Source organism: Corvus cornix, chromosome 3, assembly GCF_000738735.6.
Source record: "Corvus cornix cornix isolate S_Up_H32 chromosome 3, ASM73873v5, whole genome shotgun sequence".
In the NCBI taxonomy this organism is placed as follows: domain Eukaryota; kingdom Metazoa; phylum Chordata; class Aves; order Passeriformes; family Corvidae; genus Corvus; species Corvus cornix.
The window spans coordinates 8858800-8919747 of NC_047056.1; the positions used below are offsets into that span (position 1 = coordinate 8858800).

General features: G+C 41.3%; 4 protein-coding genes across 7 annotated transcripts in view; 2 read left to right on the forward strand and 2 right to left on the reverse strand.

The window, feature by feature from the left end:
* APLF (aprataxin and PNKP like factor) overlaps positions 1-13655 on the reverse strand; it is a 20376-nt gene extending 6721 nt beyond the window's left edge. Inside the window, exons 1-5 of one of the 2 annotated variants that reach the window (XM_039569352.1) lie at positions 13563-13655; positions 11595-11741; positions 10753-10879; positions 8802-8980; positions 5209-5591 (exon numbers count right to left, since the gene is read on the reverse strand). In XM_039569352.1, the coding sequence (XP_039425286.1) occupies positions 5209-5591; positions 8802-8980; positions 10753-10879; positions 11595-11699 (794 nt within the window). In that variant the 5' untranslated portion in view covers positions 11700-11741; positions 13563-13655. The other variant, XM_039569353.1, reaches the window with a different exon arrangement.
* Positions 13656-13691: 36 nt separating this feature from the next.
* On the forward strand, positions 13692-15909 carry FBXO48 (F-box protein 48). The gene is made up of 2 exons (XM_020585145.2): positions 13692-14140; positions 15487-15909. Exons 1-2 carry the CDS (start codon positions 13844-13846, stop codon positions 15646-15648), a joined length of 459 nt encoding a protein of 152 aa, XP_020440734.1. The 5' UTR covers positions 13692-13843; the 3' UTR covers positions 15649-15909.
* A 14687-nt stretch (positions 15910-30596) lies between these two features.
* On the reverse strand, positions 30597-51156 carry PLEK (pleckstrin). 3 transcript variants are annotated; one of them, XM_039569080.1, is made up of 12 exons: positions 50406-51156; positions 48428-48829; positions 46408-47162; positions 43873-44433; positions 43163-43318; positions 38722-38903; positions 37593-37684; positions 36548-36732; positions 35266-35370; positions 33540-33623; positions 32797-32866; positions 31734-31958 (listed from the first exon to the last, which is right to left on the reverse strand). In XM_039569080.1, the coding sequence occupies exons 4-12, from the start codon at positions 43918-43920 to the stop codon at positions 31819-31821; spliced, it is 1062 nt and encodes a 353-aa protein (XP_039425014.1). In that variant the 5' UTR covers positions 43921-44433; positions 46408-47162; positions 48428-48829; positions 50406-51156; the 3' UTR covers positions 31734-31818. The 3 variants fall into 3 exon arrangements, with proteins under 3 accessions (XP_020440742.1, XP_039425014.1, XP_020440741.1); XM_020585153.2 differs by having other exon boundaries at positions 30597-31958; positions 46408-48829; XM_020585152.2 differs by having other exon boundaries at positions 43873-44177; positions 46408-48829.
* A 136-nt stretch (positions 51157-51292) lies between these two features.
* Positions 51293-60177, forward strand: CNRIP1 (cannabinoid receptor interacting protein 1). Its single transcript, XM_039569081.1, has 3 exons — positions 51293-51575; positions 52254-52398; positions 56970-60177. Exons 1-3 carry the CDS (start codon positions 51397-51399, stop codon positions 57132-57134), a joined length of 489 nt encoding a protein of 162 aa, XP_039425015.1. The 5' UTR covers positions 51293-51396; the 3' UTR covers positions 57135-60177.
* Positions 60178-60948: the final 771 nt, after the last annotated feature.

Consider the following 60948-nt stretch of genomic DNA (forward strand, 5'->3'; position numbering starts at 1 on the left):
GACAGCTCATTTTTCTGTGGTTACATGAAGAGGAGCTTTTAATGTTTAACTTGATGCAGAATGTATGACCTACTTTCAGCATAACAGAAGAAATTTTGTCTTAGCACCTGCTGCAACAGAGGTTAAACCAGGAATTTTCATATTGCCCATCAGCTTTAAGTTTCCAACTTCCAGCACATACACAATAGGTTTTATTTGAAATTACGAATTAGCATGCTGACATGCTGACATGAAGTTGTACCATAAGTTGTACCATAAGACAACTACACATTAACAACTCCAGTGTTAGTGAGGACAGCACATGACCATCATCCATGACTTCTTGCTCTACAACACTTGAATCCGAGGTGAATAAGTAGGGAACATAAATTTATGCATAACTGAAAGAACATTTCTACCGCTTCTAGGCAAGAGTTTTGTACACACACCACTCAAGACTAGGCAGTCATAAACATCATTTGAAGAAAAAGTTTTCTTCTTTCTAGAACTCTTGTAAGTGGAGTTAAAAAGAATACAAAAAAACCAAGTTCTGACTTCAGGAGCAATTCATGTGACAGATCAAAATATGCTACGAAAAATTACATCAATATTAACATACTGGTAGCAAAAGCAAATTTACGTTTTCCCTATTTTTAAATAAATTTAAATAAATTTTTAAAGTTTAGAGACTTTTTTCCTAAGCATACCATTGAGAAGCAAGAAACGTGAGATTTTTTAATAAATTATTTTCCAAAAGACATCTGCAAAATACTTTAGTGATTACTGCAATTATTCCAAGAGTACATAACCTCTAATGTGTTTGTGCAAATTATAAAAGTGAGCTGCCTGCCTCAAGCAGGAGGAGGAATGACGATTTTCAGCTACGAGTACTTAGTGCTTTTACTTACACTTGCTACAGCTGCATTGAGAAGCAAGTATGGAACACACCAGGGACATGTATGCAGCCACCTCCATACACAGCAGCTTCCTCACTGATCAGAGAAACTCCTTTAAATTCACAAGTACCTCTTCTGAACTTCATAGAGGAGAGTCAATATTCATTTTATCATTTCAACTACCACCATAAGAAAAGAGCATTTGTTACAGCTCTTACAAAATGATGACTTAAACACTGTGAGCTCCACTGGCCATTCAGGCCTCCTTTTAGCATTCGAAAAATACCAGATATTTAGTATTAATTCTTTAAATCTCCATTTGCCAAATATCTTTCACTCAGGAAACTCCACAAGCAAACTAAAGATAAAACTCTTCTATAAGCCACTTATCAAAGACCTGTTTTCCCTTGGATCTACTTACCTGGGTGACAAGCTTCTTGTCCTGGTCTTTTGTTGCTTCTGCAAACTGTAGGGTAATTTAATAATGTTTCACTGAAAACTATTGCAACGTTGCAGTCCGTAACAAATTCTCAGGAAACATCACTTGTTGTGACAAATTCAGATTGGCTGCCTACTTCCTTCCCCATTAAAAATAAATGGGATGAAACCAAATAATTTTAGAGGCCATTTGCTTTGTTTTCTCAATGCATGGAGCTAACATACTTGCAGTAATAGCAAGAATTCTTGGTCACATGAAATACAATTTATCTTCTCAAAGGGACACAGCAGCAACTGATGTTCTTTGAACTAATTTTAATCCTTATTCCTGTATCAAGATACATATAGCATCATAGTTGCCAAGGAAAGAAGACCTAATACCTTTCAATTAGCCAATCTATTGTATTTTAGGAGATACCCATTTCCTTTTAAAACATTGCTTCAAGACCTACTTGGACAATACCAAACAGCCATTATTGAACGAGAGGGGAAAAAAAGAAAGTATGGGAGAAAGGAAGAAGAGCAACAAAAAGAGTTGTGATGTACAAGTCCTTATCAGTAGGCTTCAGGAGTCTTTCGGCCAGTAGATTATACTCCTCAAATTATACATTACCTGGAGCACCTCAAACATGTCCTACCTCTTGAATATGTCCTACCTCAGATGCTCAGGACTAGTAGAAACATCCTATTTTATCTTACTTTTACCTGGATAACTTGTACTTATCCTATGTGTAGTGCAACGATACCCAGCAAAATAAAAGGAAGCAGAGAAGTACATAGCTAATAACCAAACATCTTCCCTTTTTTTCAGAAAAACCCTAAGGCTGCTTCCTATAAAGGTTTTTTTTATTTTTTTTTTTAATATTTATTTGTAGAAATGAGATATTTGAGTTACAGGAGCACATCTATGACACTGTAAGTTGCACTCCAAAGTTAACTGTTTCACAACAAAGCCTCAGTGCACAGGAATGTGTTAATTCATTTGATCAAAACAAAATCATTAGGCTTTACTTGCATGAAAAGTAACTAATTAAAAAGCCTATTTTAATAATGAAGTTTTATGACCACTGTCTTCATATAAACATACTGACACAGTTACTGCAGCTTTGCTTTCACAGAAGCTCTAAATTTGTGTACGTATATTTCATGGTCCAGGAAACTATGTGAACAGAAACTATGCAAATAAAACTTTAAAACTTCTTCAGAATCAATACAATCATCTCAAGCAGAAGTTGAGTATTGCTCAGTGAAATATTTAAGACAGTTGTTCATCTGTGTTGTTACCAAAAGCAACTTTAAAAACTTTTTATAAAGTAAATTTTACTGACCAGTTCAGAATCCCTGACTCCTCATAAACCCATGCAGAAGACCCCTTTCCATCTCAAGGGCTTATTTTTTCAACTACTGAAAGAACCTCCTAGTGAAAATGTAATGAATTACCAGCACTACTTACAAAGCCATAAAATTAAAGTGTGAAGTTATGCCGTGACTGCACATAACATGTTTATAAGTTCTATATTTTAATTCTTACTAGAAGACACAACTCAAAAAAAGGACAGATGCGGGTGTTTAGCCGCCAGATTTACAAGCTTAAAGTGAAAGGAAGAATACTTATTTTCATAAAAAAAACCCAGCAAAGTATTTAGAAGAACCAAAAAAAACAAATCCAAACACTGATTCAGCACCCCCTGCTCTGACAGTTCTGGGAGAGATTTACACACCCCCAGTCAGCAGAGAACTGTATCCCAGGCTATGGCGAAAGGATTGAATTGTGGAAGAAAGACTGTGAGTTCCAGTTTCAGAGATGAGAGTTCAGGTCTACTATACCCCTTCTATGTGGCCCTTGAAAAGATTTATTTTAATTCCCTATTCTGCTAACTTCAGAAAAGCAAGCAGCAGACAAGAAAACGTGACAGTATTCAGAGGGTGAGTTCCTCGACAACAAATATAGGCATCTACAATATACACAGAGTACTTTGTCTCCTAGTGATAACAGCAGTTCCTTTGAATTTGGCCACCTCAGAAAGTGACACTGAACGAAGGTGACAAGAAGACTCCTTGGGGCAAGAGGTGTATATCAAGGTTGATTCTTTCAAAAGTAATGTTTTCAAATTCATAAATGAAGAAATTGAACTATGGGTTACAAATTTTCTTCCTAAATGTCTAAGACAGGCTAAGAGAAATGCAGTCAAATAACTAGAAGTAACATGTAATCTTTGCTCTAACACACTTTTGCCACCAATGCAGAAACAACTACTTAGGGGCCTTGAATTAAAAGCAAATACAAAGACAGACTACAAAGCACATTTCTTTTGCTGCAAGCAAACAGGCTGAGTTTCATAGTATTTCCTGAAGATCAAAGCTGACATTTTTGATGCTCCCTATTTACAAATTTCTCTGACAAAGACTGCTATTTGTTATTTCAGAACATTCTTTTCTTTTTATAAAGCAGTACCTTCCAAAAGTATTGCTGCCAAATGTTTCACAATCAAGAGACCCAGGAAAAAATGTGCACATACAGACTCCTACTCCCTATTGGTACCTAAGATTTGCCTTTCCTGAAGATTAGGAATATTTCATCATATCAGAGCATTAAATCACCTTAATACCCATACAGGGCAAAACTTCTCTCAGCAAAATCCAAAGTAGCTGGAGCAAACCAGAGGCTGCATTTCTACTACTGGATCAATGGAACTGTCTAATAAGACATGCTTTCGTTAGAATCTTTAAGGGGAAAAAATGAGGTGTGTCAAAGCTACATGAAAACCGCCATGTGATGTGCACATGAATACAAAAGCTTTACAATTTTGATATACACAGTTATCTCAGCATCAGGCCCACCAAACATACAGAAACCCAGTCACTTGTGCTTGTTTGCTTCCTAATCAAACTCACTGTTTTTATTATTGCTGAAGCCCCTTGGGGGAAGAAAAAAAAAAGGCACTAGATCCCCTGTTTCCTGGATTAGCCTTATCTTTTGTATTTACAAGGTACATAGGATTATCTAGGGCTCAAAATCTTCTCCTAAATGTAGTTCTCAGGTCATTGGGCATTTTCTAGACTCAAGAGCACCTCTAGATTTCAACCTTCCCTTCAGTGTAACACCACAGGACACCACAGATCGCTTCTGGGCAGAAAGAACTAGCAGGAGGCCAGGCACCCAGCACTGGTATTTTGGAACTTCTCTGGAACATTTGTATGACAAATCTTCCACCACCTCCATCCTGAAAGGATATGAGTGGGTGAAGAGGAAAAACCCTGTTGTTCCTCACTTGCAGTATTTCCAAAGACTGTCCAAATAACGGTTAACCTCAAGTTCCTAAGTAAGCTTTGTTCTGGTTTTAGGGGGAGACTGAAAGCTTGCAAAAAATTGCAGAAACACTGATTTATAATAAAAGAAATTCTCAATTATTTAGGGATGACAAATAATAAGTATTTTAAACATTCAGATCACAAAGCACAGAGTAACTTCAATAAACACAACAGTCTTTCATGTAAGTCTTACCTGCTAATAAAACAAACCTACAGGTTTGTTGGGTATTTGAACCTTTTAAATCTCTTCTGCCTGCTAGTACCTCGTACTGTACACACAGGTCTTTTTATTTTCTTTTTATAATGGACCTTTATCTTTTATTTCCTGCAACACTTCATCTTTTAATTTGCTTGAATACTTCATCCCTTGTTTGGGTTGTATTAGGAATTAGCAAGACATCCCGGCTCCTCCTTTTGTCCTTCTAAAATTATTGTTCTGCCATTTGTTTCTCATCAGTCCCCTGTTCACCGGAAGATTTTTTCCAAATCAAAGCTTCTAACAACTTTATAGTTTTCTCTTCCATAGCTAATACATTACTTCTAAACAACAAGCTACCCCAAGCTAGTTTTAATTTTGCTTTACCTGTAACAGCCACTTCCATACATGCAAGGTGTCCTCTTATGCTGGATCTGTTTGGAGTTTTCTGAAGCATCTGCACTTCTGGTTGAATCAGAAATCTCAGTGTTGTAATCCAGATTTGCATCAGGCTCAAGAATCCCTTCCTGGGCACCAAAATATTTTGAAGTCCTGCCCCAGTGAGCTTGTTGGCTTGTAGAACCAGTAATCTGCTCTTTGTTTTTCTCAATTCTATTGTCTTTACTGGAGATCTGACCTACTGTTTTAGACCATTTGCTATGCAGCTGCCTATCATTTTTTTCCAGAGAAATTCCAGGGTTTTTTGTTCCAGTCTTGCCATTTCCTTCCATATCTCTCATGGAATTCTCAAGAGGAAATCCAGATGTATTCTGTGGAACAAGGTTACATTTTGAACAACCTGAAAATTTACACTCCTCAGAATTAAAAGCTTTGAAGTCAAACTGTGCCTCATCATTCCTGCATTCAGAATCAGTCGTAGAACAGCCTGGGTTAGAAAGAACCTTGAAAGATCGTCTGGTCCAGACTTTAAAAATCTTCTACTCCACTTCCCAAACTCAAGTTCACTGCTTAACACAGCTGCTGAATGAAAAGCTCAAGTTCAGTAAACACATAGAGAGCACACACTCTTAAAAGAAAACTTATCCAACAGCTTCCATCCTCAGCTTCAGTTCCCTCACAACATAACCTCTCACCACCTCAGTTTGTCAACAGTCCAAGGACTAGTTTAAATTAACTAAAAATTAAAAGTACTGCTCCTGAAAAATTAATGGGTGTTATACAGGTGAAGATGTAGTAAACTGTAGAAGAATGTAGACTCCTACCCAAGAATCAATTTAAATGATTAACGAATTACTTACTAACTTAATGAATTATTTAATAGTTTAAGCACCAAGACATATGGAGCGTATATATATATATTTATCTACATAGAAGATATATGGAAACTGAGGATACACACCCTGAGGTTAATCCCACCTTGCTACATCTTAAATGCTTCAACTCATGACTCTAAATCATAACAGTCTGTCATAGACACCATTATGCAAACATTTCAGTATTGTCACAATCTGAATTTTAAATTTTGGAAAAAATGTACATTTAAAATAAGAAATGTGTTCTTTAGAAAAAAAATATGAGATACACAACTGAGGAACAAACACTGTCCTGACAATTGAGACATTCGCTGGAAGCATATCTACATTCAACGTTGAACTACTTTGATTGATACATCATAGAACTATTAGAAGGTCTCTGCTCTCTACAGATTATTATCTATGTTTCCACTCCAGTAAATTTATACTTAGTTTACACAGGTGTGTTTGGCAGAGCCTGAAAATCAGCCAGTGATTTCCTACTTGATTTTGCTCCTTTCAATGCAAGTTTCATAAAATGTTGTCCAAAACCAGAAACAATTACATTTGAGCAGCAATGTGATTAAGAAAGGGCAAAGTCAGCATTAATATCAGATGATCCTGACCAAAGCATATTTAATGACTCAACTGGGACACAAAGACAACTCCCAAAATACAGCTCAGCAATCAACTGCAATTTAAGAAGTAAGCCTTCCTTTGCAAAAGAAAGCATAAACTACTGCAATTTACCACTACCACTTGGGAGTTCTCTACCACGTATTTCAACCCACTGCCTGTGTTGTACATGAAGAGCCAGAACGCTCACGTTGATCAGGACCAGTTACACAGCAGGCTGCGATCCAGGGAAACCAAAGCCACCAGCGCTCAGCACTGAGACAGCACGCGCGGGGCCTCGGCGCCCTCTGGCGGCTGCTGCCGACTACAACAATTCAGATCTTTTCACTTTCTTCCTTGCAGAGCATTTTCTCAATCGCTTAAACACGACAGCAGGACCGTGATTTAGGCTCTGATATCCAAATTACAGTCTTTCAGAGCTCTCTTGCTTGCCCTAATACATCAGTTTTTCTGCAAAGTCCTGAAAGCAATTTCTTACGCTGTGCTTGAGATTAAAATGATTTATGAAATTATTAGGTGAAAATAAGTAAGGCTTCCTACTTACAAATTGAAAAATTGAATAATTCATTATGTAGTCACTCATTTTATAACCTGGCAAAGAGAAAATAGCTCTGCAGCTGTTATTAATGCACCTAGTGGACCACTGTTACACCAAAACCACTCCGAAGACTTTGCACGGTTTGTTTCAGTTAACCTTAAAACCAAAGCCCCAATAATTTTCAGTGTTAGAAGCATTTTAACTATTTTATCAGATCCTAGAACAGACGCAGGCAATTCTAATGCTAGACATAAAAACCATCTCCTCAGGTGGTTCCCTCTAAGGAAACAAGTCAGTGAAACCCTCAGTTTGCTCTCACCAGAATATGCTTTGTTTGTCTTTAGCAATGATCGTTCTCTTTTCACCACTTGCAGGATGTTGTTAGTAAGGATTTAACTGCCTGTAAATGCAGCTGTACTGTGAGGTCACAGAGACACTGGACTAGCTGGGCCAAAGGGTCTGTTCACTCACTGCCACAAATCCTTTCAGATTACTTTTTTTTTCCCCTTTCCTTTTTTTAACTCAGATTTTGAGATGGTGGCACAAGCACATTCCATGCTACCTTCCTTTGAAACACAGCAGTTGCTGAGCCACATACCATCCTTATCTGACCATAAACCCTCACTACTAGAATGGTAATAGCTTGGGCGAAGCCCAGTGTCGCATTACATCAGTATCACACCATCAGCTATCCCCAAAGGTTCTCAGGAAGAAAAACCACACGCAACAACCACTCCTTAGGAGCAGGGCTCTGGCCGATGTCTTCCTGCCTCTTGCTGTAAAGCTCAAAGTCTGGTACTTCTGCAGGACAATTGGGGCCCAAGTGATGCCATGATCATTTTTTGCCTTTTGTTTTATATACCCTTTTATATAGCTTTTATGTATCCTCAGTGCTCTTAGCATGCATACCTGTAATGCCTTAAGCCCAATAATTTAGCATAGTCCTAGTATTCTGTTAAGCCAGGAGACCAAACATCTTGGAGGCTTCACAGCTGGGGCCAGAAAGCCCTATGCTATCCTGAGAAACCAAGGTCCTTTCTGGAACACATCCCGTAAACTAAAATAAGCCCATCCAGGGGGGAATTCCTCGGGATGGGGGGATATCATGCTATCCCTTCAAGCCTCTAATTGGGGAATCTATGATAGATATGCTAATTTGCAAGGTCTATAAATTGTATATGCAATCTATCGTGGGTGTGCATTTCAGCGCATTCCACCTTGGCAAAGTGGTGCACTATAAGGATCCTTATTAAAACTGACATAAAAACCCTTTCTTCCCTTTACTGCGTCTGGCTCTTAATTTTTAAGGCCAGGAAAAGGCATCACAAGTCCCAGATCCATTTCCTTGAAGGAAATGCAGAAAACCAAATCTTTGAGGCTTCCATGATCCTTGCTACAGAGCTATCCACTGGACTGGTATTTCAAAACAACAAATCATGAGCAGAACACATAGAACAAAAAGTTATGTGGTAGACTCAACCTTCAACATGACATTGCCAACTACATTCTCATTTTTTGCAGTATCATGGTTCTGCCCTGAGCCAAAAAGTTACCTGAGATGAAGGAACAGGGATGGAGAGGCAGCTCCTTTTCCACTGATCTTGCTCTCCACCTTCAAAATCCTCTATAGTTTCTTCAGAAGCTAATCTTTTTTTCTGCTGCACATGTACTTCTGATTTTAATGACTCTGTATGGCCTTCTCCCCTTCCTTGGCCTTTTTTCTTTCTACTACCTTAAAAAAAAAGAAAAAGGGTACTTTTGGAATGCAACTTTTTCAGTGAAATCCTGACACTAGAAATCATTAAAGCAGAACACTGGGCACATGGCATGAGAAACAGCAGCAGTTGTGAAAAGGAATTTTGAAACAGCTCCAGTAATGTTTGCATGTACCCCCAGTTCCCTCAAGATCAGGCCTTCAGATATGTCTCACCCACACAGCTCCAAATCTCAACACCAACACAGTCAAGGAATTAAGTCTTTGAAATAAACATTATATTCACACATATAACAAATGTTATAGTACTGGCAGAGAAACAAACAAATAAAAAACCAAACCCCACTCCCCCAAAAATACAAAACAAAAGCACAAACATAAGAAAACTAGTACAGGACTCAACACAGCCAGTTGAAGCCCATGCAATTTTTACATAAATAAGGCAGGACGGACCAGTCTAGACATGGAAAGGGGATGAAAGAAAAAACCATGGAAATACAGATTTTCTTTTGCATCTTACAATTTTTTCCAAACTAGCTTTTGAGGAAAAGAAGAGGCAGTGTGGTGGATGGCACATGACTGAGGTGTTCAAAGCCAGAGTTGTCCTCATCAGTGCACAGAGACACCTGTATTTACAACAGGATAGAAGAAGCAACTGGCCAGACACTGCATAAAATACTCCTGTGGGGCTGCTTGGGCATTAAGAGCCAAATCCATTAACAGCATCTCAGCAGAAACAGCAGCTGGAAAGAGACTCGCTAAAGCTGAGCTGCTGCACACAGGGGAGCGGACACAAAACGCCAGCCACAGTTCATACATCTGGACTGCTTAGCAAAGGAAACTCAACGGTTTGCACCCAAACCACGTAACACCTCCCCACAGAAGGGCAAGCAGGGTGGGGTGTGCTGCGTTCAGCACAGGGAATGACAGAAACACTGTTTCCTCCTCTCACTTCTTTAGCCTTCCTGTACCATCAATAAAAGTCACAAGGGCAATAAATGCTGTGTAGAAAGTTTGTCTAATGGCAGTTTTAGACGCTCCCAGGACCAAAGTCAGACACGTTGGAAAGTTTTCTTGAGCTCTTGCCAATGCATAGGCACTTTGTGTGTCCCACTGGCAGTGACTGAACACAGCCTTCTGCTCCTGTCACTGCTGATATGCAGCAGCAGCAGTACATGACACATCCAGCAATTTCTTTTTCCCACAAGAACAGGAGGGAATGTAACAGTATTTTAGCCTCATGTTGGTAAGAAACTATCACTCTGTAATGAACTGCTCCTGCTAGGAATTAACTTCGGTCTAAATAATCAAGCTTGATTCAGTAATGATTAAAAAACTAGCATGCAACACCACCCAAACCCACCTACCTTTAAAACCTTTGAAATCAAGAATCTAAATTTAGAAGGGCAAAACATCAGTCACTTAAGTGTGGAGAACGCTAGGAATTGAAGAGACAGAAACTACCTAGAATTTACATACAAAATAGGCAAGTTTATAGGAAAGGGCTCTAGAACATCCAATGCTCAGCTGCACAAACAGAGTTTATTATCTGGCATTAAAAACAAAAAGAACAGAAAGACAATTAACTGATGAAAAAGAGCTCTATCACACCCATAGGACTGATGACAAAGGAGACAACAGAAGTCAGTCTTTGTCAGCTGCCCCACACGGAGCATGGAAAGAAAAGTAGCAAAGTAATACTTTCTACCACAACCATTATAATTTTAAAAATTGTATCAAAGCACAGAAATGCATATGGGAAGGCTATCATTATCACACCGCAAACCTACCTCCTGTCATTACAGGCTTGGAAACCCTCTGCACGAGGAGATCTCTTTCCAGCATCCAAGATGGAAGCACTCTCTTTCTTTGAATAGATTTTGACTGTTTGCTCTCATTATCCTCAGAAAGAGGAACCTGAAACAACATTTACTGTTTAGTGCCTTTATCCAGTTACAGAAGAGGAGGGGAAACTAGACCACAGTTTGTACTCAGTTATGCCCTTCAAAAGCAGCCTGGGTAACCACCTACTTTTTGTATGGGGACCATTGCTCAATCATTTTACTTTTTTTTTTCAGTTTCTACCCACTCAGAAAAACAACATGTGTAGGAACCTCCGTGCAGTTAAAAAAAAAACAAAACCAAGAAACAAAACCAAGAAACAAAACCAAGAAACAAAACCAAAAAACAAAACCAAAAACTTCTTACATCTTTGGAATAAGTATCTAAAAGGCTACAAACTGAAAAATTCATAGAAGAGCTTTACCATCATCTTGCTCTAGAGTGTCCACACACAGATATAACAGAAAGAGCAAGTTTAACAAAAGCCTATTTGTCCAAGAAAAATAAACCCCCAAACCCCACAAACAGAAAAGTCTTTCTAGCATTCCTACAATTTCATTCTCCAGGAAGTAACTAGACTCTAAATCTCTGTAAAAACAGTGCAAATCAAAGTCACATTCATTACTTACTGAAAACAGCACTATCATTTTAAATTTCCTGAGCCAGTCCACCCCAGGGATCTCAGCTACAGCAAAGGCTGACATTTCATTTGTATAGAAAACACAACACCTCCTTAACTTTTAACACATGCTTACAAATATTAAATTTCATTAAAAACTTAAGCACCCACCAAAAGTCTGGAGGCAGCATCATTATTCCTCATTTTTCCAACTCCCTGTACCTCAGAGCTGGAACATGCTGGTTCCGTTAACAATGGAATACAGGACATCTCCATGAACAGTTGGTGCTTCTTCTGCCTCAGCCTCCTGATTTTTTTCTGACAAAACAGAATCAATTTTAGCTACTCACATACTAGAAATATAAACATATACTTTTGACTCAAACACAAAAGTTGGACTGAACGTTTGCAATTAACAAATGCAGTTTGAAACTAACCATCAACATCCTCTTACATCAACTTACAGAGGAAATAAACACGCCTTCCTTTTACCTCATACCTAAAGGGTTTTGAACAAAAGACTCTCTAATTAAACTGCTGACCATGACTGTGGTATTTTGGGGTTTAAATACATACACTGGTTGCTGCCATGACAAAACTTCGAGAAAGCTGAAATTACAGAATCACAAAATGAACTAGGTTGGAAAAGACCTTTGAGATCATCAAGTCCAACCTATGACCTAACCTAACACCTCCTCATCAACTAAACCATGGCACTGAGTGCCACGTCCAGTCTTTTTTTAAGCATGTCCAGGGACGATGACTCTACCACCTCCCTGGGCAGATGATTCCATTTCCCAATCACTCTTTCAGTGAAGAATTTTTTTCTGACATCTAACCTAAACTTCCTGGCACAGCTTAAGACTCTGTCCTCTTGTTCTGTCAGTTGTTGCCTGGGAGAAGAGACTGACCCCCACCTGACTACAACCATCTTTCAGGTAGTTGTGGAGAGTGGTAAGGTCTCCCCTGAGCCTCCTTTTCTCCAGCCTAAACAACCCCAGCTCTCTCAGCCATTCTTCATCTTAGTATTACATCTTAGAATTTGCTTTATGGTAAATCTGCACAACTCCCCAAAATCTGATCCCATCCTAAAAGTCAGGCAATGATTTTAAGACGCAGTTTTCAGGTCAGATGCCCAATGAATCTAGCAATTCCCATCAAATATTCACTACAGGCTACCAGTCTGCAGCTCTGAGGTGACACCAGGTACTTGGGTACTGGTTTCAAAAGCCTCAGTTCAGAGCTGCTACATCTAAAAAGCTTTTTAAGTTGTGAAAGTGCACCCGAACTGCAATTGTTTTTCCTTCAACACACTGTCTTTCCACTACTCAATTCACCAGCACAAATAATTACGGAAAAAGAAGTTTATTGCTGCAGTACTCCCTGCACAGAAGCACTGGGGAGTCTCTGCCAAACCTTCCAGAACTTTCTGCACTGCAGAGACGGCACACTGATCAGCTGAACTTTCTCTTTGTTGTCCCATGAAGAGAAACACCAAAGGCCAAGCTCTGCCCTCATCCCTTCAGCTCTGCAGGGGCTCACAAAATCCCAGGATGGGTGAGGTTCAATGGGACCACAGTGGGTCATCTGGCCCCACCTCCCTGCTCAAGCAGGGTCATCCCAGAACACACGGCACAGGACTGTGTCCAGATGGTTCTGGAATATCTCCAGGGAGGGACACTCCTCAAACTCTCTGGGCCATCTGTTCCATGTGCAGCTACTACACAGTAAAGAGATTCTTGCTTATATTCAGGTGGAACTTCTGTGCATCAGTTTCTGCCCATTGCCTCTTGTCCCATTGTTCTGCACCAGCGGGCACAGCCTGGTTCATCCTCTTGGCACTCCCCGTTTAGATATTTATACACATGGATAAGGTCTCCTCTCAGCCGTCTCTTCTCGAAGCTGAACAAGCCCAGCTTCCTCAGCCTTTCCTCCTGAGAGAGATGCTCCGCTCTCGAAACCATCCTCGTTGCCCTCCCCTAGAGCCGAGCTTTCCCCGCCCCTTCCACCGGCGGCGGAACCGGCTCGGGGCCGCAGGGGTCCCCTCTAACCTCTCGGCTGCGGACACGAACCACCCCGGCCCTGGGGGCGGGCGTCGCTACCACGGACCGCGGCTCTGCGGCGCCGGGTCGGCCTCACCTCGGGAGTGCCGGAGCCGCCGGGAGAGGGATGGAGGTGGTGCCGAGCCCGACGAGGCCGCCGCCGCCGCCTGATGACGCGCAGCCGCCCCGTGACGCGTAGCTTCCTCGAGCCGCGCGGCGGCGCCGCCTCCCTGGTCCCCAAACTGCGAAGATTCGCCCCGGAACCAGCGCCCCACGCGCACACCCGCAGCGGGCGGGCGACAGGGACATGTCAGCAGGCAGGCACCCAGCCCAGAGCGCTGCCGGCGGCGGCCGCCGGCGCACAGAGGGGCCGCGGTGATGCCTCCCTGCCCCGAGGCCGCGAGGATGGACGGGGAGCGGTCTGCCGGCCGGGACAGCGCCGAGGGAGGAAGAGGAGGACTGGGTGACTTCGTGTCTGCTCTTCCTCCCGAGGTCAGCTCCCGGATTTTCAGCGGGCTGGATGTCGAGAGCTTGTGCCACGCGTCCGTGACGTGCAAGGGCTGGCATCGCGTTATCGAGAGCAACGAGCGGCTGTGGCGGCACCACTGCCTGACCGTGCGCGCCGTCTGCCAGCGGGAGATTGACTGCGACCGAGGGAACGGGTATTCCTGGAAGGTAAATCCACCTTCAGCGGCAGAACACCGGCAGTGACATAAACGAGGTTGCTAGGAGGGGCAATAGAAGTGTGTAAGGACATTGCATCAGCGCGTCGCACCCATCCTAGGGTTGTGGGGGGAGCAGCTGCGGTGACAGTGTGCCTCGGTAGCGCACCCCGGCAGACGGACATCTGCTAAAATACACTGAGGGATAAAGCAAGGCTGTCCCTTTTCCTACCCAGGACACAGCCTGTCCAGCTCGGCTTTAGTCCTCCTGCGGCCCTGCACAGCCTCAGCTCTGACCTTCATCATACACAAGCTCTAACACGGGACAAAGCCCACGTTCCCCCAGATAGTGCTGGCAGGGAGAAGGTAACAGACATTGTGTGCTCTCTGGTTGTATTTTGTGGAAATAGGTCTGCTGGTTAGGAATGACTCCCTGAGAAATCATCCTGGATAGCGCTCTCTCGATACACCTCAAGTGACACACATTCAGGAGAAAAAAACAAGGGGAATAGAAAAGGAAACGAGCAGGAGCTTTTTATAAACTGTTTAGAAAATCTGCTCACAGACATACTGCTCTGGGGAGTTTGTAGCAGGTTCAGCTCCAGAATATACTGAATGATCTCTCACTGTCGAATCCAGCCTGGAAGTTGAGGTAGATCAGGACCTGGTCAGGTAGATCAGGTAGACGTGATAGCTGGTTCCACAGATTACTCTGGGCCAACTAGAGGGTAATTCCTCACCTTATTTTAGCTGGAGTGTTTGAGAGCAGGGGGACAGTGGAGGGGTGAAAAGAGAAGCAGCAGCAAAAGAAACAAGGGCAGCCACTGTTCTGGGCTCTGATACTTCAGTACTGCAGTGTGAGGCACAGGCATGAGCGGATAGTGGTTGCCCTTTCAGTGCATAGATCTTACTACCCTTGCACAGCAATTTCCTGCAGAACTTCCTGCACTGATTGTCTGTTTTATCTGGAGGGGATTTGAAATAGAAGCAACAAACACACCAAGTCTGCATTTTCTTGCCCTAAAAGGCTGGCAGAAGAGAAGAATCCAGCTAGCTTCCAAACAAGAGTTAAAGGCCACAACCCTAAAGAAAAAGTGAAAGGTGCCTTTTTAAAGGAGTAAGACGAATTCCTGGCTTGGGTTTTTCATCTTGACCATCAAAGAATTGAGGCAGGAACAGAAAAATTGGAAGTGGAGCAAGGTCTTCTTCTTGGCAGCATTGCACCTTCCTGGGCTTAATGTCTAGATATCCAAAGCCACATTCCAAATCCTTTTTCTAGCACTACTCTTCCAGTGCTAAACTTAAGTTGCAGTTTAAATGGGTTCATTTCCAAGATCTGACTATATGTTTTTCCACCAGATCACACTGTTAAGAAACTACTGGAAGAGCAAAGTGAAGCAAGAATGGCTTAGTGGGAAATACAGCAACATTCCTTCACAATTCAGCTTGCCAGAGAAAAGCATGTATCCAATGGATGTCAACACGTGGGGAGAAATCTTGGAAGCAGAACTTGAGAGATGAAAACCAGTGCTGATTCTTTCAACTCAAACAACTTTTGCCAATATCACACACTGTTTGGCAGTTGTGAAACTGATTTTGAATGATTTTGGACTATGAATTTATGATGAAAGCTTCTCAAAAAAACTTAAGGGTGTCTTCTTTTAATTTGCAGTTAACTGTATTTATGTAAAATTCTAAAGACAACTAAATATTCTGTTGTAATTTATATTTATAAATTCAATGTTCTACTGCACTGTCAAAAATACACTGATTATAATTTCAGTTTGCACTTTTTGTTTTGGAAGAGATGATTTTTATATTAAAAAAAAAACCAAAAAAACCAAGGTGTGTTTGACTTTTTGACATGAAGTGTATCATGAGAGCCCACAAAGGAAGGTTGGGGAAGGGACAAATCTAGACACTGGAAATAGACGACAAGGTGGCCACCTCAGGATCAGCTGAACATTCCCAGTGCCCATTTCAAGGGACAGAATCCTCACAAGGATCTCTGAACTTGCACTCACAGAAGTGTTAGTATTTGGCAGTGCTGAATTTCAACTACCCAGCTGTGGAATTTTTGGATTAGGACTCTCAGATCCAGGACAGAATGGAAGCAGACTGGTAACTAACAGTTTCTCAGCCATTAGCTATGCACATTAGTCATTTGCATGTAGTAGGGAAAAATTTAACTACTTTAAACAAGATAACTTGAATAACCATATGAGGTAACACAGCTTGATGTATTTTTGTAGTCACGTTAAAACGCATTGAGAAACTTAGTTTTTTCCTATATGCTGATCTTCCACCACACAGGCCTTGCTTTACCAGCACTGATTTTTGGCACCAACTTGAAAAACTGATGCTAGTAAAACAGGAGCTGCTTGTCATATTACTCAATATAAAAGCAATCATTTACTACTATTCTGAGTATCACCTTTCCCTACCTCCTTTGCATTAAAGAGTAAAGTAAGTGAGAAAATGCTGGGAAGATCCTTGTTGCTTGAGGCATTCCTGCAAAATTCAGTCACCAATCTGGCACCAATTTTCTATAGGAAGACTTCTACCATGCTTGGTTAGATTTGAAATCCCTTCATACGACTACTGCAAACATTGGCATAGGACATTCTGACAGTATAAGGATAGAAGTGTCCTGTGATGAGCATGAAGTTCAATGGCACTAGATCAGGCCCCTATTAGATGTGGTGTTTACTCAAAATAGGTCCAGCCCTTACCTTTATCAAGGCCCAGTAACAGTAGATTAAGCACGGCAGTTTTACTCTGAAAATACAGACTCTGGTCATTTGGGCTAAGAGCCAGTAGCACTTTTTTTTCAGTGATGCTGACATTTAAACAAAACATTAGTTTAAACTTGCTTTCAATTTACACTTTATTTTCTCACACTTATTTTACCATTGCAAAATATCTGGTGAAAATATCTAGTATTTTTTACTCCCCTTTAATGTAGGTGTCTGGGCTCACAGGCTTTATCTTGTATGTGCCGACATCTACAGGTCAAGGAAGAAACAGATCAGCCAGGTGAAATGGACAACTCTAAAGTGCTTTCAAGAACAGAATGTTACCTGATCCTTTTTGTGGTTTAGAGCATTCAACAGCTTCCCTCAAAATGGGTCCACTTCCCTCAGCCCATGCTCCCCATTTGAACAGGTTTTCATTCCATAAGCACTGGTACCTTTTCTAAATCATGAGTAGCGTATCTAATTTAGACAGCTTTCTCACCAACAACATTGTATGATATGATGCAAGGACTGCATAATGTTTTTTGTCAAGAATGAGACCACTCTTGATGTTAATTAAAAATTAACATCTGTTTTATTAAAAGAATAATTAAAAAAATTAATTAAAGTTAAAATAATCCAGTCCGGGAAAATCCACAAGTAAAAATCCCAAAACCCGGGTCCGCAGTGATTAGAGACCTTTAGGCCTAACCAGCACAAGACCCCAGTGCAGGAAGCCTGCAGTTCTGGGTTAACTTTGGCTAGTCCAAAGTTAGATAATTAAAATGGTCTCTCTGGGAACTAGAGGCCTGAGTCACCAGCGTTGGGCTTCGCCCACAGCTAATCCAAGGCAAATGCCAGCTCCAGAGCTGTGCACTGGGTTTTATAATGTCCATGCTCTGCCCAGGTCCACCCACAATCCAGCCCCCATGGTCAGGTGCGATTGGTGGAATCTTGAAGTGAGGTCATTTGATCCTGCCAATGGCTAGCTTCTTGTCTAGGGTGCTTGAAAGGCGGGAAAATGTCCTCATTGAAATTCATGGTGCCATGGAGCTGAGTTGCAACTTAACGGACAGGAGACTAAAAATAGCCCTTGACAGTTAAAAAGTCTGTTCTTTGAGCTGGGCTTAGAAAGTTGTAGAATTTAAGGACAATTAACAAAAGCATGAAACTGCACTACAAACACTTTAAGGAATTTTTAAAACAGAACCATCAACAAACATTTTAAGGAACTTTTAAAACTGAACCATAAACACTTTAAGAGTCTTTTTAAAACATACTAATTAACTTGGATAACTTGAGTATGTGTATGAAACAAGACATTTGGAAGTTTAAGGCTTAAGGAATGGATTAAACTTGGGAATATTTTCTCAACAGGGATTTTTAACTAGGAACTGTGTGATTAAGTGGTTCTGAAAATTAACTTTATATCTTTAACTAGTTTGATGGGCATTTTAAGTATGTAAATACTAATTTGGCAATTAAAACTCTTGATATGCAAAATGTAAAACTAGGATATTTAATCTTTTATCATGCAAAATCAGGGCACTTAACATGCAAAGGCCAATTTGGTGGATTTCATATGTAACATTTTTCACACGGCCCCATTGCACTAGGTTTTAAAAATCTCCCTTTACCCACTGTTCTTGTAGGACAACTACTACATTATCCAAAACAGATGTAGTACCTAAAATTCACTGAAGCTTCTGCTGTCAACCTGCTGCCAAACATGACTGAAGTGTGTCCTGGCTTGAAGGAGAGGTGTGGGCCAAGGAAGGCAGGAACCTCCCTTGGTATGGAAAATGTGACCTCCTTCCCTCCAAAGTTTTATAACTTTGAAATTATGGGGCTTTGTGGCAAAAATATGGGAAAAGGAATAACAGTTCTTTACTAAAATATATATACATATGACAAGGCAACCAAACAACCACAACAGCAGCAACAACAAACAGAACAGAAACCCAGCACCAGCCTCTCTCGGCCACAGGCCCTTTCCCCTTCGGTGCAGTTCCGCTCACAGCCGGCAGGGGCGCTGGTGGCTCCTGGCCAGGCAGGGTGGGTGCGATGATTCCCCCGCGCCTGCAGGGGGCGCTGTGGCACGAGCTCAGCCACCTCTCCACATGAGGTAATGGCGGGCGAGACAGCGGGAGAGATAGAAAAGGGGCTCCCTTTGCAAACCCCCAGGAGCAGCTGGTCCCAGTGTCCCTCTGGATGGCGGAATGAGCTGTACAGTGTTCTGGTTTGGCCAAATTTAGAAATACATCCTCTGAGAGAAGGCAGGCTACAGTCACCCCTCCCCCACCAGGTTCGGGAAAAAATAAATTTTCCTCGAAGGAAAGTGAAAGAGATAAAAACTATTTATTTAAAAAACACACGGGAAAAGAATAATAACGCTAAATAATAAAATCTCTCGCTGTGGAGAAAAAAACAGGGAAAGTGTTAGAGTCCTCCCTTTGGTCTCCTCGGAGCTGGGACTTGGCCCAGGGCCAGGCCCTCTGTGCTCGGTGGAAAGTCCTCCCAATGTGTTCTGATATTGAAGCAGTCCAGCAGAACAGGGAGAAAATATGAAATTCCAGGGAAGAAAAAAAAAGTTCAACTCTCAGTCTCTCTCTGGAGAAGAAGAAGCTGAAAAACTGACCAAAAGCTGACTGGAAAGCAGCAAGCCAGGTGCTTCCTCGCTTCCCTGCCTCAGCTGAAAAAAAGTCTCTATCTCTGTGTGACCTTGAACAAGCTGCAAACTGCTTTGAAGTTTTGCTTAGGGTTTCCTTCCCCCTCTCAGGCTCAGTTTAAAGGCATAGGGAGGCACTAAATTAATTCCTGGGCATAGGGCAACGATATGGGGATACACATTATAAAGTAACCCCTAGACTAGCAGGAACCTCGGAGCAGTGTCTGGAGTGGCAGAGGTGGGCACACCTGTGGTGACAAACAAAATGTAGCAGAAACTCTGCAGACCTGCAGCGGGTCAGGCAGGTGTGGGATGTTGGTTTAGAGTGTAGTGAAAAAGCCCCAGGCAGTGGCAGAAAAGAGCAAGGCTGGGCAGCGACAGCCAGGCTCCCAGAAAGCAGCCAGGAGAGGCTCAGGGTCCCGGGTTTTTCCCTAGGGTACCCGAGTAGATGGTGAGGGTCCTTTCCAGTGAGGTCAGGTGGTAATAAGGTCTCAGTTCAACAGCTGCTCTTATGAGCAAAGGCTCACCCATGGTAGGAGAAGCAGTGGGAGGACAAAAGCTCCGTAGTGGCAGCGAATCCTCCAGGCAGCAATGGTCTGTTCCCCTCCAACCTGTCCGTTTCTTGCTTTCACGTGTCAGAGGAAAATAACTTTAAGGGATAGGACTATGCAACTACACGAATTTATTGTTTAAAATAACAAACGCATCAGTCGAGGCGTGAGATTTTACAACACCTCCAAGTAATGGCGACTAGTCACAAGATTTAGGGTTACATCGTAATTTATAACTTTCTAATCCAATAGATACTTAAAATGACACTTTGTTTTAGATTAATGACCTGTGGCACTTCTCACTGCAATGCAGCTATGTCTTGACCAATAACTTCTCATGTCATGTACACACAGTTGTCTCTCTTATACCATCTACATTCTTAACTTAAACTATATAAAACCACACTATTATATTTTAAAACCCTTCACCAAAACACCCAGTGTACAATTTTACTTATAATGATAGGAACACAAGTTTGTAATCCTTTTGCTTAAAGTCCACAAATCTCTGTCAATTAAGCCAGACCTAGTCTCTTCCAGGGTTGTAAATCAAAGCCTTCTTTAATTGCAGGAGTTTCTACTCCTCTGTCTCCCACACCAACCCAAGAGTGAGAGAGGAGCTGAGCCCAGCCCCTCACCCCCCAGCCAGTATCTCGCAGTATCTCTGCCCTTTCCCAAGGAAAAAACCCCTCAGCTATCAGAGTGCAGCCAGCTGCACCCCCTCCCCTTTGGCCACATCTTTTGTCTCTCTTTAGTACCCATTGTTATAATCTCTTGGGCAACATATGGGACAAAATTCCCTGAGAGAAAAAAAAAAAAAAAAGAGAAATCCTAACCTACATCAAGTGTAACTCAGAGTAAAGAGCATTCTTAAATATAGAAGATGTAGCACAAAGGTCAATGAGTTGCAAACACTGCTTCTGCTATTGTTAGGTATTCTGCTCCAAAACTATATCTAGTTACTGCAAATTAAAAAAAGAAATAAAACCAACACTAAAACCCACGCTCAAGCACACTGAAGGTACTTGTTAAAAACGGGCTCAGGATTGAGCTTTAAAACAAATATATTAACAAGAACTAATTTAAAAGACAATAAGAGATCTCTTGTGGTGATTTGCCTTACACGAGACAAAGTGTACAGCACCAGGGCTTGAACTGGAAGAGAGCAGACCAAAGCCTCCCCTGGCAGCCTTGGGTGATATCTTTTATACCCCTAGGCTCCGCCTCCCAGCCACCTCTTTCCCCGCCCCACCAGAGCATTGCGATTGTCTCGCTGATGTCTAGAGTCCTTTTATCGGCTCATTGTCCTCTGGCTGTTGTCTGGGGTCTTCTTACTGGTCTGGGGAACATCCAGTAATAGTCTCTTATTTCCACCCTTACGTAAATAAGGTCTGAAACCCTCCCTCTATGATTACATCACAGAGGTTCTGGAAAATTCGCTAGTTCTTCATTTTGTACTGCAATCCCCATAATAAATTTATTTACAAGAAGCATGATAAACAGTTTAACTAATAGCTTAACTTTGATAGGTTACAATAATCAAACAACCCAACTGGATACTTGACTATTTATCTGCAAACACTTAACAAGTTAATTAACAACCTCCCTTATGCCCCAATTAACAACTTTATTTTAACAACTAATTAATGACTTTAGTATAACTGTGAAAGCCAACTTTTCCTAAATTTTATCTTAAGAGTACTGCTTCACATTCTGCTCACAGCATATTTTACCCCGACTCTAAGAGAGCTAGAAGTGCAAAAAGTGCATGTAAATTAATCAAGAACAATACTAGCAGTACATTCTCATCACCTCAAAACTGACCAATTTTTTTAATCATAACAAAGGGAACTGTACAATAATGGATCTCATTCCTCACCTTTCTCTTCCAGCCTCCTCTGTTACCTCCAGTCCGTAACTCCCTGCCATTTACCCCCTATTCCCGCTCCTTTCATGCCCCTATGCTGTAAGTTCTCATATATTTGTCTCAGGATACAGTTTGTAAATAGAACAATTATTCAGGTATGAATCCTAACACAGTTACTTCACTGTGCACTTAGCTGTAGCTTTTCCCCATTCTCGAATGAGCATTAAGAATCCCCAGTATCTGTCGTGTCTCTGCTTCTGTTCAGATCAGATGGCTGTGCCTCTTTAAACACAAGAAATTAAACACGCAGCTATGCAATTACACAAGGCCTGATCTTTAAACCTGGAGTAACAGTGATGAAAATTTCTTGTGAAAAATCTATTACTGAGAAAAAGAAGTATTTTAGTACAAATCCTCATAAAAACAAAGTTTTCTTCCCTCTCTACTCTGACTTCTTCCTTTAAGGGTTTTAATTCCCCCTTGAGATTTCATTACATCAATTCTGGTAATCTGTTTGTAGTGGTTTGGTCCAAAATACTCATTGCTGTTTACCTTCTGTGAGATAAGAATTAGGAGAAACGCAAAGCAGGCACCAAACTTGAAAGAATAGAAAGAAGTTTATTAACAGACCTAAAAGAGGAAAAAAAAAATCATGCCACACCTTCAGAACACTTCTCCTCCCCCCACCTTTCTCCCTTCTCCCACTGACAATGTAAAAAGACATCCCTTGAGATGTTCAGTCTGTTTACCACTTCCATAATAATCTTGTTCAGTCCATTTAGGAAGAGGAGTCTCTCTTGTCCATGCTATGAAAACATTATCACAATGAGAGAGCCGCCCACTTCCAAATATTGTTCAGTCCATTTAGGAAGAGGTCTTTCTGCTTGCATGTGAGAGTCCCTTCCCCCGACTTGCAGCTTTTCCCACAACTACTTTCAAGGGTCCACTCTTGAAATTACTGGGGTAAAATTTTAAGGTTGAGCCGTTCAGTAACAAAAGTTCTCTTCACCCATCTCTGGGAGCATTTCATCTCTAAGAATAGAGGCCCTTCTCCTTCCCTGGGAGCAAAGGGTCTTCCTCATCTTCATCTTTAGGACTATTTCTGGGAGCATCTCTAGGAACTGAGGTTTTCTCCTTTCCCATTTGGAGCAAGAGTCCTCATTGCTTCCATCTCTCCCTGTTCAAACTTCTCATCAAATTACAGCTGCATCAGCATCTGCCTATCTCAGCGCAGGTGCTTTTGCTCACAAGTACAAGTTGAACGCTCCACCCCCCATGCCTTCATGAAATTACAGTGGGTACTCTGATATATCATAGCTTCACAACAGAATTTCAGCTTTAAGCATCTCCTCTTTCTTCCCTAAGGTTTTCAGCTCTTCACAGCACTAAAAGGGTTAATCTCACCCAGGCCTTGCAGCTGGAATGAAGCTTATCGCTGTCAGTCATGTGATCTCTGCCGGGCAGCGGGGCAGCTTTAGCTGAATCTTGGCCGCACTGGGGGGGGAGGGGTGGGCTCCGCATTTGGAACAGGGCCCATCGGCTCCAGGATGGCCGTGGCCCGGCCCGGCCTGGCCCGAGCAGGGCCTGGGCTGGGCCCGCTGGCCCCCGCATGGGGCCCACAGCCACCTGTCCCAACACCAGAAATGAGACAGAGAGGCTCTGCCTTGGAGTTTCCTAAAGTGTGAATCACAGAGGCGGTCACAATTTTAAGTGGCTTAAAGAATTGTCCATATTCAAACTGGCCAGCTGATAGGTTCTGTCAGGTCATGGGGGGAAGCTGTAAGCACTCCTTTGGGAGAATATCACTTCCGAGACTATGCTTGCTAACCCATGACACTGTTCTACTCCTTTCTGCCCCTGCCCCATCTACTCAGCCTCCCACCTCTGCTGCAAGATGGATGTGTTCTCTTCCCTTTAAAGACACCCCAGCAGCGTCCATTGCTCCAACCAGTGGCACTCTTTGCACCACCTGGTTTGGGCTCATCTCTTGCTCCTTCTACTTGCCAACAAAAGCCACTGAAATGCCAGCAATAGGAAGATTGTATCAATGCCTAAATTAGCACTCATATGTGGGTGTCCTTCCTCAGAGAGCACCCTCAGCAGCTAAGACCACACATTTAAAGCCCACACCACCCCAGGGCGCACATTAGCTACCCTCACACCTTGGTGGCTGGTGAAACCCTTTTTCCGCTCTGGTGTTTACCTCTTACCCATACGTTTTTGCAGAAGTGCAAAGTTCTACTTTTGCAAACCCCATTGACCTTCCCACTGCATTCCCATGCCACTTTTATGCCCCTGCTTGGAAGGTGTCAGCTGCAGAAAGGTGCCCGAGGCATCCATCACCCAGGCCTCCCATTAGCCATGTGGCCTTCCTGCCGTTCACCTTCCTGCCCATCCAGCTTTCCTAGGATACAGAGGCCTTTGGAGAAAGCACATTAAATTAGTGTGTGCAGAGCTGTTTGCAAATGTTTTCTGCCCACACAACTCAACGATGCAACAGGGGCTTAAACCTGCCAGGCTTCTGTGAGGAAAAAAGGCTTCCCTTCTGCACAAAACCCCGTGAACTGCTGCACGGCTGGATATCAAAAAGACCAGCACTGAGGTTCAGCCAGAGGGCCCCCCCCGATCAGCATTTTATTTCTGCACCTCCAAAACCACCTGTGGTGTTTTTAATAATACCTGTTGGTGTTAGAACCTTCTTTGCAACTACTCACTGTTGCAGTGCTCCATTTTTGAAGTGAGCAGCTGATAGTGTGGCTTTATTTCATCATGGTGCAGGATGTGGCTTTGGGTCATTGCCAGTAACAGACTAAATGAAAAAGCATGCACGAGATAATTAATCACCACGGACTTTTAATCAGACCACTCAAATTTCAAGGCTAATTTTGTCAAGTGTTTCTGCCAATAGGCAGATACATGCAGATAGTCATGTCTTTATCCTGATCATCTCTGGAAGGTACCAAGTGACAAAGTTATCCCAGCTGAAGACAGAACAGTTGAGCTCAGGACTGGGATCAGCTCATTCAGCCCACCAGAGCTTACAGGAAGACAATAAAAGCATGCAGCTGGGAGGACTTAGGTGGCGGTGGTGTTATTTTTTTTACTTTCCCTCTAAATGAACTTGGAATGAGGTATATAGGATTCTCAAGAGCATGTTGACACTTGGCAATTGATTTTCACCATATTGCTTGTTCAGAAAAGTCCATCTCCAAAACCACAGAAGAAATCACCTGCTGCATTTAACACCTCAAGTCAGCAGCAGCTTCTGATCAGCACAATGCTACGAATTGAGTGTTGGGGGCTGGGAGGGGTTCAGGCCTCACTGCTAAGGGCTAGACCCACTTCTGCTATTCTGGTAAACCAAAAACCCAAGCTACAACTGTGAGAGAAGAAGGAGGGAGATGATGGACTGCAAACTCAGAGATGCTGGAGGACCTAACAAGATGAAACCCAGGAGGATAATACTGGCACAGTTTGTTGCAGTCTCCCCCAACTCCTCAGAATCAATCACCCTGTCCAGCACTGCCAACCCATGCCCAGCAACTCTGGATTTACAAAGCCAGAGGGGAATAAAACCTAGTCTGCTAGAGCATGCAAACTAGGTACAACATTAGCTGGTTTTGACTCATGTTTAAAAATGTTGTCAAAACTACACATGTTGGTTTTAATGCACAGTCCTTAAAAACCTTAAGAGGCAAAGGAGCTGCTGTTTCCCAATCCAGGGGTATTGACTGCATGGACTGTTTTGTTGCTGAGATACCAGACACTTCGAGCAATACACAAAGGCTTCTCCAGATGCCACAGGACATCAGTGGCCATGAGATAATGTATCAGTCATAGCACAAAATACTGCTTTTAAACACTTCTGTGGTCTCAGAATGCCAAAACCAAAAGATGCTGCTAGCTGCCTATTGGAAGATTCAGCTTGAAGACTTGAACCAAAGGTATAGTTTGAGCAAGCTGGGAACAGAGAGAAAATTCCATCAAACAAACCAGCCATCTTAAGCCTTTAATTCTTATATGGGAAAAAGGAAAAGTTGAGAAAGATGAAGTATTTTTTTTGCAGCAACAGTATCTAACAACTAATAAATGAAATATTACAATACCCCGTAAGAGCTTTACTTGTCTGTTCCACTGAAGGAATATTTCAATAGCTTCCACTACTTTTACATGACATTGCTAAAGAACAAGAGCACTGAACAAATATAGCTGGGAGATCCTAACACCTAGGTTTCAGCAGGTACACTATATAGCTGTTTAACAGCATAGCAAATGACAAAAACATGCCTAAAGTCACCTAGTGTGGCTAACCAAACAAAACTGGCTTTTCTAATGCACCTTTATTTTTGAACGTCACTGGTCTTTAGACAATTTTTTCACGAACTTATATTGCTCTTTAAAGTCATTTTAACATGCAGCTCATCAACCAACATGTGTACTTAGAGATAATAACACTAGGGACCTGCTCAAACAGGGACATTATAACAGCACCCAATACCCATAGAGCAACCTACATATCTATGTACAGCTTGTAAGTATGAGGAGATGAGAGGAAGTTTTTACTGTTTTAAGGGGGTGACTAAAGAACACATGGTATGTTGCAGCAATTCTAAAATGACACTAGGCATTTATGTTTTCTCATCCAAGATCCACTCTATGATGCCTAAACGCAGAAACACAAGCTCTCTTTTATGATATTTAGGTCAAAATAGTTATAAGAAGAAGGATATGGGGGAGGGGAGAAGAGAAGAAAGAGAAAATTGAAGATGTAACTTGGGAAAGAAACTGTTACTTTAAGTAAAAATATTAAGAGAAACCCAAACCAACAAACCAACGTTATTTTACCAATTGTATACCAGAATCATGAAATACTTCCTTTAAGCAAAAAACTGCATAAGAGTGTTAAAAGCCTGATATGTAACTCTTCCTATTATTCAAAAATATCTCACATGTGCATTGATTTTGTTACTGTACTTTAACCATCATGTACTTTAGAAACACAGCAAATTAAGCTCCCAAAAGCAGGTCACCTACATACACATATAGCAGAAGCAATGAAGGACAAAATAGATGGTTTCTTGATTTTCTTTTGATATACTTTGGTGATTAAGAAAGGATTTTCAGACTTTTCCTTATGATATGGAAGCAGGTACATGAAAAGACAGATCATACATTGATTTATATAATTGATACTCTATTAGTCTGCAATAGGCTGTTCTAGTATATTTGATAAAGAGAGAGGGGCTAATGGCAATACTCTAAGAAGAGAGTTCTCTATGTCATTTTTATAACCATTTGAGGATGTAGGAAGATTTGGGTGTCTAGTTGTTTGGGATTTTTTAATTAAACTAGTCAATACCCAGGTCCCTTTCCTCTCCATTGATCAACCCAGTTTTTTAATATTCAAAATTTTGGTGAAAGACATATTGAAGGCAAATTTTAAAAAATACTAACATCATCTCTCTCCCTTTCAAATGCTGGAAGCAAAATTCCGTTAGTTTTTTCAGCATTTCCCTTTGATTATTTTCTTCCCTCCTGCTCAGTCATCTTTTAATGAGTTGAAGAAAAGGAGGGAAAGACATCTTAAAGTCTTAAAAGACAAAAGGTTGGAGCAATCTTAAAAGAAAGGCAGAGTCTATGCAGGAAAGTGAAGAGTTTTACTGTAGCCCATTACATTTAATAATGCCAGTGAAGCATGAAAAGAAGCATTTTACTCAGCTTTCATACAGTCTTACTCTCCCTTTCACTGCACTGGAAGGAAAAAAAACATTAGGCAATCTGCAAGAACCAGAAACAAAGTGCGGAAAGCCACAGTTTTGGTTCTAAATGCAAAGCAGGAAGTCCTGTGTTCTAATCAAAAACCCCCCCCCAACCTTATTTTGAAGCGAAATAAGAAGTTCTATTTCAAGAAGTCTGATGAGTAACAACAAAAGAAGAACCTTGTTTTCTGTCAGAGTTCACCGTGAACACAGAAAATTCTCTATACATCAATGAGAAGACCATAGTTCACAAACAAAAAACACATGCACTTTTCAAAACTGAAGGCACCCACAGAAATACCAACAACCTGCAGAGGACTCTTATCTACTCATTTTGCTTTTTCAAGTTCCTCCTATAGTCTCCTACAGTTTTAAAAGGTACAAACTGAAAAAGAACAACCAAAAAATCCAACTCATCCCCACCCCACTACCATCCCCCAAAAACTCCCACCCTACTTAAATGTTTTTGGCCCCCATAAAAGAAGATTATTTAAGGAATTTTTATCTGGATTTCAGTGCTGCCCAAGCTTGAACTCAGAAAAAGTGGAGGCACATTACAAACAGTGAAAAGCACTAATCAAGAGCCCTGTGAAGCAAGTTGTTTAAACTTAAAGTAACTTCTCAAATATTTGAGAACAAATTAGGGGCAGAAAATAGGTATTTAACATTTGTAGTAAAGTGAACTCTAAGCCAAAGACAGAAGAGGTACTACTGCATTGAAGAGTTATATGTAATACTGCAAAAAGAAATGAAAATAAAAAGTTGTCTAACAGAGAGGTTTGACAGTAAACATTAGGTACCTCAGAGGCCTTAACTAGTTTTTTCATCTTTATGAACAAACTTTGATTAAATATTACTAAATAAACTGTTGTATTACTAAAACACATTTTTAGTAGACCTTTCACACTTTCTGTTAACTATTCTTTCAAATAAAAAGCAAAGACAGCACACTGCAAAGAAAAGCACCAAAATAACTACACTTATCAACATAGTTGTATCAACCTTACCCTTCAGAAGAACGCTGCGGGGCAGGGAAAGTACACATCTCTTTGAAAAAATGCTACAGACATATTAAGTCCAAACTACCTCCATATGTGTTGTTTGTTGGATTATAAGAAGTAATAATAACTGTAGCTGAGAGTTTGTTAGGCTGGGGTTATTATTTTTTCAGCATCTGTGTTGGTGGTTTGCTTTGTACTGTTTTCTTTTAAACTTCATTTTAAAATGGAAGTAGGAGCGCTGTATCTGTGTGGGTGTTTTTATGGGTGCATGGTTATTCAACATTCCCTATTAACTTTTCTGTTTCTGTTCCTTTCTTCTTTGCCTCTGTTTCGTGAGTTCTTTTACTCAGAGTTTGGATTAAAACGCAGGAGACACAGAGTTGTTCTTCGGACTCAGATGTTTATTGTTTCTTATCTATGGTACAGCTGCATGGAATGTGCCTCTAAGTTAACAAGGTGGAAATGGCCCCCGAGTTCTACTTTCCAAGGTCTTTTAAAGCCCGAATTACCCAATTATGGAATGCCAACTAATTTATTTTTACTTATAATCCAATAACTAATCACTCATGTTCTGCACTGTGGGTTTTTTGAACCAATACCAGATCACCCAGGCTTGTGAAGAAGAAGGAAGAACTAACCTACACCCAAAATCCTCCATCTTGTTACATATATATTACTATATCCCAGAAACCTAAATTTTCTGAACCCAGGGTTCCAACAATTCCCAAAAATCTGACCCTGACTGTAGTAAGCATGTAATCAGTGTTCTAGGGGAGGGAAATCTGTTCAGTGCAAGTTGTGGCAAGACAAACATGAACTTAAGAGGATATTTATATTAGATTATATTATACAAGTCTTTCAGTAACTGAAGATTATAAATACAATCTTTATCCACAATGGCTTGTTTATTTTGCTGTCCTTTAGACTAGTTCTTTTTTTATAAGTAAAAAAGAAACTGATGTAGTAATTGCTGAGGGCACAGTAGAAGTGTGATATAAATAATTAGAGGGGGAAAGTTAGAGGAAGCATGACACATGTAGGTCTGCTCTTCTGTTTTCTCCCTTTTGTTTAGTAGTTACTTGCACAAAGCTGGCTCTCTCTTCTTTGTGCCAGTATTCAGGATCTGTGCCTGTTCCATGCCTTCTGAGTTACTAGGCGGCTTCATCATCTCTGATGGACGTGTAGTTGCTTTTTAATAGTGAATTCCCTTGGACAAGATCTCACTGCTGCCAAGAAGCAGAGGCACCTACAAACCCTTAAAATGTGTCTTCTGAAGCACTACCTGTGAGATTACAGACTCAGTATAGGATGGTACAAACTTCAGAGCTCTTCCATAAACATACTGACTAGCATCCCCTGCCTGAGAAAACACCATTCATCGGTGGACAGCCATACCCTGGACTGGGCACAAGTTAAAATGATAAGGTAATAGACTGGTAAAACATTTTAGTTTTATTAAAAAGCGGCAGTCATGTCCCTCCTTTGTTAAGGTGGACAAGTTTCTGTTGTTTGGTTGTGTGGGGTGTTTTTTTTCTACTTTTCTGTGCCCCTGGGTATTTTTGGGTTAGTGAGCTCTGAAAGCAAAAATAAGCAGTGACAAGCAGCAATTATCAAGAAAGCAGGCTGAGCAAACAGTGGATCTTTTTACCATCACTCTTCCTTCCTCAGAATGACACATCAGACTTCAGTGATCCTGTCAGCTTGCATGAGAGACAGGAAATGTCTGCCAGAAGCCGATTTCTGCTGGCCAATTTAAGTGGACATGGTGATGAAGTGTCCCAGCCTGCTGTTCCTGCAAGGCTGTGTTTTCTTTGGGATAAGTAACACAAGGCAACAGGGCTTCAGGCTCATTAGCTCAGCTACAGGTATAATTAAGCACAACTGAAAAGAAGCTTTAGCTCTGCATTTATTTTAAGATGGAAGAAATCCCAGTAAGAATTTGTATGGATAAGGGACCTTATGAGATCTATGAACAGAGTTTTAAAGGTTTTGAAGTTTACTTGCACTCAAACATCAGTCTGTACCAGGAACAGTCTACATGCAGGATCTGCCAGTAACTTGATTTTCAGCTCCAGAGTTTAAGACTTAGAAGTTTGTTTGATATATGGTCAGAAAAAAATGCAAGGATTAATCAGGTGAATTGACCCTATTAAATAAAAACATTTAGTTCAGTTACAAGCACAAGGTTTCTCTTATATTACTAAGGCACAGAATCAAGGACTGAGTATGGTGCTGGAAGTTAAAAAAGGAAAACCTAATCAAAACTACTTCAATCAATAGTTCAAGCAAGCAACCCATGCATCCTTTCCCCTCTCCTGCAAGATTCTTAATTCAAATAGTGTACAGTACCTGACAACCCAGCATCTGCTTTGTAGACCTAAATAAAGGGAAACAATGGTCCAAGGGCAGATTCTTGTGGAGAAATTTAGCAAGAGTTAAAATTGGGTGATACAGAGTTTGAAGCGAGATTGCTTTGTCTTTGAAATACTGTGGAAAGAGACTTTTCCTCATATTGCTGTCATGGAGTTGCACTTGGTTCCACATGGTGTTTCCATAGTTGTCTGCATTCTTTCCTCTCTTAATGCTGACAGATTATAAAGGAATGGATCAGGTTTCGAAGTGAGTTAACTTTTTTTCCTTAAATCTATGGCATTATTTGTATAAGTGAACAAGCAGCAACAAGATCTGGTAAAGAAGAAAGTGTAAAACTTGTCTGGAGAAGATTGAAATACACGAAAATCCTGAAACACATCACAGGTTGAAGAGGGTGATTAATTGAGGTCCTCTCTGTCAGTGGTATGACCCTGTCCCCTGTTAATGGTGAGATTCCCACTATCAGCTGTGGTAACAGGTACAACCTTCTCAAGCTAGACTGATTACTCTAAGCAAAACACTAATATGGCATGTTCTATGTTATAATTTAGTAAAATATTACCATAACACAAGTGGAAAAATGTTAGTTTGTTAGTACCCACTATAGAATTGAAACTTCCAACCAGTCCTCACCCCCAACACACATTTGGGATGATACTGCTTTCTCTTGGTGAAATGCTAAATTCTGTTTTGAATAACTAATTTAATTTGTTAGTCTTCTTATTAGAAGATCATCTTCATTTACCAGTCCTAGCAACTGACTGGATTGCTTTGATCCACTCTGTACGCTCTGTGGATGAGGCTGCTTGCAAGTAATAGTGGATTTCATTTGCTGTGATGATTTCAAAGAGGATGTTGTCAGCATCATACTTCTTGGCTACAGGGAAAAAGTAAGAAAGTCAGCTATGAGAGAAAAAAGTCTTGCACTTTCCATGTTTTCTCCTTTACACACTGTAAGGGGATCTCCTTTCTTTCTACGCCTGATCAGGTCTTCACAAAGACTGGGTCCAAGAGATGGGTCTCTCTCTCAGAGAAACCACTCATGAATTCTGCACATTTCACCTTCAGGAGTCTCTGGTTAGTTGGTCTCAGATCATGGAAGGATCTGCAATCCTGCAGACAGATAATATTTCCAAACCCTCCCATGCCTGGCCAGCTACAAAAACAAGATGTTTGAGAAAATGTCACATCCATCTCTTTCTTTTCTGAGATGCCAACAAACTTTCTTGCTGGATATGATAGCCAGCCTCTCCTGTGGAGAGGAGAATGCATGAAATTAATGTTTCTTGGCCCTTGCAGCAACACCATTTCTGTTCCTCCAACTTCTAGCTTTGGGAGAGAAGAGAAGGTGGACAGTAATAATTTGTTGGCATAACCATTTCTAACATAAAGCTTCCATCCCAAATTCATTAACTAAAGAGATCAAACTCAGCTTACTTTGCCTAAAGGCCAGATATTCTAACACAGGGTTTGTGTCATCCTTTTGACCAGCCTTCCCTAAAGTACTGACAATACATAAGATTCCCTGTTGTTACCTTTACCACAGTACCCTTCTCCTGTAATTCAGACAGCAAGAGAGAGACCAGTTACTAGAATTATTGAATCATTGTACATAGATTGCTTTGGAATGAAAAACACTTGTGATTTCAGGCAGATTGAAAGGTGGGGTTTGTACCAAAAACTTATTAGAGAGCTCATTCAATATGGGTCCTTACTGTCTGGCATATCTTCCACTGCTGTCACCACACAGCCTCTCAAGTGAATTGCTCCCAGTGGTTCTTCTCCCTGGGGAGGACATGAAATCAAAATGAAATGCAACAGTTCTGAAACTGTTCACCTGTTAATATATGGCTACATTTCCAGAATAAAAACAAAACCATTTGATTACTTAGTATATGAGACATACTAAGTAATCTCTCACTGTCCCTGAGAGAACAGGGGATCTTCAGTCTATGTGTGACATGGAGAGTTGGGGGTGTGGTAAGGGAAAGGTTTACAAATAAATAGGGAATCTCTTGTGATGCAGAATTCAGGATCTGCAGAGTATTTAGCATGGGAATGGGCCCATTAGAATTACACAAGAAATAGGATGCCATGTCTCCACCTGGCATGGCAAATACCTCAAATATCAACTGCAAAATTAGTGTATTGTGGTCATTTGCATGTAGGACCTAATTTGTTTTGATCAAGGGAGAGTACACATTAATTCTAATTAATCACAGATAAGAGGTGAAAATACAGTTCAGTGTTACTTGTTCCCAGGTCTGGGTGGCCCTTGCCACCCATAAACCATGCTTCACTCTGCTTTTCCACAGGATGGCTAGGCCATGCAAGAACAAACAGTCCCACTGTCCTGCCTGATCTTCCCTGTCACATTCTCATGCAAATACTCCATTCAGGTACTTCTTACAAGGCACTGGATTCAAAAAAACAGGGGAATAAACCAAATCTCTCTTACTCCAGCAGGATCATAATAGTGCAGATATGCAGGATCATCTCTTAAAACGAACTTTCTCACTTTCCAGTTCTTCCTCCGATGTCCCTAGGAAAATTCAAAACCAGGAATGTCATGGAACTGCTTTGCCTGCATGCAAATATTACCCACACATGAGAGGACAGGCAAATACAAAAGGGACAAAACCTGAATATTCTGGAGAGGAAATACTCAGTGGAGTAGGAGTTGTCTACATTCCAATCTTTTGCACAACAACAGGACTATCAAACTGTTTTCTCTTTTTATTTTTTTTGTGCAAAGCAGAAGAGCTTCAACATGGGAGATTCCCCATAACATATCATACAGTCTGGTAGTTATGATATTCTTGTGAGATCTGTGAGAACTGGGTTTAACTGCTTGCCAGAAACATGGCTGCAAAGTGCCTTGAAGGAAGGTACCTTGAATTTATTGGCAAGGATGAGCTGAAAGTCTTTCTGTCCCTGCAAAGATAACAACAACAAAAAATGCTTATCTAGCTTAAACACCCTGGAGGGCTCATGGCTGAGAAACTCAGGCAGAAATATGGATGTAAGTGCCTCATGGCCTCTTTTCATGACTGAAAAGGATGGATGTGGAAAGTTTAGACCTGCTGAAAGCATTTTCAGCAGAAGCAGTGACCCTTCCAAGCAGTGACCCACAACTCAGAGAGGGTGACCAAGTGCAGGCTATCACTGGTAGAAGATTGTCATGAATCACTTCCTCTGGCATTTCAAAATACCAGTTTCTCAATTAGCTACTGTTTGCACGGAAGCTCTTACTAACTAGATTGATGTGAATGTGACAGGGTAAAAAAGCAGCAAGGTGTGGGTCTAATTTCTTCCATTGCTTTTGAGTAATCTGATTAAACAAGAGAAATATATGTGAGCACCACCACTAAGTTTTTAGGCCCTCAAGGACTATTTTAACAGTGCAGGTTCAGACTCAATATTAGGAAACATTTCTTTAGAGAGAGGGTGGTCAAACACTGCAACAGCCTACCTAGAGAGGTGGTCAATGCTCCACGTCAATGTGTAAGAAGCATTTGGACAACAAAACCCTGAACAATATGCTTTAACCTTTGGTCAGCCCTGAAGTGGTCAGGCAGTTGGACCAGAGGATTGTTGCAGGTCCCTTCCACCTGACCCATTTTATTCATTGAAGAATCCTGATTTTGCCTTCAGTTCACTAATACCTGCTTGCAACGGCCTTGGAAACATGACATTCACATTCACTTAAAGTTTTGCTGGAAAGGAAGGTATCCAGTTATCTTCTGTCTTACACATCAAACATTCGTGACTGAAACAACTCCTTTGCTCAGGCATGCTGAAAAAGTCTATGAAAACAGGCAACTGAATCCAGTTGTGTGTCCAGAGGGACACAGGAGTGGCAGCCTTTTTACCTGAGTGCAGTTTTGCATTGTACCAATGACTTGTCACATCTTCTGCATTAGCACTCTTTCCTAATTAAAGCTATCAACTGTTTTATTTTGTGGCAAGAGCAATAAACCTTGCAATATGTGTCCAGAGTCCTGCTGCCATGCTGCAGCAAGTGTTCCTTCTGCAAAGGCAAGAGGGACAGAGATGAAACCTGCCAAGTATGGAGATGCCATAGGGTAGTTTCTTTCTTACCTAAAGTTTTTAAATGTAAAAGAGTAATCTTGCACCCATGTAATATCATCCTAATAGCAGGATGCAACATGGGCAATACTGACCTGTTTCAGCAAACATCCTTGTTTGACAATTGTGCCTCTGAATTCTTCTTTTAGGACCACATCATCATCACTGGAATATCCCTCACAGAAAAATCCACTATCTGGCTGCAAGACCACAAGAGAAATGTTACAGAAGTTGCACAGTTGCTGCATGCTTATGTACATGTACCAATTTGTATTCTTTTGGCTTCCCTCCATGCTGTTTTTTACCACCCCAAAGAAAATATTATTATTGTGGTGGTGGTGGTGGTGGTTATTATTATTGTTAAATAATCTAACCTTTTACTGGAAAAGTCCCCCAGTGAAGTTGAGGAGTTCTCATAATCACCATGGAGACATTTCAATGTGAGGTGGGACTATACTTCTATGATACCAAGTCAGACATTGACTTGCTGTGGCCTCCTCACACCACATTGGTATTGAATCAAACTAGAAATAATCTAAAAACAAGCAGGGTACACATGGGCTGCTACAAGAAGCATCCCAGGAGGCCACAAGGCTGCCTTTACCAGCAGTGTCTCTGCTGCACAGGTAAAGTCTCCCTAGCACAAGCACATTTAGGAAAACAAGTGAGTAGTGGGAGAGTCATTTTGCTGAAGCCAAGTGATTCTATGTGGTAAATATAAACAGAATTGTAACACAAATTTATTTGGTTTCAGTTTATGGAAGGCATACATTTTGTTAGCATAAATCCATAAGCAAAATATTTTTCAAACAGTATTTGACTCTGGTATTTCAAGTTCTTCAAAACAGTCCACAGAATATGAAATACTGAATGGAAAAGTCTGAGTATGACACCCAGGACAGGTTACTGGGGGATATTAAAAACTTCTTTGCTCACAGGCTAGCTATGTGTGTGCACACTCCCATTGAGTCAGATTTGATGGCTCTGCACAAAAATGGGTTTGTAGCTTCTGCCACTCTGTGAAGCCTTGTGATAATGAATTTCTCTCTTCCCTTCCATTGAATCATCAGGGAAATAGATGGTTAAATTCTGGTCACCAGTGCAATTACCAGGAACAAAGTCTAAGTTAAAAAGAACCCAGCTTGGTCTCAGCACTCAATTCACACTTAGAAGGGTGCCAGAAAAAAACCTGTCCTGGTTACAACTATTAAAGTGAGCCGCCTCATTCTGAGTATCACAGGAAAAAGACAATTATGATATATTTCTCCATTTCTGTACAATCTTTCCTCCAGGATTTAAGAAGCCCAACAAGAAGCATGAGAAAAGCAGAAGGCTGAGTAAGTCTGAGACAATAAAAAACCAGAATACAATGCTCACAAAGTAATAGTAGGCATCACTGAGATCTAAGAAGCTGGTGTCTGACAGTCCCTCGGCAGCAGCCTTGGACGTATCCCCAGCAGGTTGTAGGTAGCCTTCACTCAAGAGGGAAGAGGCAAGCAGGAGACCTTCTTTGCGATTTCGGATGGAGCTGCTGGACACCAGCCAGTCAATCACACAGGTGCCTGGTTACAAAGGAAGAAAGTATAAGCCACAAACCAAGACAGACATGAAGAAGCATAGAAGTACACTGGAAACAAGCCTACTCCATGTGTTCATCAATCTCCTGAAAAATGTTCTTAGCAACAACATTCGGAGCTAATCTGGGAAGGTTCCTGGTCATCCAGTGAGGCACAGCCTTTCCAGCTAATGACAGGGGCCAGGACAACTCTCAAACACCACTCCTGAGGGAGAAGAGAGCTGGGAGGGGATGCAGGGCTGAGCTGGGAAGCCTCAAAGACGGACTGGGGATTTATGAAGGACAGCCAAGCCTGGAAAAGGCAGCCTTCCAGGCTGCTATGCTACTAACATAAATGCTGTTGGTAACAGGGTGACTTTCATAGAATCACAGAATCATTAAGACTGGAAAAGACTGCCAAGATCAGCAGTCCAACCATTACCCCAACAATGCCATGTCTACCACTGAACAATGTCCTCAAGTGATGCCTCTATGTGTTTTTGAGCACAAACACAGATTTGACTTGGAGAGAAACAGGAATTACAATGTGACACCATTCAGTGATGAAAAATTCAGAATGGAATAATTCTTCTGTACTTAAGTGTTTCACACAACAATCTACTCAAAAGATTACTTCAATCTTTCTGACCCTGGTTAAATTTCGTCCTTCTCCTTTGTTTACCATGGCCACAACTGAACACTTTTTCAAAATACACCTTTGAAGATCTCCTGGGTTAGTTAAGAAAACATTTGGTTTTCTTCTCAAACTTCTCTGTGCTCTACAGAGCTTAGAGCTGTTTAATCTCTTTAGTTTTTCAACTCTGTGCTCCCTTTATTATATGGAATAGAGGGACAGGAGCTCTTTACCTGTAAAGCAGTGATTGAACACTCTTTTATCTTTTTCCAGCTTCAACTCCTTTATTCCCTTTTCAGGATCTTTCATTGAGAGATACAAAGCACTGTGCATAAAAAGAACCACAGAAACTGTTAGCAAATAAAAAGGTTTAGCCAGTTTGTATAATAATGTCATTGTCATTCATGGGGGCTTCATGTTCTGTTAGCACATGGCTCTCTGCAGAGCTGTAACGTGGCTTAGTTTCATCTCTTGCATCCCCTGAAAAATTCAAGTTGCAAAGCCTGGAGGTCTCACTACATTACAATCACAGCTGTGGGAGCAGAGGGTGGAGTGCACAAAGGGCTCACCACATGTCCCTATTTTGAGAATGCAACAACTTGTGGTGACTATAGCGTGAAGAGAGGAACACCCACTGCTGAGGCACCTTTGCAGGGCTCCACAGCCCCAGCAGGAGAGTTTACTGCTGTGCTCTGCATTCACCCAAAGGTCCTGGGCTGAGCAGAAAACCTGTCCTTATCCCAAAGCCTACATTCTCTCAGACAATCTTGGCCCTGGGCGGTTTTACTGTCTTATAAGGAACATTTCAGACTCATTTGTATCTTGGTATTTACAGCTCAGAGAAGGAAAATAAGTCATCCTTGATTTTTAAAAGTACTAACAGATTGCTTCCCTTTATCTCTTCTTCTCCCTTTGCCAGTTTCATGTTCTCTGGCATGTACCACACTCCCCTCACCATCCAAAAACTAGGCCAACATCAGCATTTCTCTGGAGAGCAAACAAAAGGTCTAAAATATTTTTGCAATAAATGATTTGTTGTTTTAAAATGCTTCTCCTGAAGAATCACACTTTGGCTGGGATATCCTCTTGCACTGCAGTATGCCCAGAAATCTCCTATCAGCAAATACCTTTGATAAATAAGCTTGTTTTGGTAAATGATAATATATTAAAAAAGAGCTTCCCAGTTCTGATTGCTGGCTCATTTCTGACACATTGTACAAACTGAAATTTTTAGTTGTGCAGAAAGGGCTGTGAGAGAATCCATGGACAGACAGGCTCATTGGTCTTCCTGACCAGCGTTACATGTCTGACACACTGACTGCAGATGGAAGTAAATGGGAGAGCAGAACTATGAGAACAAACCTCAGATTGATTGTTTCAGGCAATCTGATAGACTTTCTTGTGGATTTTCTGGCAAACCTTTGGCCTCCATCTATATGATGAATTGCTTTCTTGATATCCCGCACCCAGGCATCTCTCTCCTCCAGGTAGGCAGCTTGAAAAAAATGGTCCTGCTGCTTGGCCACAGTGAGCCTGAAGACAAACTGGAATGATAAATTATGGGAGGGGTTTTTGTAAGTTAAAAAAAAAGGCTACTTTGGTGTAGCCAGTTGGGCACAATTAAGCTAGTACCACCACAACATACAGCTTACCTATGCCTAAGGACTATGGCAAGTGCCTTAGAGACACAGTTAAATTATAGAAACTCTGAAGAAAACCATGAACAAGCACTGCACATAACTGAATCCTTTTGTTACTTCACTGTGAGTGATCCTGACATTGTGAGCACATCCAAGGTGTGTGGCACCAATACAGCTACTGATTCTAACTTTTACTGGGAAGTTCAACACAGCTGAAAGGCTGAAGCACCCAGCCCCTGCAGGCTTACAGTGGGATGTAAATTTGTTTAATGTTTAGAGACATGTGAACAGTCTGAAGGAGGAAAAATACCCCACATCATATTCAGCTACTGACTCACAAGGGGAAAAAGAGTCATACACTGGAGAGTACCTGAGTATATTTGCAGCCTAGCAAACATTTAACGGCTTAGTAGGGAGATGATACATCCAACCCTTGGCTACACCTTTGGATCACCTATCTAAACACACTAGCAACAATGGAAAGACTGTATTTCCCAAAAATGAGAATAAATCATCTAGTAGTAGTTGTAAACAGATAAATGACACCAACCTGAAAAAAAACAAACCAAACCAAACCAAACCAAACCAAAAACAAAACAAACCCCAAAACCCACCCAACAAAGTTCACACTGTTTGAACTCATTTCCATCCATTGATCTTCTGGATGGAAAATCTGGATCTAATGGTTTCCACTTCCTCTAAAATATAGTTCCCCATGAGTGAAACTAATTTGTTCTGTAGTTGTGTTATAATAAATATCACAGGTTCTGACTCAGCAGGTGTCTAAAAATGCCAAGCTAAGCCACAAGCCAACAGCACGACTTGATGAGGGCAAGGAAAGCAAAGGCTACTGTCAAAAAGCAGCAAATTTACATCAGTGAAATCAACACTGAATGAGTCTGCTGAAGCCCACATTTGTAATTGATACATTTCTAAACATCCCTGACAAGTATCTTCCAAACTATGGCCAACAGGAAAAATTCTGACACCCTGAAATTGTGCAAAGTCCAACTGAATTTCACAGAAGATAGATTTCAAACTTACAAAGCCACGAGTCCTCAAAAATCCATCTCAGACAGAAAAGTAACCATTTCTTATCTGATACTGTTCATATTTCCAACAATACTCACTTTTTCTGTTATGCAGGAAAGACCTACATACTGAAAATCAATGTACAGTGCATAAGAAAAGCAAACAGACAGATCTCTCCAAAGCCCAATATTCAAGAGTCAAGCTTACACTCCAGATTAACAGAATGAAATACCAAAGCACTGACGAGATTTATTACCAAAGGAAAAAGTTATTTTTCTCAAAGAGCTGAGAAGCAACATACAGCAAAATGCTAAAGAAGAGTTTTCATTTTCAGCACATGGAGGAGACTGGCAAAGCCCTTTCTTTTTAGCATTTAACAAAATCAGGCCAGTAAGCTAGACTTCAGGCTTCCTCTGAAATTGGTAAAGATGTTGAGTCTCCAGTCCTAGATGTGACCTAGCGTCCCTCTGACGATGTATATCTGTTTGTGCTTTTGAGAAAATTAGACCATTAGACTAAACTAAATACCAACATTTTAGATAGTTTAAATTGGGAGAGATGAATCTAACTATGAGCAACCAAACATGATAATGCTATTCACAGGAAAACCATGGGGAAAATGGAAAAAGCTGAAGAATATCAGAATTTATGTTACATTAAGCAATGATCAAACATCAAATCAAGGACAGCGAACAGTGGTGAATACATTTTGAAATATAATCTCAAAATATGCAGTTGCAGCTCCTTCTGAACAGCCTTTATCTCTACTTAACAAATCCAAGATTGCTTCCTTTCCCCTCAGCACCTGCATTTTGCAATTGATGTAGTAAACAGAGCATGTTGGTGATGTGCTCTGAGCTTTCAAATGAGGTCCTGGTGCAGATAGACAAGCTGATTCAAAAATTTAACCAGAGAAATATAGAAGTTTGTTTGTGGCCCAATAGTTCCTGCTCCAAACTGGGTCCAGACAAGTGAAACTATATTTAAAACTGACCCAATGAGAATTATCCCACTATTCACCATTCAGAATTCCTGTCCTAAAAATATACTTTCATTTCTAGCCGTATAAACTTAAGAACCAGAATAATTCCCGTAAGAGGAATAACTGTATGCTTTGACTCATAACCACTGAGAAACAAGAATGGAATGCAGAGGCTTTGAATTCAGCAGTACAGTAAAGCTGTAAAATGTCAGATGCAAAAATGAAGATACTAGGTTTTCAAGGAATACATGTAGAAAGTTAGGTTTAATCATATTGGGCAGTAACTACTTGTAAGAACAATCCTGGTGATGGCTTTGCTCATATGAATGAGCATGTGGAATTTTTGACTGTTTGAACAATGCAAATTTTAAGACAAAGTCCACCTCCAGGGCTACTGGTCTATGGACTTGCAGAACAATCTCACCACCTCAACATGGAGAATCTGCTCCAATGCCTGCTGAAGTAATTTGGATTGTTTCCACTGACTTCAGCAAACCCTGCAGCAAATCTCACTTAAGAAAAGCTATTTTGGGTGCCTCAACCCCTGGGTCTCTGATCCTTTCTTTTGTCTGTATTATCCCTCAGAAAAGATTTCAGCAACTAAAATGAAACATAATGTAAAGCTCATTATGTAAACACCTAATGTAAAATGAAACATAACATAAAACTCAGTGCAGCCAAAGGAATGATCCACAGAGACTATCACCTTCCATACAGATACAATGCCCCTTCTGGAGACTAGTACATCCCAAAGGAACCCTTTGGGCAGGTGAGGATCTCTCTCACTCTGCCTTCAGCAGACATCAGATACTTCAGACCTCTATGCCTACTTTGTTGAATGCACATGTGAGGTATTTTTCCTTTATTGTAAATATGTTACTGACATTTCCAAGCAACTGCTATAGACCAATATTGATAGCAGTGCCTTTCTGGGAGTTAAAGAAAAAAAACAAAACCCAACACAAAACTGTCTGGAAAAGAATGCTTTGTGAGAAAAACTTCATTTCTACCATTATAATGGAGGTCTGTGGTACTCTTGAACATAGTACCCTTCAATGCCTCATGTATAGAGTAAGCAGTGCCATGCTGAGGCTTGTTAATAAGAGAGTTGGCACAGAAATAACAGCAATCTCTACTCTCTGCCCCATCCTTTTTCTATACTGTCTCAAAGACAGCTTGTAAGTTATCAGCCCCTTTCTCTGAACAGATGTACGTCTAAAAAGACTTAGTAAGAATCAAGGTGGGTTTTTTCATATAAATGCGGGTTCTGCAACAGCAACAACAACAACAAAGAAACAAAGAAGTAGAAGAAAGAAAAGAAGGAAAAAGCAAAGCCAGCAGGTCTAAATCTGACACAAGGGACCCTGATTCCACTTACCACAAAACCTAAGGACAGGTTTAATTATCCTCACTTTACTCATATGAAAAAGTAAAGTTCACTGTCTCAGCGGTCTCTAAACTTTCTATTTTTCTAATGCTCTCACAGAGACTTCTATCTTTAGTCAAGCATCCCTGTGGTAAATTTCTTTAAACTGTAGTGGGATAATGTTCCAGATTCTGCGGGACCCTTTTGTCGGAGGAATTCCTGGGGATGTAATGCCTATTTGACGAAACTGAGTTGATAAAATAATAAATGACTAATGATATGATTCTCTGCTCATATGAGAAATCCTGTTTTACCAACAACTATTTTTCAGGAACCCTGTAACAAAATATGTGTGTCACAGCATTTATCTCCTTCCTGTCTGAGCAAACCAGTTGTTGTTCCTTGACAATAAATAAATTCTTGCCCTGCTCACAAAATATTTTTTATTCACAGCTTTATTCTATGGCAATTAGATTTATATTTAATACAGGACTCATTGCCATTCAGCTGCAAAATGTCTTCACACCAATAAAATTTAGTTCTGCTCTCTGAGACACTCAGAAATTTAATAAAAACCAACTAACCAACCCCCCCCAATGCTTTCTGAATTAGTCCTCTTGAAGTGTCCTGAATTCAAATAGTACACAATTCCAAGCCTGCTTGTGACCTGCAAGTGAGAATCGCCACTAGGATGAGTGATTTGCAACCACCAGCCTTTTGTCCTTTCAGTGCTTCCAGAAGTATAAGTATACTGCTAATTGTTTTTATTAAAAAAGTACTCACCATTCTTTTGCCAAAATCTTGGCATGGGCTGTGAATAGAGCTTCCTTTTAGTGGGATCATCCCTTTGGGACTGTTATCAGCCTTCCGCTTGTAGAATTCAATTCCATCTTCTAAGAGCACAACCCACATTGGCTTCCAGGTATTAAACATGCTGCCCTGCATCAATAAATCCCATATTATGTTCAGTGAATCACTCTTCATGTGATATCCAAGGAATCACCTTCCTATGACCTTCCAGGGAATGTCTGACTGATGCTAAAATAACTACAGTTTGTGTCTCAAGGGGAACATACCACAACCACACCCATCTTACTATGCAGTTAAACATTGTTATTTTTCTGACCACCGTTTATTTCCCCTTGTAGTTGTTCTGCCAATGGAAGCCACTGTGGATTTAAATAAAAGTAAAGACTTTATCCTATAGGATATACCACAAAAGACTCCAGAGCAGAGGTTTCTGTGGGGCAGCAACCACCTTCTCAAGGAATGGATGTGCCCATGGCCCCACACACTGTCTTGAGGCCAAGGTGATGTGACCGCTTTGATCTCACTATTCTTCCTTGATGTTTAACTCAATTAAGTGCAACTGAGTAGGCTATGGCTATTTCCTGTTACCTCTTTGCCAAGCTTTCACAATATGTTTCCCTACATCTTCCCAACTTGTTCAGAGTTAGTTTTCTCTTCCACTCAGTCCAAAACTACCCACTTACCTTCTTAACCAAGTAGCCCTCCCTTATGCGCATCGGTTCTCGCTCCATGGCTTGGACAATCCTGCTCTCGGGTCTATCAGTGCTGGCTGTTGAGTTCCTCTGGCAGCAAAGTCTGTGGGATGGTGTTTTTACAGTACAGCTGTGTCATTTCACAAGTTCCTCTGAATGCTAATCGCAAGCCCATTTCCTCTTCAAGAGTGAAAGATAGGGAAGTGCAGAAGCACATGTCTGCCTCTGACAGCACAGGCAACAGCCTGACAAAACACTTCATCGTATCAAATACAGCCAGCCTTGATGACGGAATCCTGGGAAATTAAATTAGCACTTTAGTGCTCAGTCACAAGAAATTGGGCCCGCTCTGCAAATACATGAACTGTACCAAAACAACAAACAGGGCACTGTGCTGCTGCCTGGTGCATGCCAAATGATTTCAGAGACAGGTTTCTAATGCATCAGTGCTTCCACTTCACCCCGCCTTCCAAGTCTGGCTCCCAGTGGGCAACAATGTGGAATCTGGCAGGAAGGTAGAGGACTCTCACTTGGTTAACGAGGATGCGCCCTCTGCTGACATAAGAAATTTGTTTATCAGACTTGATCAGGTTTTGGATTTTGATGTTTAGGCCGTGCAAAGACGTCAGCTGTCAAATAGGCACAAATGGATTAGACTAGTGCATTACATAAAGCACTGACCGCAAAATGCTTTCTACAAGCATCTTTTACTTGCTGCAGAGCTTGTTTGGCTTTATTTGGGAAAATACAAGGCAAACCCATAGCTTTTCATAAGTACCAGAGTCACAGTCCCTCTTCCCCATATAGAAGAAAGTGGGGGCATATGGGAGGCAATAAGAGGCTGCTTCATGATATCTTGAAGCAGCCTCTTGTGTTCTTCCAAGCACGAGATTCCAAGTCACTTTTGCAGCTAAGCTCACTCAGATAAGTGTTGATTGAGCCCAGGGTGACTCCACCTGTCACCTCTGCCAATTGTAAAGATCCCCAAACAGGGACTTTTCTCACAGACAGAAATTCCTATTCTTCATTTGACTCTCTGTTTGTCTCAGCCTTTACTCAGAAGTCTGACAAGGTCTGTGATAGAGGACCAGAGGGTTAGCAGAGCCCTCAGAGACCTTTTCTAGACATTCCTCACTGATGCCTATTTAGTGGTACTCCCACAGATGAGACTCCACTCCTTCCTTGATTATCTGTATTAATGCTTCACTATCCCAACTGCTGGATGTTTCTCCTCGTTGTCTGAATGGAGATTTTATTTTTCTGGGCTTTTCTCAACTAGTTGCTGCTTAAATGACATATCCAGTCTCTCTGCAGGCAGAGCACCTGTCTGTACCACCTGTTTCAGGTTAAACACTTCATAGTGCATTCTGTCCAAAGTATACCTTTTTGTGATGATTTCGTCTATCACTGAGTTGTTTGGGGTTTCTAAAATCTGCAGTCCCAGTAAATTGTTCGTTTGCTCATGTAAATAATGCTGTTGTAAGGATCTTATAGCTTTGAAAGGCACCAGTTGCTGATCAAGCCAATCATCCATCAGTTTGCAAATCAAAGACTCCATATATTCTCTGGCTGTTCAGCATACTGAATTCAACGAACAGATTTTAAAATATATTAGAGACAGAAACTCACACAGAGCTAATAAAACTGTGTGGTCCTTGGAGCTAAAAGTAAAAATTTACCACTAAAAAGTGATCAAAAACCTTATGTAACTTTTATAGTAGAAAATTCACCTACAAGGTCCAGGACTTGGAATGAACTGAAGATGCTCTGGATTCCCAGAGCAGAGATGATCTAACTGGATTTCTGTGTTATATTTCTGTGAAGGTTCCCTTCATCCCCCGTAAGTCTTAAAAGGATGTTTGATGGACTGAGGAGCTTGTAGAATCCTCCTGTATAATGTCTTTTTTGGTCACTAATTCATTCTTTTTTGCTTTAAGAAGGTGAATTGTTTCCTTATCTTCCCTTTCATTTCAGTGGTTCCATCTTCAGGAAAAGATACTTTTTTTTTTTTCTCCAATTAGATAAATCAAAAACACAGGTCACAGACAACAGCAACTCAAATATCTTTCACTGTGTGGCGGGAAGCCAAATTATGCCTTTATTATCTGCCTTGAGGACATAAATACTTTAGAGCTTGGAGCAATGATTAAACACTGAGTACAGGATCACAGTTATCTCTTCCTTCTGTCTCTACTTCGCTTCCCCCACCTCAGCTCTGAGGAAAGGAAGCCCCATCCCCAGCTGGAAGGCCTTATGGGGAACTAAGACAAAAGAATCTGCCAGTATTTTCCTCTCTGCAGGCATCCTTTCTACAGGTTTTCCTGCTCGCCTGCTCCTGCTGATTCAGTCTTTGTGCTGAATCAGGAGGACAGGGCCGTCCTCCTGATAAATTGATGATATGAGATGACATGGGATAGATCCTCTTCAACAGAATATCTATATATGCCTATACTAAAAAGTGGCTTAATGAAAACAGAAAAGGATGCTGACTCCACAATTTCACAAAAGCTCATTTTTCTCACTTACCTGCATGAAAAGCCTTTGGAGGGATGAAATGTAAATCTAAACACAGTGGCACCTAGCCAAAGGCTCCAGAATTTACCGTTACTACTTATGCTACTCAGTGTCAAAAGAAAAAATAACTTTCATCCAATGTTAGCTGAAGGCAACCACTTTTATAACACTTCTGTGTATTGTTTCTATTTCATCTTCAAAGCTCAGCTGGTCCTTTTGCCCTTCCACTGTGCAAGTCTGAAACAATCCTTTTCTTTAATGCTGAAGTTTGGTTTAATTTATCACACACCATCCTGGGGAAATCAGCACTTCATCTCCCCCCGGGCAGAAACATGCTGATATAGCTGAATCATTCATGTGAGGCAAAATGGTCCTTAAACACAAAGTGGCTGTGGCAGGTGCAAGGGACAGTGTGGACTGTGGATGCAGGTCTTCTTTGTCCAGCCATTCCTAAAGAGCAGCACCAGGCATAAGAGAGAGGAAGAGCTGTATTTCTGCTACCTCTCCATGAAGGGGAGGAAGAGCTTTGTCAGAAAGAGAAAGTAACCTGCAATGTGGAAATCTGCTATAACATACTTTATCATCTCCATTTCTATCTCAAGTAGATAAAGGTGCATGATGTTGGATGAGCCGAATTTGTTACAATATCACAATCTGCAGCAGAGCTGGATATCTTAGCTCAGTTTACTGTTCTTGTACAGGAGAATTTGCTGCTGTATTTCTTCAGAAAATTCTGCTTTATTTTTGGTACTTCAGAATAAAAGTTCCTGCAAGCATTGACAAAAAAAGTGATCAACCATATTTATCTGACCAAGAGATCTACCTGAGAGACTAAGAAGTGTTTATACCAAAAATTGGAACCATATAGCAGCTGCAAAGAAGGCAAGATTCTCAGCTACACCAGCTTCACTGCTCCACAAGCCCTTGCAGAGATGGTTCTAACATGTTTGCTGCACTGTAAATGCCATAAGCCCACCTCATCTGCAACAAAACACATGATCTCTCCATAAATATGTATCGCTACAGCAAATCAAGCTGCATTTCCAGGGGAAATGATAACAAATGTGTTAAAAATAATTGTATGGGAAAAGTTATACACACAAGTGATTTCCAAACCAGATAAAGCTTGTACAAACAAGATAAAGATATTAGCTCTGTCCAGCTAATATTTCAGTAAAAACATTTCCCACTTCTGCACGGAGGCAGAGGGCTCAAAAGAATCAAAGTATTAAACGGAGAGCTGGCAGGTGCAAGCCTTAGCACAGTTCCCTCCATACACGGCTATTTTTAGTGCATGAGAGATTGTGGCTTTGCATGCCGTTCTTGAAAAGAAACCCCCAAACCACAACATTTCCAAATTTTGCACTGTGTTAAGAACTTAATCGAAGAGGGGCAAGCATAAAAAGGCTAATAAAGGTATTACATGTCACCTTAGAAACTAAATGCTGTGGTTTGGCTATCTTAAATGAACCATCTTGTTCTGCCTCAAGGTACATTTTACATATTTAATGATTGTTGAGCTTTGCCATAGGGTTAGTGCATTAGTGAGAAGGTCTGCATAAATGTTAATACTCTAAAGCTTATGCAGTTGACATATCATCATGCCTAGAGAGATCGTATTGAGTACATGCAATCAAGAGACCAAACACATTTCTCCAGAATGTTTTCTAGATAATTTAGACCAGCATAAGGCATAGGTTGTGGTTTATCTGCATGTTGTCTCTTAGCTTTCATTGAACACATCTATCCTCACCTCTCCCCTACAGTAGTTCCCCATCAGTGATACATGCAAGTTATGTTGATGCAGCAGGGAAGGTCTATACATAAGAAAGAGGTCTTGGAGAATGTAGCTTGTATATAGCTCACACATCTTGTAGGATGAGACTTTCATAGTCTTAGGAAGAAAAAGAGGGATAGAACTGCTGGCTGCAACTAACTCACCACTCCCTTCAAAAGCACTAAGGCATTTGCCAGGGCATAGGTGAGTGCTCCAATCTTCCTACCCCAAGGGAAATGAATTAGCTTAATGTACCTTGCTGACTCCACACAACGGACTGGGAAGCCTCAGCTGCCAGCGGAATGAAAAGTAGATTTGGGGGACTGAAAAAAACCAAACCAAAACACACACAAAACTAAACAACCTCCCCCATCCCAAATAAACAAACAAAAAACCAGAAAAACAGTTTTACAGTTTACAAAGACATTATATATTGTAGTCCCACCCCTCAAATGTAGGTGTAGAGAATGGGGGAATCAACACAACTTTATCTTTTTGTTCCCAGAAGTAAATTGCTACTGTGGCTTGGAAGAAATAGGACTTTGTCCTAAGTCTATGATGATTTACTTAGCTTTGAATCTTGTAAATGTCAGCAGGTTTACTCTGTGCTCCTGGCAAAAGCAGACCAACTCTTTCTTCCTTCAGGTATTTTGATCCCTACAGAATATCAAGAGAATAACATCAGGTAATGTAGCAGCCTGAGGTCTGGGACCCATAGAAAATCCCCATGGGGGCTGGAAGGGCCTAGGTTTCTCTATCCAGGGCCCATCCCACAGCATCAGGCACCTTCATTGGGATGGGTTGAGGTCAAGCCAAGTATTCAATATGCAGATCGAGGTCAAGGGCATCCATGGCTGGATATGTCTGTGGCAGAGCTGGAGACCAGCAGTCCTAAGCATAATTCAGGAAGGGCATGAAAACCAGGATTGAGCTAAAACTGGGCCCATGGGCAGCCCCAGATGAGGCTGGTCAGGGACATTAAGGTGGGCAGCAACAAAACTAACCTCCCAGAAAGACTTAGCAAAGGCAACCCTTTCCCTTGATCTATACTGATAAGAGCATCTGGTGGGATCAGATAAGTAAATGTATTAACACAAGTGAAATTACTAGATCAATCAAAAGAAAGTCATTGCCTAAATTAAGAATTTCTTCATAAATGTTCTACTCTTACCATGTTACATTTGCATATGGTAAAACAGTTACTATGCATACACAATCTGTAATATGATGTTTTTTTAGTTTTCCCTCATGTTTGCCCAATAGTGGTCAGGGATAAAGTCCCAGTCTGAGCTGTGTTCATAGAAAGATAATCATTCAGGCTGACATAATATGGGAAAAAACCCTCGTTATAGATCTGACCTCTCATGTACTTGGGAAGCTAATTGCAATCAATGTCTTCAGCTACACACAATTTACTACAACATGATATATCTGGCCCATGAAGCAAGTAAAACTGATCCCTGGCAATGGCCATTACTCTTCACACACCACTTTAAGTGATACTATCAGATTCCACACAGGCTAGGCCTCTGTGGTTTCATACCAAATTACATTTAAACTTACAGAAGGGGGATTTGCTGCAGGCAAAACTTCCAACAAGCCACAAAGTGCAGCAGTTCCTGCAGAATGTAATGCAAAACAAGATTTCTCTTGTAGTGAGGAAAAGAGACATGGAGAAATGTACTGGGGGTGGGTGTTGTTTGTTTTTGTTTTGTTTGTTTATTATTTTTGCAGAGATACACAGTTGTGAGAGACAGGGATCATATCCCTGCCCTTATAATTGTAGAAGCCTGAATGGCTGAACACATTATGAAGCCTGTGTTTAGCTGGTACCCTAAGCAAGGGATATCCAGTAGGATTTTTGTTTGTTGTTTTTTTTTTTTCCCCCCCAGAGCTTTTCAGCAAAATGTGTTCTTTTGCTTCAAGTTCATAATAAAATTAAATCACTAAATAGCTTGCATGCATAAGGAAATGCAGCTGGGCAATGCTGCTACCATTTGGCTTAGTTTACATTACACCACCACATGTACATCCCAGCCTCAGAAAAACAAAGAACAGGTTAGGTCCAGTGTGACATGGACCTCTGAAATTCTCCTAACAAAACCATTAACTCTGCCATAATGTCCAAGCAAAAAATATATCCATGGCCCAAGGCTTGTGTCAGACAGAAGGATGCTACAGTTCTAACAGCAAACAAGAACAAATAAAAAAAGAATGGAAAAGACGCACAAACCTGCCTGGGTTAAAGCAGTCTCAGTTAGATGGGAATGAGAGACACTGAGAGTTGAATTATGGTATATTGTTCAGTTTCAAAGATCTTTGTTCTTGAACAAACAGCACCAGCCATATGTAAAGAGTAGTATTAGACTTAAAGATGTGAGATTCTGATCTTATAGTGCAATTACAGTGTGTGGGGTTTTTTCTATTCAAATAAGAGGATTGCAATGAAGTGATTAAAAAAATCCCAAGAGAAACCTTGGCCTACTGATGTTAACTGTTGACCTCAGGGAGCAAGAAAGTGACCCTCAGTCCAGGCGTGGTGACTCAACAAAGCCTTTTGCTGCACAGGGAGAGAGAAGAGCCAGAAAACCACGTCTTTGCTGTCCGCCCTCCCCTCCCTCTCGGGCAGCTCTGGCTCCTCCGTGCCGCCACACAGATGTTTCAGCCTACCCCAGAGGGCTCAATCAACCCTCGGGAGGCGTTTCCCGTGTGAGGGGGTCTGGGGGGTGATCAGGAGGGCTCCCCTGGGCCGGGATCCCGCGGAGGAGCCCGCGGGGCGTACCCTCCCCGCGCCGCTGTCCGCGCCCGTGGTGCTGAACGGCGGCGCCTGGGCCGGGCCTCTCTCCTCCGGGACGAACCGCGGGATTAAGGCTGCAGTAATCGGGGCCGGATTAACTCCCTGGAAACCGGCTGCAATTTGAGCAGCTGCAAATGTCTCCCAAACCGGGATATGGGGCGGGGTGATGAAGTGGATGGCGGGGGAGGAAGAAGAGGGAGGAAAGACATCAACCGCCCAGATGCTACGCCGCGATTAGTGGGAGGGAAAATAAATAATCAAGTATCTCATCCGCTGCTTTTGGGAAGGGCTGGGCTGGCTGGGATCCGGCAGCCCCTCCTCTTCCTTCTCCCTCCTCCTCTTCCTCTCCCTCGCTCCCAGCCAGCCGCTTTTCCACGGAGGGGGCGAGACGCTCGCAGAGCCCGTAAGTCCCCCCCGGCCGCAAGCGATGGGCGACATCCCCGGCCTCGTGAAAATCAGCGTCTCCCTCAAAATCCAGCCCAACGACGGGGCCGTGTATTTCAAGGTGGACGGGCAGCGCTTCGGCCAGAACCGCACCATCAAGCTGCTGACCGGGGCCAAGTACAAGATCGAGGTGTCCCTCCGACCCGGCACCGTCCAGGCTACGTAAGTGCGACCGTCCTCCTCAGGGTGGCTGCCCCGGCCCTCCCCTCCCTCCCCGCTGCTTTATTTTTAGACGTTTAATGTTTTTTCCTGGCAGGCTGACAGCGCGGGGTTTCCGTGATTTCTCCCTCCCCGCCCTTTTACTTTGGTGGCCTCGTTTCTGGGTCCCTGGCCAGCTGTTCCCAGTGCTCCGCCTGGCTGGCTCGAGAGGGAGGCCACATTTGGGATTCGCTGCCTTTCCGCTCCCTCCCCACCTTCTCCCGGAGCCTTTTGAAGCCCAGCTCCTTTTCTCCCTCCTTCCCCGCGGTTTTCGCTGGAGGAAGAAGCCCCTCCTACACAATGCCAAGCCTGGCTGCAGCGTGGCAAAGCAGAGACTGGGACCAGATGGGGAACCAGCTCTGGGTGGAGGGGCAGCCCTGCAAAAGAGATTCGACTAACCTCTCCCCAGCCATTCGAAATCAGACCCCTCCTGCCTCTCCTTGCTACTCCTTCCCTGGATGACTACAGAGCCCTGACATATTTCAGGAGCCCCAATGAGTCAGCAGCACATGCAGGTCTGCTAAAATCCCTGAAGCTTTTCCCTAGCACAGAGGCTGCCAGGCTGCAAACCCACATACTGGCTCCAAACTGCCAGGAAAGGGGGAATTCAGGGCTGAAAGGATGGATCTTCTCTTTTTGCAGGACTATGGGCATCGGGGGTGTCAATGTCCCACTGGAAGAAAAATCACGGGATGCACAAGTGGCCTCTTACACAGGGATCTACGATACAGAAGGGGTGCCCCATACCAAAAGTGGGGAGAGACAGCCTATCCAAGTCAACATGCAGGTACGTGGCTCTCCAAGCCTGGCATGAGAGGACAAGGGAGGGCAGCAGGGGGTTGACTCCCAGAGAGAGTGTGGTGAAATATTCCAGGGCAAAGTCTGATCACAACTGCTGCCTTCCTCTTTGCTTTGTGTCAGTAAGGCCGCTGGCCAGAACATAGCTGGAGAATACACGTCCTGCTTCCTTCTCTCCCGAGAAAACAGCATGGGCTGGGAAGAAGCAGGAGGTTTTCTAGACACCTGAAAAACCCTTTGGGGTGCTGCAGCAGAAAGAATTTTTAGCTGAACCTCCCACCTCTTCTACAGGACATACTGTATATATCAGGCAGCTCCCACCGAGGTTCTTGGTTAGGAATCCAATCCCTTGGCATACAGGGACCCCTCTTTTGCCTGGCAGCACCATTTTTTTTGGCGCAGAGCATGCCCCAAGCACAAGGTGACTGCTCTCCCCTTCCATCTGTCACCTTCAGGATGCCTGAGGACCTGCCAGAGACTAAAAGCATGCATGAGAACAACCCCCCAAGGCTGTCTTCTCTCTTTTCCCATATGCATCCATTATCTGCATCCACAAACCTAAGTTCTTATTTAAGTGGCTCCTCACCCCTGTCTTAAAGAGAGGTTCCATGGCCCCAAAGTGAGATGACAAAAGCTCCGGCCCACAAGGCAGCAGAGCTGACAGAAGAGAGGAAGAGCAGCAGGCAGATTTCCACAGCACTCTTTGTGTGGTATGCTCAGTGTGCAGGGGGAGATTTGTTTTATTTTGGCGGTTTGTTTTTTTTCTTCTCCTTAATTATAGTTGTGAGGGATTCCTGCTGTTTACTCCGTGTCCTCTGTACCAAAAAAAGGAATCAGGGCAGTAAGCAATCTTCATCTGAAGCTCTCTTAAGAGTCTGTTCCAGCTTATACAAGCCCACCAGATTTCAGCATTCTATGACATTTGCTTACTGCACACAAGATTTCATATTGATCTTCAGTATTTTTTTTCTGGGATCATAGTTTAGCATAGTAATCCCCTTCTGAATGAGAACTGTAACATCTCCATTTGGTGTTTCTAATAATTACAGTGTGCCTGACTTAATTTTGGAGACCCACATCACATTACTATTTCATAATCTTAGGTTAATAAGACTAATATGGAGTATTACGTTAATCACTTTTAGATACAGTCACCTCCTTTTAACACCCAGGAAAACCAAACACAGTATTATTTCACAACGAGCTGAACACAGCTGCTGGATGCCACTGTTGAGCACTGTAATTATATTTCACCTTGTACCAGGAGGAGAAAGGACAGCGTTCCCAAAAAACCATCTGCTTTGACTAAGGTATCCCTATTTTGCTGGTCACCTTTACCCTTAAGTGCAGCACTGATGTGAACTCTGAAAATCTAGAAGTTTAACTTTTCCTTTGGAGAAAACCAAGTCAAATCACAAATGAAATGTAAGGAGGATCTGATTTTCAGGTACAAGCTCTGACATGGTTTGTTGCAGCATCAGAATGAGTAGCCACAATATTTGCCCAAAGAGTTGCTTTTACAGATCAGATCCTGGGATACTAACCATGAAGCTAATAGGATTTTCAAGCATTAAGCAGGTCCTCAATTCCTTTTAGGAACTGATCTTGATAGATAGGTTCATCAGTACAGACTTAGATACCCACAATTGATACTTTTAAGTATTAAACATAGGCAACTCAACATGGATTTACATGTTTGACTCATCATTTAGCTGCTTAGCTAAGCAGAGCTGTAACAGATTTAGGGAACAAGCCTCAGATACCTCAGTCTGAAAACTGCTTTGAACACCTACTTCCTGAATCTTCAAAACTGAGCTTATTGCAAACAGCTTTAAATTTTCCTATTTCCTTCAACTATGAGGAACTTCTGCCTCCACTTCCTTTTCTAGAACAGACAGAATCCTGATGCATCCTGTGGTGGTAAGGACACTATTTAAGGCATAAAAACTGAATTCACATTAGAAATAGATTGTGAGGTCAGTCCAGTAATCAAAAACTAGTTTGATACTGCCAATCTAGTGCCTGAATAACTGAAGGTCCGTAAAGATGCATAAGAAATTTTTTCCTATCTGCTTTGAAACTTTAAACAAATAATTCTTTATGTTGCTGCCTTAGACATCTGATCCATGACAGCCAGAGTTTATACATGTTAAACAGCAATCCTGTTTCTGAATTCCAGAATCTGATTATTTGTTTCTGTTACCTGATAGGTCAATCATGCCCACTATCCAGAAACTGCTGAACTGTCTGGAAAATGGTGTAAACTAAGTTAGAAGCCTGTCTTTGGGCCTCATTTTATTCTTGATCAGACTAATCTATGATTGAATAAAGAAGCTAGAACTCTATTACCAGGAATAAATAGCTATCAAATCACCTCAGCATGCAAATTTAGATGGAGTGATTAAATAACTATTTACTCCTATAGCAGCAGATGACAGAGAAGAGCAGACAGGGAAATACAGTTAACCTGAAGCCTGACCTGCAAGAGTAGGGCCATTCTTCCTTCCTGGGGATGCTCATATACAAGCTCAGTGGAGTAGCCAGGATCCAGCTGCAGGAACCTTGGGAATTCAGGAGAGCTCTAAGAATGCAGAATATTCATTACGCCATAGAGCTTCTGCACGTGCTCAGTACTGGGCTGGGGGAGGCACATGGTAGTAGAAAAGCTCTGCAATTAATTTTTTCCTTCTACTGGAAATCCACAGCAGTCAAACTACTCAGGGTAGCTCAGCAAACTGGGTCATTGAAGGAAGATTAAATTTACTTTCTTCATCTGTCTTTTTGAAATTCAGATCCTTCATACATTAATGAAATGAAATGCTGCTCTTGTGTCATATCACCTTCTACGAATGTTATTAGAAATGCTGTTTCTTCCTCAGTTTCCACACTGAGGGTGGCTGATGCTCCTCTCTGACAAGTTTTGTGGACTGTGCACAGTAATACCCAATGTGCTAAACCTTTACTATCTTGCATTATGAGTGTATCAGGACTACTATCAAAGATGATAGATTAAAAAAAGCCCTTACTTAAGATTTTAGTTGCTGAGAGAGATAAAATAGCCTGTACATCTGATTCTTTCTTAGTCAAAGGAAGTGGCAGAAATATTTCAGTTACTCCTTTAAGGTAACACTTGTAACTGGAGTCGAATAAAACCCCTCCACTTAAGCACACAGCAACTTCTGCTATTGACAAGACTAAATTTAACTTACCACAGAGGGCTGAGGGAAGGTTTAATGTCTGTTACACAGCAGCAGCTTACAAACCACATCTTGAATTTAAAAAAAACAACAACAAATGTGTCCTCCTGAAAAATCTGGATACAGAAGACTCTGCTTGTAAATCAGGAACAATTTCTCTGTAAAAGGGCTTTCATACTGACTTTGCAGGTGTGATTATAGCAGGCAGATGACCAAAGATCAGCTCCCAGGCACATGATAGGAATGGAAAACAGTCAAGTGAAGAAGCTGTCATTGAAGTGAGTGACGGAAATACTTAAAAGGAAAAAATACTGAACAATGGTGCCGTTCAGTAGCACTAAATTCACTATCTAGTATCTTCTAACAACATAACACAATCAACAGGCCGTACTACTGGGACCAATGGCAATATGTACAGGCTTCACACCCACACTTCAGATTCTCTGCAATGTCTCAAGGCACAAGAACTCAAATTTTCCATTACCATTAAAACTGAAATCAGAATTTATCCTTGAAAGCCTCACTGAGGTTTTTCTGATGTTTTACAGGTGTCTAGCAATGGCTTAAAGAAAATAAACCCCTTCATTTTACAGAACTTACTATAGCCATAGTCTTATTCACTTCAAAGCTGAATGCACAGACAATTTAAAATCAATGTCTCACTACTTCACTGTATTAGACGCTTATCTGCTAAACATGCTGATTATCTCTTTAGTAGCTCCTATTACTCAGCTGCACTATCACAGTCCAACTAGCAATTACAGATGTGCACAAAGAACTTCTCTTGCTTAAGTCTCATTTAAAATGTGGAATAGAATCCCAGGGAGGGAGTAAGTGGTACAAGAGCAGCACATCTCACTGCAAACACAAGACTCCAAAATGCAGATACATTAAAGGTTTCAGACTGAGCAAAAGAAGATTCTTCCCAGTCCCAGCTGCAGCCTGTAGGTATGGTATAAAGGTAAAGTGATGGTCTGTATCACTGCAGATTAGTGGTACATGATATGCAGTATATACAAGCTGTGTCATCTTAAGAAAGATTATGGCTTTGATTTTTGTTGTTAGTAACATTTATCCATATGGCAACTTGAATATTTTTACTCCCTCGCCTATCCCAGATGTGAGTGCAGGAGGACAGTACATGCAGAATCTGATCCTTCACGTTTTATGCATGGCTACGCATAAAAGACTTTATGATTGCTAGAGCAGGTTTTACAGATCTTTGATTTATTGATCTGAGGAACAATCATCCTTATACCAGGTGTTTTACATTCTGCAGTTTCACAAGTGTTATTTCTCAGGATGAGAGAGAAACCAACAAAATAATCAGCTCACTAACACTGGTATTCCCTCTTCTTCACAGTTTAATGACATTGGTGTTTTTGAGACAGTCTGGCAAGTCAAATTCTACAACTACCACAAACGGGATCATTGCCAATGGGGAAACAGCTTTGGCAGTATTGAGTACGAATGCAAACCAAATGAAACACGCAGTCTCATGTGGATCAATAAAGAGACCTTCCACTGAAGAGATGGGAAACCAATACTGCTGGACAATCTCCCTAAAGAAAAATCTACCTTTTTAAACCAGCAAGAAGCCTTAACAAAGGCATACTGTAACAATCCTTTGTCCATAAGGTTCCAACAACTACCTTGTATATACAGGTGGTGCCACTAAAATATTTGCCTATTACTGTATTTTAAGTTTACCATGGCATCTGCAACATTCTTTATCTGTCACCCTGAGAAAAATGAAAGGTTCATGGTAAAGGATAGCTGATAGCTGGGTAGGAAGTCATATCATCATAATACTGTTGTAAGTATTTGGATTATTCCGACTAGATGTAACAACTTTTGTGAAGTGTTTTGCTTCATTGCTTAGAATTTGGATTAACATCACATTGGTGATTTCTGTATTTACATTTGTGTTTGCTCTTAAATCAGTGTGTTCTTTCAAGCATTTTGTTGTACCGTCCTCCCAGTGGACAGCAAAAAATTAAAAATGTGGTTATTTGTAGATTTAGCTAAATGGCAGCTAATGCACTGTTGGTATTGTGCTTTCATACCAAGGGATTTGGGAACTCATTCTCCTTTTTGTTAAGTTCTGTAAGATATTCTGTGAAGTTTGCTAATTTACCGGATCTCTCAAAATAGGATTCTTTGTTGTTAAGTTTCCCAGTCTTTGAAATAGCATTAGGAAATGGTATAAAACATGATGAAGGAAGAGCAATAAATCAGTTGTGTTATCAAAGACATCTAACAACATGGCTAAGACCTATCTTAAGATCATATTGTATCCTTGAGAGATACAGCTGTCATACTTAATTTATTTCTTAGAGTAAGAGTTCTGATATTAAACTCCATTTTTCTTTTAATGGCACATTGCTGAAATCAGTTAAATTCTACAAATCAACATTTTCAAGCCTGACCACTGTGTTAATTGACAAGATTTCTGACCAACAAACATTCAGTAGTGTGAAGGGTACAGATCCCAGTGCATGTTTATACATGCACTTCACTCTTTCAAATAAAGATAAGCATGTAAGCATTTGCATAGTTATAACTAAAGGTGCTACATAAACACTAGATCAGTGTTTAACACAAACAGGCAACACAAAACAGACTTATCTTTTATTTCAGTAAAGACACAGAAGCAAGGAAACAATTACACTTGTCCCGTCCCCAGCTTGGGTTGAAGTAAACTGTCAGTTCTTGCATTCTCTTATTCCCTTTGTGAATAGTTTGTAAATTGTGTATGTAAATGGTAAACATGACTTTTGATCTTTGTAATAAAGGACTTAAATGATTTCTTCTCTACTATGGCCATCTAAATGAGCTGAAAACACTGTATTAAAAAAGGCAGTGGTTTTAGAGAAGCAGACAGCAGAGGTTATGTAGCCAGTGCTTTCTGAGAATGCTGTCCAATGTCCAATGTTCTTCACCCAAAGCTACTGTATCTAGGAAGCACAGATCCATTGTGCTAAAATGCAGATGGTTAATGTGATAACACTCAGTAGAGCATATTAATATGCAGTTCCAGTAATATAGTGTGCAAAGTAAAGATTTAGGACAGAGCTGAATTAGCAAAGAAATATTTTCTTCCACTGAATTACTAATCAAAAGGCTTTTCTAGTTGCCTTGCAGATTTCTACAGCCAAAAGAACTGACAGTGGCACTGATGTAATACACCACTGGAATGGTGAGCTAGCCAGTTGCATCTCCACTCTAAGCAACACTATACAGGCAAATTTTACTGAAATGAAATTCTAGAAATAATCTTCTGCATTAACTTCTTTCCTATACTTTTCCTAGAAATAATTCTTCAAAATGAAAAAACTGACGAAATTGAAATCTGCACTTCAGACAGAAGTGCTATTGCCAGCATTTTAGCAGAAGTTTCCAGACGACGTGCTTTAATGATTCTGGACTTCCAGCTGTGAATCAGTTCTGTCTCTACATTACTAGAAAAGTGATTTTATTCTGCAACAATTGGTATACTTTGGTTTATTTTGTTTGTACATATGAACACATGTACACTGGCACACTGGCAAGAAATACATGTGACACATAAATTCACAAACTTCTATCCTAGTAAAAAACATGTAAGACTCACAGTCAATTGCTCTCCAGCATTTAAGAAATGCTGCAATGAATAAATACAGCTGATCCTGGCACAGGAGGGTTGTTATTATCAGCCAGCTGGAAGTATACCCTTCCCAAGGCAAATTCTCATATCCACATTAATGCCAAATAGGGCATCTCTTTTCTTACAAACTAGCAGGTCCTGTAGCAATTCAGTTCAGAGGATGCTCAAGAAAGAGGCTGCAGATGGAGTGAGTTGCTTTTAAAAGGAAGGAGAGAACAGCAGAAGAACTGTGTCGTACAGGTCCCATATCCTAAGACTGAACATTGCTGCCCAGGATTGCAGCACCCCTTTCACAGACAGCAGCAGGGATAGAAAGAATGAAAATTGGTTCACTTCTTTGGGGAATGTGTAAATGGAATTTATCAGCTCTTATATCCTTCTCACCTGGGTGAAGTTTAAGCATACAGAAATGTGATTTGCATTCTTAAATGATTTGTGTTTCTTAAATAGAAGACTATTCATGTGGTCTTGATTGAGTATCCATACCACCAGCTCTGATACTCCACACATGTAAAGCAAAATAGTCCCATCAACTTCCCCTTGCTCATCAAGTGCTTTGCTAACAAAGTAAACATTTGCTCCTATTAAAGGAGACCCAAGATTTCAGCAGTTTCCTGGAAAGTAATGTTTTGAATTTCTTTCATCCAGGATAACTCTGTTGAATATTCATAGAACTTGAGTCACTACAAAACTGTTGCTGTGACAGTTTGATGCATTATTCAATCAGCAGCATTTAATCTCCAGACAGGTTTGTTCTTTACACAGCTTTTTCTAATTAATATTTTCATTTTTATACAGAACTCTGTAATTCAGGACACAATACACTAGGACTAAATATATATGTCAGAAAATGCTGACAATGTGTCGATCCAGCTGAAACCACAGAGCACTCATAGCTGGAGGTTTTATAAATGAGAGACTTGAAGATTTTTGTCATGAAGTGTCCAGCTGTCATTTTCATAAGAAAAATTGAAACAAACATTCCAAATCTTTGTGTCACTTTTTCATCTATATTTAGAGGTAGCAGTTAGCACTATGATACTGCTGAGTTACAGGATTCAAAAGCAAGCTGTTAGTCACAATTATTACAGTTGTGATCCTGCATAGGGCTTGTATTATATCATTAGATTTTGCACAAGGCTTTGTGTTTACTGCAGCTACTACAGGCTTTAGTATCTCCTACCATCTGACTGTATATGAAACAGAAATGATACACATCAAATCTCCATGCACTACTTTCACGTGGTAAAGAGGTTTTACTGGCTTCAGCTGAAGCTCTGTCTATTGGTTTGCAGATGCAGTGACCCTTACTGATTCCAGACTAGCAAAGAATCAGAAGACCTCATTTATAAAATTCTCTGTATAAAAGATGTGAACAGAACTTCTATACAATGAAGGTGTAAGTTTTGTAATACAAGGCTCTTGCATGCCAGCAGAGGTTCTTTTCCACTTGGTTAAGAGCACTGCCCTCACATCCTATGTAAAATTTTGATGTATGTGCAATGTGTTCCATTCTTCTGAAGTCTCCATGCAAAGCTTTGATTAAATAAGGATGTGGCACACTGTAAATGCTAACCTCTTTCTGAGATCTGAAACAAATGCTGTGACTTTCAAAATTCAAAGCAGTGAGCATTGCCTTAATAGCTACGTCAGCCCTGAAGCACAAAGCAGCAGTATAACGAGTCTTACAACATTC

Excerpts from the sequence above, each read along its gene's own strand:
- FBXO48 (XM_020585145.2), top strand. The coding sequence starts at position 13,844 with ATGCCTCCCTGCCCCGAGGCCGCGAGGATGGACGGGGAGCGGTCTGCC. Across the intron at positions 14,141-15,486 it reads GGAACGGGTATTCCTGGAAG|ATCACACTGTTAAGAAACTA; the intron begins GTAAATCCACCT and ends TTTTTCCACCAG.
- PLEK (XM_020585153.2), bottom strand. The coding sequence starts at position 43,920 with ATGGAGCGAGAACCGATGCGCATAAGGGAGGGCTACTTGGTTAAGAAG. Across the intron at positions 36,733-37,592 it reads GTTCAATCACTGCTTTACAG|GCACCTGTGTGATTGACTGG; the intron begins GTAAAGAGCTCC and ends CTTTGTAACCAG. Across the intron at positions 32,867-33,539 it reads ACTATTATGATCCTGCTGGA|GGAGAAGAACCACTGGGAGC; the intron begins GTAAGAGAGATT and ends TGTCCTCCCCAG.
- CNRIP1 (XM_039569081.1), top strand. The coding sequence starts at position 51,397 with ATGGGCGACATCCCCGGCCTCGTGAAAATCAGCGTCTCCCTCAAAATC. Across the intron at positions 51,576-52,253 it reads CCCGGCACCGTCCAGGCTAC|GACTATGGGCATCGGGGGTG; the intron begins GTAAGTGCGACC and ends CTCTTTTTGCAG. Across the intron at positions 52,399-56,969 it reads CTATCCAAGTCAACATGCAG|TTTAATGACATTGGTGTTTT; the intron begins GTACGTGGCTCT and ends TCTTCTTCACAG.